Raw genomic sequence first — 54,473 nt, 5'->3', positions numbered from 1 at the left:
TGTTGTTCTGTAATGATACATTTAGTTATTACCTATGTGGTGAGGTTATAATTTTTCTCCTAGATGTTACCTTTTTTTACCCTTATCAGCTTTAACAATTTAAGTTCTTTTCCTTTTTCTTTTCATGCTATGATTACTTTATATCTTATTCCTATCAGAGAAGTAATGTCATTCTGCTATGGTGACCAACTATGTCATAAATGGTCATGTGTTCAGAGGCTTAATTCCCTGATTTTCACTGTTAACGTGACCTTTATTAGATGTGTCACATTGTTTTTATTTTTTTATCTTTGTATCTGTGTTAAATATATTGTTTAAATCTTAAGGTTTATTGATATTTAAGTGCAGTAGTTGTATCTATAAATAATCTTATTTCCTTAGCTTCTCCAGTTGATCCATAGCTGATTTAGAGCTTATTCTTACTTTCTGAACATTGTTTACTCTATACATCATTTTTCTTTCATAAAAATTTTCGTCATTTCACCACTTATGGCAACTTCCATCCATATGCTTTAGGATCTTGATGTATCCTCTGACCAGCAGAATTGGCGAATCAAGGTTAGAGTGATTAAGATATGGTCATTATCTGCTGTTGAAGACAAATACAGGAAACCAATGCTTGAGTTTATTGTTATGGACCAACTGGTAATTGATATTATTATTTTTATAAATTTTTTAATTATGCAAAATAATTTCAACAACATTTAGAACAAGTCACTAAGCTTTCAGTCAACATATTTCAGGGTCATCGAATCCAGTGCTCCATTAGGAACCCCATAGAAGGCTTTTTGAGAACCACATTATTGATGGAAGTCTCTACTCCATATCAAACTTCTCCCTTGCTATTAATGATCAAAAATATAAGCCCACTACTCATTCTCTTCGTATATATTTTAAGAGGGAGACTCAGCTACGCCGCGTGGAGGATATTAATTTCCCTACTAATATGTTTCATTTTGTGCCAAATGAACTCATTCTCTCTCAACAGAATCCACAATCCCACTTGATAGGTAACTCATTCTGTCATATTTGTTAACTTAATTTTCTTAATATTTTTTAGTTTACTATATATTTTAGTAGATTATATTTTCTTTTATGTCTGAATTGTAAATGTAGATGTTATGGGTCTTATTACTGCCAAAGGGGACATAGTTGAATTCTCTAAGAATGGCAAGAAGTCAATCTATATTGTTGTAGAGCTTGATGACATGCAGTAAGTATTTTTTATTTTCTCCTATTTAATAGTGTTGCATTCCATCTTTTTATTTTTGTACTCAGTTTAATTACGAGTCTTTAATCTTCAGGGGAAAGGGGACCATTAGATGTACTCTTTGGGAAGAGTTTGCTACTCAATTGGTTCAGCACATACAGGATAATCCAACTACTGAATACATTTTAATTATTCAGTTTGCAAAGTTTAATTTATTTAAGAGTACGTAATATTTTGGTGTTATTGTTTAGATATGTTTTAATGGATATTATCACCATTATCACCATATGTATATATTACAATTTTTTATATTCGTATCAGGTGCTATGGGTATATCAAACACCAATTATAATTCTTTATTGTACATTAATCCTGACTTTAAGGAAGTAAAGGATTTTCGGCAGAGGTAATCTATTATTGTTCAATATGTATCAGCTATATTATATTATCATTTTTTACTTCTTATTTTCGTGATTTTAAATGTAGTTTTTATTTGTTTTCAGTTTCATTATGTGCAATGATCAGCCCAGAAATGCATTAACTCAGATTCCTTCTCACACTGCATATTCTATGGAGGATGATTTGCTGAATAGAACTCCTTACAAGCCTATTTGTGAGATTAAGGAATTAACTGATGTATGTTATTATGTATTTTTTTAGATAGTTTTCTTATTAATTTATTATTGATACTTTTATTGATGGACTTATATTTTTTTCAGGGTGGATTTTACTGTACTATTGGTACGGTTATTTCTGTTGAAAACAAGAATGGATGGTGGTATAAGGGTTGCAAGTTGTGCTATCGTGCTTTGAAAGAGGATGAGAGTTTTTATTACTGCATGTTTTGTGATTCCTTCCCAAACATTCATGTCCCTAGGTCTTAACAAACTGCATTATTCAATTATTATCAAACATCATTTATCATATTTAAGTGAATATATTCATGCTAATTGATTAAGCTTTTCCATCCAGATTTTGTGTCCAAGTCAGGGTATGTGATGATACTGATAATGCAGCATTTGTCATATATGACAAAGAAGCTTCTCGCTATCTTGGCACTTCTGCTTCAGATCTTCGTGCTTCTCAGCTGTCTAAGGTTTCATTATTCACATTTTCGTGTTTTATGCGTCAATTGTCGATTTCTTTTCACAATGTAATTCATTTTATTGTTTTTTTTGTTTTTGTTTTTCATGTCTTTTAGGGATCTTCTAAGGATGATATTCCAGATGAGATTAATTCATTTAAAGGGAAGAAATTTTTGTTTAAAATTTCTGTAAAGTTAGATGACATTAATGCTTTTCAACCATGCAAGATCACGGTTCTGAAGCTATGTGAAGATTTGCAATTAATAACTTTATTTGCATCTAAATACAAGATTTATGATGTATGGCTTTTAATTTATTTTCTTTTGTTATCTTTTAAGTTTTTTATGATTATGTCTAATTATTTTTTTCATGTCAGGAAAACATGCCTCTGGAGAACTCTGAAATACAGAGTGCTCAATCTGAATTTGATGTTACTCCTATAGTAAGTTTAGTTGTTTAGATTTTTTTTATATTTTAAATTTGTTCTTATCAAATATGTGTCTGATTATATTTTCATTTTTGTAGAACAATAGCTCCCAGTCATGTGAAATCATAAATCTTGATTCTACTCAAGACATTGTTACCCCTAAGCGTTCTATAACGTCGTTAGAGTGTTCAAAAAATCTATCTGAAGTGTTTTCCGATCTGGATAACTCTTCATGCTCTAAATCCAGAAGAATTACAAAGGAGCCTACTATCTCTGTCGGCAAAGAGCACGTTGACTAGATTCAAGGATCTCTCATGTTTTAGCCATCTACATTGTAATTAATTTCCATTCAATAAATGTATGTTTCTAGGTTTTGCTTTGAATAAAGCATGTATGTGGCTCTGTCACCATGCTAATTTAGCATGACTTTGTTGTATTTAAGTTCTCTATGCATGTGTGCAATGTTGTCTATTTGTTTTCATTTGATATTACATGTAGGTTGGCAATATTCTAATGTACTTTGAAGCATTAGCGATCAATTATATGTTTCTTTATATTTCTGTATTAAATGATATTCTATTGTTAATACTCTTCACATGCATATATCTACTGTTAGGTATATACATCTGTTAGATTTAATTCTATTTCTTCCATAGCAGAAAAATTAACTCTCAATATAAATGTATCTTGAACTTTGTATTAATATTTTTTATTTGTGTCCTTACCTTATTAATAAATGTATGGATTTTATTTTAGCATATATATGTTAATAGATGTTGTAGTTGATAATCAATGTTTCTTTATAGATTTTTATATATTTTTTCATTTGCTGAAGTTTATTTTTCACGTTTAGTTTAGTCTACCTTCAATATCCTTTATATATTTTACTAAGTATTACTTTAGTTGTCATGTAAATGCAATTTACTTCCTCATGTACAATTTTAAAAAATGAGAATATTAAGAAAGTCCCCTTTATAATCGTGCAGAGTTATTTCATGCCTAACATTACACACTTTTCCTTATCATCAAAGGTTACTTAAAGCATAACATTTTTTTGTCTGTTTTATTATTCATTAAATAAGGATTTTAAATAAGCTAAAAAATGTTCCATTTAATATTTGGATATAATATTTATTAATCAAACAAAGGTGGAAGAGGTTTGCACAATGTTGCAATAATATGTAAATGTGGAGAATCACTCACTGACAGAGTTGGATAAAGAGTCAAAATAGGAGTGATATGTAGTTTATAATCCTCTCTCTATATTTATATTCTTTTACTCAATAGGCAACATATATGTCCAATTATAGCTTTCATTACATTGTGATTTACTTGACAAATCATGCAAAAATCTCTCAATGGATCAAAAGGTATATTTTCATGCCCATGCTATCTTAAATTATATTTAATTTTAATTGTAGAATTTAGGAGGCTTTCTTATGAAGTTTCTGCAGTTCATTAATTTCAAAGGTCTATAAATATCTTTCCCCAATACTCAACACACTTCTCAGCCTATTGGCATATACACAATGGCCTCCAAACAGAGTAAGTTTTTTATTTTTCTAAACATATCAAACATTTTTATAAAAGATCATTTTCATGTGGATGATCTTCTTATTGATATGTTTTTTTGTTCAATCTATTGCATATAGAAATAGATAAGCGACAATTTCTTCCTGCTAATTTTCAAGATGATAGGATTTTTTACTTTGAAGTTGATCCTAATGAGGTCAGTTTAAGTTATTTCAATATTTCTATACTATGTTTATACTATTTTATAATTTTCTTTCAATCATTATCTCATTACAATTGATTTAGTTTAAATTTATTTTGGATTTCTATTTTTTGTTGCATGTAGGTCCAGCCTGAATTTCCTTCAATATTCTATAGGAGATATAAGGACCAACTTAGTGAGAGAGTTTTCTTCATTGACCTTAATGAGAACTTGGTTGAGTTGATTATTGGAATATGCCAATCTGCTGGATATATTCTATTTGGATTTGATAATCTGATTAGATTGTTTGGTTTGGAGAATGGTGGTTGGCTCAAGTTAATCTATGTAGGTGAAAATGTCTTCATCATCACCAAAGTTAAAGATGTTAGCATGATCAAGAAGCCCCTTCCTGATCCACCCACTAAGCTTTTTCTTGATCCTATGTGCCATCCTTTTGTTAACAATAACGTTACTGATCCTTCATTGAATGTTTTGTCATTACAACCCAATCCTAATATTGTAATTGATATTTCATCAGATTCTAGCATGAACTCTGATGTCCCACCCTATCTTGACCAATTCTATATTGATGGTGTCATGTCAGACATAGATGTTATTAATTCTATCCCTTCCAATCGTCCTATTAATGATGGTGTTAATTCTTCTTTAGTTTCAATAAATAATCCTTTGAACAATTTTCATCAAGGACAACAACAACATGCTTTACAAAATCCACTTATTCATGGTTATCCCATTCTGAATTACTCACCTGTCCAGAATTCAATCAAGTCCCCTTTCCCACTCCAGCATGGTGATCCTTTGGGTTTTAATTTCGTATCTCTTGGAAACTCCAATCACAAGCTTCGGTTACCTGTTGAAGATTCCTTGAAGAAAATTAATCATTGTTACATGTCTAGCCCTTTTCAGCAACCACCTACCAACTCAATCAAGCCATCGCCTGAGGTCATTACATGCGAGAAGCTGCTCACCTCTAATCAATTAGAGATATGCTCATTGGTAATATTTGTGTTTGCTTTATACTATATTGAACAACTCTATAATGCCTCAATTATGTGTAATTAATGATTTTTATTTTTTGCATATATTAGTTGCTTCCTTCAAGATTTGCAGAAAAAGCATTCCCTAGTAGGCGTAGTTCTGTTTTGGTTGTTTTTCAGAATGGGCATTACTACCGAATGGGTCTAAGGTGGGGTAAAATCAAGAAGTTTCAGCTGTACTTGACTAGGGGTTGGAAGGATTTTGCCACCATATATGGTTTCAAGAGTGGTACTCTGCTCAAATTTTCTGTTAGTAATTTGGACGACTCTATAATGCATGTGAAGATCGGCGAGACATAACTTACAATGCTTTTAGATCTACCAGTTTACTTAATTTGTAATAGTCTACTTATGTAGTTGTAATTTTCTTTTCAGTGCTTATTTACTGTGGTTTTTTTAATCATGTTTTGCATATTAGACTATGTTTTTTATCGAATTTTGATTTCTATGTTGTTATTTATTTTTTGTTTAAATTATCTCTCTCTATATATATATAAAATATAATTCTATCATGTATTTTGGATACAAGTTGTCCCGATTTTCCTTTTAATTAAAATTAAGTTAGCAGCTAATGATATAAATTGTTCTATCACTATATTGCAATACCTTAATCTCATATGTAAAGTTCTTCATGCTCTTTATTTGCCATATATGTTTACCATTGTGTTTTATGACTTTATAATTTACACATGAACAAAAAATTCTGACATTGAAAGGTTTAGTGGTGACAACCATTTATGTATTTTTTTTCAAGTGTAATTTATGTCCTTATGAATGTAAAACAGTTAATGGGTTCTTTCTGAGGTATAATTATTTTTTTTTAAAGGTATTCATTTCAATGGAGGTCTTATTTATGAGTACTTTCTTGAAATGGAATTATTAAGTTTATCTATGTTTAATGGTTATAAAATTATACATGTTTATCTCTCATTTCTATAGCATTGATTTGATTTTCTATCAATCCTAAATAACTGTTATTAATTTTTCTTATGCAAATACTTTATAGTAGTTAAACCTCTTAGTGCTTTAATATATTAATAACTTTTACTCTTATCATATTTAGACCACAAAATTAACAATTATATGCTTTATCCACTTGCATGATTATTATGATGTTTGACAAATATTCTACTTTTGTCTTATATTTTTTTTTTCATTTTTCCACGTTGCCTTGATTAGAGAAGTGATATTAGTTTTTACTTTATGTATATAATAAAACTCCATTTTGTGTATTCCTTTAAACTTACCCATTTATTCGCACATGTCACATCTTTCTGTAGTTTTATTAGTTTATTCTTAGATTTATAAGTGTTTTTTTGTTTTATTCTTATATTCTTATATACCTTTTCATATCAATATTTTTTTGCGGTCTATGATTTTGCATTAAATTTCATTATATACATTTTATCTCATTAACATGTGTTTATAATGCACAGTTACAATGAAATACATTTTTTTTACATCTCTTGCTATATATGTAGCTTTACCACATTACCTAATCTTGATATTTAAGAGAAACTCACCTTGATTTTATCCAAAACATAGTTTTTTCTATAAAATACTTTTGGTTACACGTTCAAGTTGGAACTCTAATGAGTTCACTCTCTATTTTTAATTTTCTTAATAACGTCTATTTATTTTTACATACCAGTTATTATAGTTAATATACTTTTCACAACACAAATAACTCTTAACTATTAGTATTACATCAATAAAGGTTTAATAACATTTTTAGATGACATGTTGGAGTTCATTATATATATGCGTCAATGTTTTTAAATTCTTTTTATTAAGTACTCTTATCTTTTTTTTAACATTTATTTATTCATAAATCTTATCTTGCTCTTTTGTTGAACTTCCCAGCCTTTTCAACTTCAATTGATTTTTGCACTGCTCTATGCTAATCATTACCTTTTCTGATGTGCTTCTAACCAATTGGATTTCTGACCAATAGCAATTTCTAAACTTAACATAATGCTTATCTGCTGTAACAGACAATCCACCAGTAGTTTTATGTTGAGTGCAATAAAGGATAATGAAGTCTTGCCTTTTTTTTTTTTTATTATTACAGTTCACATTTTTCAGAATCAAGTAGTTATCTTAGGTCTAAGTATTATATATGTTCATGATATCAAATAGATATAATCATGTTTTATTTGCAGTGATATTTATTCAACCATTTTGCTTGGTGAAATTTACACTTTCTGTATACAAATATAGTTTTCTTTAATTTTATGAGTTTATTTAAAAAACCTTTGGTGTCCCTTACAACTTAACGTGAATTCAGTCGATTTCCTTCACAATATAAATCCATATAAGTTTTCTACACTTCAAAATATGTAACATTATTATCCATGTTACTTTGGCATAAGCAGTAAAGTTTTCTTTGAAGCAATCCTATTTATTACTGATCTGCATTACTATTTTTTTATTTCATTTATTGTTCTGCACCAAGTTTTCTTTTCATTATTTTACTCATTTCCAATTCTTCCAATAGTAAGCATTGTGTCAATGGCTAACACCAATGTGGCACCTATCCAAAAATTGCATGCTAGAGGATTCTACTTGAACATCGACCCCTTTTCGGTAATTGAATCCCTTTTAATGAGACCTTTACTTGATTCAGTTGCATTTATGATTTATTTAGACTTTTGTATTAAAAGTTGTTTTTCAGCTCTTTAGTGATTATTTTTTAATTTTATGTTTGTAGTCACTGCATGGAATTCCAAGCCTTTTTTATAGAGAGTACAAGAATTTTTTTGATAATACCATTATTCTATTTGATGAACATGACAATCAAGTTGAGCTGCGTATCCTTAGGGGTGAATCCAGTGCTTACATTATAGACGGAATGCAGAATATCATTGAGATATATGGTATTGGTTGTGGAGGTTCTTTGAAGATAATATATGTTTGCAGAAAGTTCTTTTATATTCTTAGTGTGAGGGATGACTTGATGTTAAGGATGGTTGCCTTGAAACGTAACTACAAGGGCTATTTGCATGCTACTGTTACTGACAAGGGTAAGGATAAATTGCCTGACGATGAAGACCAAATTTTTAGGAGCAATGTTATAGCTGCATTCAAAAAGAAAAAATCTAAGAAAATCTCTAATCTTTCTAATCTGCCTCCTTCCCCTGATTGCAATTTGATGGAGACAGAACAATCTCATCAACATGCCCAGAGTAGTCAATGTAACGTTGTTAACAATGGCAATCAGGTTGTTCAGGAAATTCCATTGTGCACCATGGAATCAGACCAGTTTATTGGTTCTGTTATACCAATCAAATTCCATGACTTTTTTTCAAAGAATTTCAATGAACAGGTTGTATTTCTCCCTAACCATCCACTATGTGATGCTGCTCTCAACCGGCCAACTTTTTTGAGTTTCTCCCAAAACCCCAGCCATACCAGCCTTCCTTTGTTACCCATGTGTGTGTTCTTGATGTCAATGATATCGGGTCTGGTTCTTTGGTAAGCGTTCATTTAAACATTTTAAATTATCTCTTTTTTGTGACTAATTTTTTAAATCATCATTAATTCTCCATCAGGTTTTGGCTCCTGAGTTTGCAAAGAAGGCATTTCCTTCTCAATTTGATTATGTAAGATTGCGTCAGAAGGGTGGCTATGCTTACAACATGGTGCTCAGATGGACTAACAAAGAGAAGTCATATTATGAAGTTTTAATGACCAGGGCCTGGCGTGCATTTGTTAGGAATAATTTATTAAGTGTAGGTAGCAAGCTTAAGTTCATGGTTTCAGCAGAAGATGAGAGAGTCATGTATGCAGAAATTATAAAAAATTAAGTATTGTTTAGCATTATCTATTTCTAAACCTTGATAGTTTTTTTCCTTATTGTCCATGTTAGTTAATTTTTGTTTAGTTGATGGATATATCATGTCATTGATTTAATCCCATAATATTTTGGTATTATGGTTAGATATGCAAGTACCATGTTATGATCTTCATGGTACCTAAGTATCTAGACATTTTTTTTTTGTAAACTTCTCTAGCTATCTAAAAAACATTATGCATCAATCAATGTAATGATTAATTATAATGTTAAGTGTTTGAAGTAAGATACACTGTTCATTTATTTATATTATTTTGACTGTGCTTATTAATTCTATTTAATTATCTGATTTTGTTTTTATTTTTGGGATTCTTTATGTTACAATCAAGCTTTACAAGTTTTTAATGACCAGATCGTGATATAACTTTTAAGCTGATACATTCAATGTATTTACTGGTTGTTGTTCCATATATAGTTGGTGTATCGGTTATATAAATTTTTTAACATTTTGACGATCATTAGCTACATTTTAGTTTTAATAAATTATTTTATCATTTTTATAGATTTAATAGTTTTTTTCAATTCTACCACTGACATATTCACCCTTATGCGGTATCATTTTTTCTTCTGTTATATAATTATAGCTTACACTGATTTCTTGCCTTTTTATATATTATTATGCCCTTCAATATTTTTTTCACTTTATTCAACTGTACTCAAACAATTTAAATATAACAATTAAATTGTAGCCTACATGGTAGGTTGTGTGTTTTCCTCCATTCACCATCCATTGGGCCTGTATTTCTTAATTATTGCTATCACATAGAACGTAACCATAGAGGTCTATTTAGAGAGGTTATACAAACATATTATATGTGTATATTATTGTCACTTTCTTTCATTATATAGTCCATTTCCAGTTGTGTATCTCAGTTTTATGTCATATGTTCTTATTGTAATTTCAATTTCTTATTAGTTTGGTATGTCTCAGTTCTTTTTTTTGTTCCCCTCATTAGCTATCATTTTCTATATTCATTGAATTCATTAACCATTCTCTAAAATTTCTTTCATCCACTGTATTCATCATATATCCAGCAAACTTATATTCATTAGAAATGGAAGACACAGATTATCAGATTTCTCCTAAGCTTGCAAGGCTTAATAGGAGTCTCATTAGAAGGCAGAAAAGGGCTAAAAACGTGGCCTTTGAAGGTTAGATAGTATGCTCCTTTTCGAATTTATCACAAACAATCATTTCGTGCTCTTTGTTATTTTCTTATGATTTAGCCTTCGATTTAATTAGATGTTTTGAATTTATGAAACTTGCAGATGGCCAAATATTACCTATGAAGAGGCATTCTACAACAAATCATTCACCTATATTGTGCGAGAAGGAAAATATATTTCAATCCACTCAGAATTATGACAGTGCCTCTACTTCAATACATCGTTATGATGTTCGTCTTTGTGATGGGCAAAATAGAACACCTCTATCTGACAAGACTAATGGTCCGAATTTTTAAATTTCATCCCATTTGATTCTTTTTACTGATGTTTATTTAAATTACGTCTATATGTGATTTTTTTTTAATTATTAACTGAAATATCATATTAGCTCAATATTCTGCTATATCCATTAATACATGTGGAGGTCAAATTCATGGTAAGGAGAATCATTCTCTGAAGCAGAATGTTACTTCTAACCTCGGAGCCAATGCGGAGACTATTTTGGTTCCATCTGCCAATCTAGATGTTGAAACAAGTTACAGGTATATTCGGCAGACATGAAATTATTCATGTAGTTATTTTGAAGCAGTTATCCCACATCACTTATGTGTTATTATTATATTTATTTTTGTTCTGTAGAGTTTCTTTTCAATATTGATTCAGTTGTTCATTCCGTATGAATTTAGGAGCAAACGTCCTTTGATTCCATCTTCAAAGACGTTGATTCATCTTGCTGGGACTACCCGTAATTTGTTTAACGAATCCCAATTAGACATCGATCATTCAGCAGCTTACTCAGTTGAAATTTCTTCCCAAGAAGTTCAACATGACTGCGAATGTATTTTACACCTTTTGTATTTTTTCAATTATTTAGAGTAATGCTATTTACTTATATACAAGGTACAATTATTATGTAATGATATATCTATGTATGCAGTCATTGATGGATATGATGACATTGCTGTAGATGATGCCTTCATACCCGAGTCAGATACAGTGGATGCAGTTGGTAATAATTTTAATTTCTATTATATAGCTTTTATATATTATGTCCTAATTAAATATTTGATTTTGCTATTCTATTCCCTTAGGAAATAGCTTAGAAGCATTAATTGTATTTGATAATTATAAATTCATGTGTCATTTAAGGATTAGTTAGTCTACTAAATTAATATCATCATCTCTCATATTTTCATTCCTAAATTAAGCTTTAAAACTTTAATTACATTATTCAAAATTTTCTCTAAAAATATTCGGTCGATTTAATTTTTTACGTAAGCATATTTAATTTTTTTCTGAATTCACCGTTACAACATAATATCTATATATTATATGTAAAATTATTTTTTCACTCAAGCATATTTATTTTTTTTTTCATTTTTTACCCTTCTTTTACTACTACAATGTAACATCTATAACAGATAAGGTAGGTGTGAGTAGATAAATTGAGAGAGTACATTCAACAAATTAAACAAAAAAATTATAAAACTCTATTTTTTAACAAGTAAAAATGGGTAAGAATCGTTAGCTTTTAAATAGTATTTCGGTGTATCTTTAATTTGCTTTATCAAATAACAAGACAGATTAATTAAAATTTTTTTTAAAACAGATGAGCATATAACAAAGAGAGTAAATTAGATAGGTTGAGGAATTACAATGCAAATAGGAAATGCTAGAAACCATGTACTCCACGGCATTATTAATTTTCTTATTTGTATGTATAAGAAAATATGAAGAAGAAATAAAGAAAAATAATGTAAAAGGTCAATTAACATTTTTCAGATTTAACACTAATAATTTTAGAGGATAATTTTGAACAAAAGTTTATAAAAATTAGCAGATACAATTAATATTTATTAACGTGTTTCTTAAAGGCATATGATAACAAAATCCTTAAATATTTTAGAGGTCTTATTTATTTGTTTATCTCTTTCATAATATACAGGACATGTTTTTCAACATTCTGATCATGATCAGCTTGAAGAAAACGAGGAAGGTTTATAGCCTTACCCTTTACAAATGTTTAGGATTATTTTTATTAATTTATATATATGTTTATTAACTTTTTTTTCTATTTTCTGCATAAAATTTCTGCATGTTATTCTTCTATAGATTATTGGGATGCGGGTGATCCTATTTTTTGTTGTCTATTTTGCAATGCCAACATGTGGAATAAAGAGAGATTAACCAGAACTAATGGGCATGCTACACCACATTTTGGTCTTTGTTGTATGGATGGGAAGGTTCAATTGCCTATTCTTAAATCAACTCCTGATATTTTACAAAATCTTCACTTTAAGCATGATGAGACATCGAGGTTCTTTAAGAAGAAAATTCGACTATTCAATTCTATGTTTTCATTCACATCTATGGCTGGTAGAATGAACAACAACATAAACAATGGATCTACCCCACCAACATTTTTACTTAGCGGTCAGAATTACCATTCTATTGGTAGCTTACTTCCGTCAGTGAATAATACCCTAAAGTTTGCTCAGCTATATATATATGATACTGATAATGAAGTCGAGAATCGAATTAAGGCTGTTCGGTAAGTTTAGTTTTCTAAATTTTATTAACCTTTTTTAATAATTTTATACTACAAGTATTTTTTGTGCAGCCAAATATGTCTAATTCAGTTATAAATATTAAATAGGCAATCTGATGATATCACCGATGTGGAAAGAGTTATTGTAGCTCAACTTAAAACTATGCTTGATATTCACAACCCATTAGCAAGGACGTTTCGATATGCTCGAGACCGGTTTAAAGATTTTAATCCTCCTGACATAAGAATTAAGTTGATTAGAAGAAGGAATACTGATGGAAGGCGTTATAATTTGCCAACAGTATCTGAGGTTGCAGTTATCATATTGGGTGATATTGATGAGTCCTCTTTGGAAAGGGATATAATAGTTGAGTCACATTCTAGCCAGTTAAAAAGGATTGATGTTCTTCACCCACAATACCTTGCTTTGCAGTATCCTTTATTGTTTCCATATGCGGAGGACGGATATAGGGTTGGAATTGAAACTTCCTTTCATTACAATATTGATGGTTCAAAGAAGAGGAAAACTATCAGCATGAGGGAGTTCTTTGCCTATCGCTTGCAGATGAGGTCTCAAGATTCTCCTATTTTGTTACATTCTGCTAGACTTTTCCAACAATTCTTGGTTGATGCATATACAATGGTTGAGGCTGAACGATTGAGCTTTATTAGATTTAACCAGCCAAAGTTAAGGGTTGAAAGATACAAGGCCTTACATGAGTCATTCGTAAGAGGCGAAGCTGACGCCGTTGCCACTGGGCAGCGTATTATTCTTCCTAGCACATTTACCGGTGGTCCTAGGTACATGTTTAACAACTGCAAGGATGCTTTTGCTATTTGCAAATATGCTGGATATCCTAGCTTCTTTATTACAATTACTTCCAATCCTGACTGGGATGAGGTTAAGAGATTGCTTCACGGTTCTGGTTTATCACCTCAGGATCGTCCAGACATTGTATCAAGGATATTCAAGATTAAGCTTAATCATTTAATCAGCGATTTTAAAAGCGGTGTTCCTTTTGGAAAAATTGTTGGATGTAAGATATATTTTAGAAGTTCATTATTATTACATGTTATACGTACAAATTGTCATATTTGTTTTAACTCTATTTTTTTCTAATTGTTTCAGATGTATGCACTGTTGAATTTCAGAAGAGGGGTTTACCCCATGCACACATATTGTTATTCATTCATCCTCTAGACAAGCCAAAGTCTCCATCAGATATTGATAAGTTTATTTCTGCTGAGATACCTGATAAGCGTCGTAGACCAAAGTTGTATGCTGCTGTTGAGAGATTCATGGTACATGGTCCTTGCGGTCGACATAACAAAAAGAGTCCGTGCATGGTAGAGGGCCACTGTTCAAAATTTTTTCCTAAGCCATTTAGGTCACGTACTGTTATTGATGAAGCCGGGTTCCCCAAGTATAAGAGACCAGACAATGGTCGAACGTTAACAAAGAGGAATGTTATCATTGATAATTCATTCATTGTACCATACAATCCTTATTTGTTGCTGAGGTATGGCTGTCATATAAATGTGGAGCATACATGCCAAACTTCTGCTATCAAGTATCTATTTAAATATGTGCACAAGGGTAATGATCGTGTAACTGCTTCTTTCTATCAATCTGCCGAGGACTCAATGTCTGGACGTGTAGTGGATGAAATAAACAACTATTATGACTGTCGTTATATATCCTCATGCGAGGCGGCTTGGAGATTATTTGGTTATGACATTCAAATTAAAGAACCTGCTGTTATTAGGTTGCCTTTTCACCTCCCTGAAGATCATCCTGTAATTTTCAGAGATCATGATAATATTCAAGCTGTTCTGAATCGTGTAGAAGGCAAGTTGACCAAATTATTGGCATGGTTCCTTGCTAATAATGTGTATCCCTTTGCCAGGTCCTTGACCTATAGTGAGTTCCCAAACAAGTTTGTATGGAAAGATGATGTTTCCATGTGGGTCCCACGAAAATAGGGTTTTTCTATTGGCCGGTTAACTCATGTCCCTAGGGGGAATGGTGAAGATTATTATTTGAGACTTTTACTTAACATACAGAAAGGATGCAAAAGTTTCATTGATATTAGGACCGTCGAAGGTGTTGTTTATGACACATTCAAGGAAGCATGTTATGCATTAGGTCTTCTTCAAGATGACAAGGAGTTTAATGATGCTATTTTGGAAGCAAGTTCATGGGCATCTGGTTCGTATGTTCGTGATCTCTTTGTTGTTCTTCTTATATCTAATAACATATCTCGCCCTGAAGTAGTTTGGCAATCATGCTATCAGCAATTATCCGAAGACATACTATACTTGCAGAGAAGGATTCACCATTCTGATGGTTCGTTGTTTATTTTTTTATACTATTATTTATCACTCTCTCATATAATTATGCAGTTGTGTTAACTTTTCTTGGTTTTCTTCTTCGGTGATTACCATTTTGTTATAAATTTTACAGATTTAGTATTAGCTGATGATCAGATTTTGAACTTAACATTGATGAAACTTGAGGAACGATTACAAGCTAATGGTAGATCTTTGAAAGAATTTTCTACGTTGCCTTATCCCGATATGCAAGCGATTGATGGTATTGAGGATCGGTTGATAATGGATGAGTTGAATTTTGATAGAATTTTACTCCGTCAAGAGTTGAATGATGCTTTGCAATCTATGAATAATGAACAGAGCTATGCATATCATACAATACTTGATGCCGTGAACATGGATCGTGGCGGATTTTACTTTGTTTATGGGTATGGTGGTACTGGCAAGACATTCCTTTGGCGTACGCTTTCTGCTTCATTAAGGTGTGAGGGAAAGATTGTTCTAAATGTTGCATCAAGTGGTATTGCTTCACTACTTCTCCCCAATGGACGCACTACTCATTCAAAATTTAAGATACCTCTAAACATTAACGAGGATTCAGTTTGCAACATTAAACAAGGTTCATCTCTTGCTAAGTTGGTTTCCAGAGCCAGTTTGATTATATGGGACGAAGCTCCAATGTTGAACAAACACTGTTATGAGGCATTGGACAAGTCACTGAAGGATATCCTAAGATATGAACGATCTTACAAGCCGAGCATGGCTTTTGCAGGTAAGGTTGTTGTACTAGGTGGTGACTTTCGACAGATTCTTCCAGTCATACCGATGGGATCACGTCAAGATATTGTTCAAGCTTCCATTAATTCATCTTACCTCTGGGATCACTGCTCAGTCTTGAATTTAACAAGGAATATGCGTTTAGCATCTTCTGATATTTCCGAAGACAATAGTGAGGTTAACGAATTTGCCAAGTGGCTTATCCAGATTGGTGATGGATTCGCCGGTGATTCTACAGATGGTGAGTCAGAAGTTTTGATTCTAGATGACATGCTCATAAATGATACTGAAGATGGTTTTGGAGAGTTGGTACATTTTGTCTATCCAAATATTGTTTCTAACTTGAACCACACTGATTACTTCAAGGAACGTTCGATTCTTGCTCCCACATTAGAAGTTGTGAATGAGGTGAACAACAGTATTATGAGTCGACTACCTGGAGAACAGAAAGTTTATCTTAGTTCTGATTCTCTATGTGTTGAAGAAGGTAATATGGAGTCTGAGTTAGACACATTTTCACCTGATGTTTTGAATGCGATTAATTGTTCAGGTTTACCTCCACACCAAATATGCTTGAAGGAAGGTGTACCAGTTATGTTGCTTCGGAACATTGATCAGTCTAATGGGTTGTGCAATGGCACGAGAATGCAGGTTCGTCGTTTAGGTAATCATGTAATTGAGTGCATTATATTGACGGGGGACCAGACAGGCCGAGTTGTGCTCATTCCACGCATGGACATGATACCAAATAATGACACACTCCCTTTTAGGTTCAGAAGGAGGCAATTCCCTTTGATTGTTTCATTTGCAATGACTATAAATAAGGCGCAGGGACAGACTTTGGGTGTTGTTGGGCTATTTTTGTCGAAACCCGTTTTTACACATGGACAACTGTATGTTGCACTCTCTCGAGTAAAATCAAAGAAATGCCTTAGAGTGCTGATTCAGAATAATGGTACCATGCCCAAGGGTAGTACAATAAATGTAGTATTCAGGGAAATTTTTAACAATATTTTTTGATGTTATTTCAAGTAGTTTTACATTTTTTATGTGATACTATTGTGTTTCAAGTTATGTTAAATGTTTTTAAATTGATTTCATGTAATTCCTTCCATATGTTTGGTTTAAAATTATTTAGTTTTTGTATGTAATTTTTTTCGTGCGTAGCACGGGTCCTTTCACTAGTGAATACTAAATAAGGCAAGTTATAGCTGTTTTTGGCTGATTTTCTTTAGTTACCAAACATTTTCGCACCAAAAATCACTTTTTTTTTTCTTGTCTTAGTAACTAAGTAACATATAAGGTTGCGTGTAAGTTAAAATTTAAAAAATTTAGCCGTAAAACAATAATTAAGAAAAAACAAAAATTTTAATTGAGAAATTTTGTATAAAAAACAAAAATTTTGATTTTTAATGAATTTTTTGCATATATTTATTAATATAAATATTAATTTTTTTTATTAATACTAATCTTAATATTTTTTTAAAATACATATTAGTTAAACTTAAAACCTTTATCAAATGTTAACGCTTTAAAAATTATAATAATTGAATTTTCTTTTCTAGCAATAATAGGTGTACGAATAGAATTGGATTACTCAGTTCAACCAAAAAATCGTACAAAGATGTAGTTTAAATTTGGATTTTTTTATGCATGTATGTTCTGCTTACCAGTAATAAGTTATATTGTTATTAATCTGTTGGGTGGGGGATATTGTTTGGATAAACAAAAAAAAAGTTATATTATTTTTTATTATTTTAAATGTTAATTATTAATTATATAATAAAAATGTACAATAATTTTTTTAAATATTATTTTAATTTTATACTCACTTATATTTAAATTAATTATATTTTTTATTACTCATAATTATTAATATAAAAATAATTAAATATATAAATAAAAATATTAAATATTTTTATTAGTTATAATATAATTATTTTTTATGATTATATGATATTTATTAATATTATTTTTTAATAAATATATATAGTATATAACAATATAATAAATATAAATTAATTAATTAGTTATTAAAATAAAAATATTTACTTTAATATAAAAATAAAATTAAAAAATTTTTATTATAACAAAATACTAAAATTTTATATACTTATTTATTAATTAAATTATAACTTGTTAATTATAATTTGTTAAAATTTAATTATTTTTAAAATATTAGTGAAGATATATATATTTTAAATTTTAATTTTAGATTGTAAACTATTTTATATTTTTTTATTTAAATAGGATCAATTTTGTCAGTGATTTGATTGTTGGTTCGATTCTGACAAGAATGATTTTAATATTATAAATGTTCAATGTACTTATTGTGAACAAATTAAAAAGCATAAATTAATTGAAATATATTATTACGATTCAATCTCAAAAGCTCCATAGAAACTTCATACAACTTTACACAAGGAATTACTTGTGTGTATACTCTAAGCAAAATCTATAACAAATAATGAAAACAATCACAATGAAATGAAAGTATTTCCTAATGTATATGCTTGTACAACATTTAGAAATCAATGTGTATTAACCAAAAAAATAAAAAATAATAAAATAATGAAGAGATATATAAGAAAAAGCTAAGAAAAATATTTAAAGACCAGCTGTGAAAGGAATACGAGTGGAAGGTAGCCATGAGTTGCCAGCAATGAAATTTGCAACACTGAATTTTGAAGCTTCAGCAGCACTGGTAATAACATGATAACCTCCCCATTTAACTCTGTTTGCGGTTGAAGATCCAAGTCCTGTGTTCATGTACTCTCCATAATACAATGTGGTTAATGCAAAGTTACCATTCCATTCCAACCAACCTGCTGGATCAATCAAGCTATCAAGAGAACTCTTCATGAACACGGTTCTTGAATATTGTTGCCATGGCCTTCCAAGATAAGTTTTAACTGAGCTTTGCACTGCTTTCAAATCTGATGCAGCTGTAACCACACAATTGTGAATGGAAATTCCAGTGTTTTGGTTTGGATCGGTTCTTCCTTGTGCAGTGATGGTGTTAATTTTGTTAGGAGGGTTTCTTGCATATAGATTACAGTTTTGGAAGACAACAGCAGCATTACCAAAGATAAAGTCAACAGTGCCATAAATATCACATTCTTTGTAGAATTGTCTATCAGAATAAACATATAATGTGTCTTGATAACCTTCGAAACTGCATTGATAGAAAACTGATAAGTCTGATCCTGAACGCAATGCAACAGCTTGATGATTTGCTGCACCTGCTGTGTTCCTAAATGTCATGCCTTGACCAATAAATCCATCTCCAGTTACAGCTGTCAAAATTAAAACAAAGTTTAGTATTGTCCAAAGTAAAGGAAAGAAAAACAAAGATGATTGGAGTAATGATATTCTTCTACTTACCAACGGTGGCGGAACGGAAGGTTGTGGTGCCTCCTCCCACACTTTGGCTGCCCGTGATTATGGTTTTTCCAATACCATCTCCCACTAACATTATATTATTTGCCTTTATCTCTACTTGCTCGTTGTAAATCCCGGCCTTCACATATATCACATACCTTCCACTGCTACTCTTTGGTGCTGCATTTATGGCTGCCATAACTGTTGTGTATTTTCCGGATCCGTCTTTGGCCACCACTACATTAGCTTGAGAAGCTGGAGAAGATGCTTGTAGCAATTTTCTATCACCAGGCTTGACCCATGTTGGGAATCCATTTTTGTAACTTGGCTCTTGATGAGATTCACCATTGTTGTTAAGAGCCAAAGTGTTGCTTAGCAACTTAGTAACATTGTTGGACATTAGAGGAAGGACATAGTCTTGAACACCAAGTTCATAGAAGCCAGCTTTGCATGTCTCAAGGTTTGTGAGAGCAGTGCTAAGCCATGTTTGAGCATCAACTTGGGAGCACTTGGTGTTAGGGTCTAGGGTTTTGTTGAGTTTATGAATGGTTTGTTGATAGAGGTCAACACAATCATTCCATGCAACTCTTTCAAGTTGGTTGCGGCACTTTGTGCCAAGTGAAAGAGTATTTGCATGACCTATGAGAGCTCTCTCTTGGGCAAGTTGTAATGAAATCTTGAGAAAGTCACTTTTTTGGTTAATAGGTTTGGTTTGGTGATTAGGGTTGTTGCTCAAGAAATACTCACATGGTTGAGGGTTTGGGGTTTGGCTACACCAATGTTTAACATCATTTGAAGAATAGGCATAGACAAAAGTTGATAGAAAGAAGGGAACAATGAGAAAATTGAAGAGCAAACGCATTGCTGCCATTGAACTTTTATGGCCAATAATGTTTTGTAAGAAAAAGTAATGGTTAAAATCTAAGACGTATTTGATGAGGTTTAATGTATATGTTTAGAGGTTGATTTGAAAATGTTGTGTTTGATGTCCAAAACCAAGCTTCTTTATATAGAGCGAAGAAGGAGATATTGGTTGTTGGAACTTATAACTGTAAAGCATGCAGTTTACGTGTTGATATTTCAAAGTCACTATTTGTAATACTTTTCTAATTGGTTCACAAGTTAGAATCATAATAATAATAATAAAGTATTATTTTGTTGATTTGATGAGCTAAACCATGGAAATATGTGGGAGGTGTCGTTTGACTTTAATTTTTGGAGGCTGTCCCATAAGCAGCCAATTAGAACTTGTCAATATTGTGGAAATTGATTTGACGCTTCACCACGCACCTACAAGTGGCTAAGAATGCGTTATGTGTAGGGTATATTATTAGTGCTTATTTGGCATTGTTATGGCCATGGAATATCAAATAATATAGAGAAATATATATTCTCATGCTTTATTTATTTCACCAATAAAACATATGTTTACCTATTCTACTGATTGAATTAATTTACTTGGTGAAGTGATCAGTTGAGTCATCTATTTAAATAAATATTAGTAATTGAAAATATTTGGTAACCAAAGAAAATCAGCCAAAACAGTCATAACTTACTTCATTTAACATTTATTAATTGTTGCGATAATTAATGAATGTTAAATAAGACAAGTTTTATCTGTTTTTTTTGTCTCTCTAACATTATCAATTAGTAATTTATATTGTGTTATATATATATAACAATTTATTAATTAATAATAAATTTTATAATAAAACTTAAATCTACAATAAATTAACTTTTGACTCGTTAAATTAGAGAATATCTTAGATAACTAAAAATTTATTCTACCGTTATTATGACGTAGATCTGGCTTAGATCAACTTAAGTTTAATAGATTTTCTATTGAACTACTAAAAAAAATTGAAAGTATCAAAAAATAATTTACCCATTTAAAATAATTTATGCGGGAGAATTTCTTTAACAGTATATATAATTTCTTGTTTCGGAAGCTGTAAAGTTAATAACTTACCGAAAACTTCTTTTTATATGAGTCTAATTAGAAATTAATTTTTTATCTAACAAAGCAATTCTAAATCTTAAATTTTTTATTTTAAATTATGAAATTTAAATTAAAAAAAATTAATTAATATTAACTATTACTTACAAGTTGGTTGTTTGTAGTTGCTCTTATTATATATATAAACACTAGCTATGCACTTAATAATATGAAACTCAAAATATTTAATAAAATGCTTTGGATAATCCTTTTAGTTACTGATAAATTGTGTACAAACAAATATCAAACTTTACTTAATTAGTCATCACACTTACGTCACATATTCCAAAAGTTGGACTCCATTGGTCATATATGATCAGTAACATAAAAAATGTAACTATATGAAAATTTTGAAGGAAGAAAAAATCGAATGAAAACCTATCATAGAAAACTATCATGTATATTTTATAGTGGAAACTCAGGTGCAGTCGACTTCACATGAAGTTGATAACTAAGAGCTGTTAGATTACTTGACTGATTTGACTAAATTTTTGTCTAATGACTTTCAGCTATCAATTTCACGTTAAGTCGACTGCACCTGAATTTTCACCATTTTTTATATATAATTAATTTAAGGGAAAGTATGATAAAAATCATATATGAAACTTGAAATTGGGCTTATAACGACAAATAGAGAGACATGACCTCCATGCATGGATTAAGACCATCAATAGTTACGTTGATGCTTGACCACGTGCCAAATTAAAAGCTTTATTTTATACACTTATATTTATTTGTTCAATTTTAATTTCCCATTTGCATATAGTCAGAATTATAATGCACGCATGCATGGTTCGTTCTCTGAATTTTCTTCGTACCTTTCCATTTTCCAGTTGCAATTTGCATTGTATTCTTATATCTTTCTTTGGCCTTGCATCTTAGAGAGAATATACGATGGAAAAGTATATGGTACCAACATATTATCTGCCAATTTATTGCCAATAATAATTAATTATTATATTTTAAATACATATGTAAAGAGATACATCCAAAAAATATATCTATAAAGACACTTCTATTAAACATAATTATAAAAAAGACGTTTTTATTAGACATATCCACGAAGACACTTTCATAAAACACAGTTATAAATAAGAGTTGGCAGAAGTTGACAGATATGCTGTTGGTAACGTAGCGAGACCGATATATGATATGTTCTTAGCTTCTTTGTTGTATGTTAGTTATTGGTCACTAGAAATGAAGGCCACTTGTTTATACCTCTAATATATATGCTTGTCAAATTTTCTAAGACACCGAATTTGATCGAAATATAAGTCCTAAACCTCTTAATTTGCTACAAGATTAATTAACCGAAAAGAATCAATATTCCTTATTCTTATCTACTATTTTATTCTTGAACAACAAACATGTAACACTCTCACTATCAGAAATTACGCTTCCGACTGCGCTACTCTGATAGCAAGAAGTATTACGACTACTTTACATACTAAATACTAGAATAGGAGCCTGTAACTCAATACTGTATCGCTGATTTCTTTGAAAAACCGGAGATAAATACTTCATTTTAAGAAAATTACAAGTAGGCATAGATTCTTATACAAGACTCATTACATAATAACTCAATATAATATATATATAAAACACACAATTCCTATCCCTCTTACAAACTTGTAATAACAAAGATGAGGGAAGAAAATAATCTAATTAATACAACAACATATAAACCAAACATAGTATAACTCTTCTTAATGCTTCTTCATCTGGTTCCTAAAAAGGTAAAGCTGTAGGGGGGTGAGAACCTAACCACACGGTCTCACCACAGAGTTTCAAAGTTGTCATAAGAAGATACTCAATAAGAAAACTGTTTTCAAATTCAGTGATTATCATTGCCTTATGAATCCTTTTAAAATCCAATAGCTAGTCGTTCAAAACCATTTCAAGAAACAATGTTTAATATTTTCAGAAATCCAAAGTCTTTCTTTTTTCATAAGCAAATCTCAATCAGAAACCAACCACGCAATCAAACAACACAATCATTAATTCAGCACCAAAAATTCATTCTCAAATGTAACACGCCAGGACAAACACAGGCAATACAGATAAGGAAAACACAAGTAGGAAGCAGTTACAGCAAATAGTTCAAGTAGCAGTTAAGAACAGTTTAGCAATTAGGCAAACCAAAGAAAGTTCAAACCCAAGCAAAGCATACAAATGCATATGATGCATGCCTGTCCTATGGCTGATGAGGCTCATCTGTCGGTTATCCAGCCAACCCGACAAGTCTGAATTGTCCTTAGACTGTCCCCCGACGTGCATCCCCAAGAGTCTATGCATAGCTTTTTCTCAAATAATCAATATTGCTCAATGGGGGTAACATTCCCGGGAATTTATATAGTGCCCGGTCACACTTACGTCGTAGGGTCAACAGAGTATCGAGTTTTCAACCTGGTACACGTGGTGGCAAGCCACGGCACTTAATCCAGGGAACCTCGTATCTCAGATATTTCAAATTCATAAGCCATGTGAATAATTCAAAGTTTATATCTCAACATTCTCAACATTCTCAACACCATAATCATTCATCAATCCAAATCTCATTTTCCAAATTCATTCAGAAACCATATTTCAAAGAAAATCCTCATTATCCTTCTTTCCATTTCGTTTATTAACAAATCTCAATTCAAAACATAATTCTTTCTTCAATAAATAAATCAATCTTAAGACATATAATGTTTAAAACCAAATCTTTTTAAATAATTACTTCAAATGAAACTTTCAATTTTATAAAATTTCGACAACATCTCCTCTAAAACTCGGATTCTGCCACCCTTTTCGGGTCCCAACCAAACCAAACCAAACGCCTGTAAATCATTCAAATCACTTTCAATAACCATTATCACAACAACAACACTCAACCCAAAGAAATTATAAAATCCAGAATTCAATCAACCAATCTATAAATCGCAATTTAAACCAGCTTCAATCAACAGCATCAATCAATAATAAAGAATTCTCGGTCTTCTCAAATAGTTTCAAACCAAACCCTTCCTCTAACCCTTTTTGAATCATTTCCAAAATAGCAAATCATTCTCAATAAAGAAACAATTTTCAAATATCAAGTACTTTCCAATTTTGTTTCAAAATCAAATTCCGATAATTCAAGGAAAACCACTTTAACAACATCAGTCAATTAATCAGAATATTCAACTTTCTCAATCGATCGATCAATCGAACTAACAATCTCATTCATCCAAAGCAACTAAATTCAATTCACAAGACTTACGAAATCACAAAAAAAGTATTTTATGCATTAATATCGATTTATAACAACTCTGGAAAGTAAAACAAGTTTAAGAAAAGTGTCCCTACCTCGAATAATCAAAATTCATAAATCAAATACGTCCAAGAAACCTTTTTCTCTCGACTCGCACTCAACGGCAGCTGCATCTGCCACTCCGTTCACTTCCACAACAACAGAAACGGCTTCTATTTTAACCATGCAATTACTGGAACTCGACTCTAAAATGTCAACATCACAAAATTCTCAAAAATCTATAGCAGAATAACAGCGGTAAGGATATCAAGGTTAGAATAACTTACTGCAGCTATAGAAAATAGAACGATGGGGCAACAAAGAAGAGAATCAGGGACCTGTGCATCTGTTCTAGTGGCAATAACACCATTCTGATCGGTAAGACAGTAGAGATACCAGCAAAATCAGAATAGCGGGGCAAAATAAAAATGGAATAAATTCAAGAAAGGAGAAAGTGGTTACCGGTAAATCTGGCCTGATTCCGAAAACGGCGTACAATCGAATAATTAGCAACAATCAAAACCCAAGGAGACAGAGGCCTCATCTGCGTTCTCCGGCGGCCAGTACAGCGGCGTGAAGCTCCGGCGACACAGCAGCAACATGGGTGCATCGACGGCGAGCCCAGTAGCTTCGGTGATGGCGGAAGAAAGGCGGCAACGACACTGGGTGTGACCCTCCTCTCACCGCGTCTCTCTCTCCTCGGCTTCAATAGTGACGACGGCGGCTCCAAGGCAGACCAGCAACGACGGCGACAACTCGGGCTGGACGGACGGACAGCAGCGGCGACATGCTTCCTGGCGAGGATGACGACGAAAGTGAGGCAGTGGTGGCTTCTCCTTTGCATGCGTCTCTACTCCCAACGGCAGCCAAGGCGACCCGACGGCGTGGCCTAGCAGCTCCGGCGCCCTTCCACCGGCGCGCTCTCACCCTCGGATCTCCCTCTCTTTCTCCCCCTTTCCTTCTTTCTCAGGTCTCCCTTTCTTCCTCCCCCTTTCCTTTCTTTCTTCTTCTTCTTTTTTTTTTTCTTTCTTTCATTTCCTTTTGTCTGAAGCTGGGAAAGGTTAGGGTTTTGGAGAAAGGGTAAGACGGTGGGGGTAGAAGGTTAGGATTAGGGTAGTTTAGGTAATTTTAATAAAATTAGGGGTATAGAGTATTAATTAAAAATCTAATTTAATCTATTAAAATTATTTTAAAAATATTATTTGATTATTAATTTACTAATTAATTTTTAATCGAATATTTTAATTTAAAATTAAAGATAATATAATTAATTTTCTTTGTTTATAAAATTAAAGTATTAAATTCTAGAGTTTCTATTATTTAACTAAATTGTATAAAATTCTTATTCTTTTGCAACTGTTAAGCTGTATAACTTAAATATAGAAAATTATTCAATAATTATAAAATTAAGTAAAATTTTTAATTTAATTGTCAAAACTTTATTTAATTACTTTTAATAAAATAGTTTCTAAAAATAAAATCTTTAATGAATAAATACATTGAAATTAACTCATAATAATATTTTTTGAAAATTATGGGTCTTACAAAACAAGTTCTAGATAACTACGTACTTTAATTTGATTTTATGAATTGCTACATATTTTCATTACCTTCTGTTGCAAGTAATTTAATCTCTGCTTTGATTCCTTTTATTATATTAATATTTTGAATTTTTGATCCATTGGTCTCAAAACGGCGAACACTGGCTAGCGGTCAATCATGCCTTTCACAATTTCAAAAAGTGCTTGGGCCAACAGATATTAATATTATCTATCTTTCTATATATTTAATTATTTATTTCTACGTGCATGCATGGATTTTACAGGTCAACGATGTTCCATACTAATATAACTTATCACCAATAAATCGATCTTAGCTTATTTGTTTCATGACAATAAAACTATTATTTTGAACTAACATTTGAATAATAAATCAGTCACTAAAATCAATTATTAGTATAAAATATATATTAAAATATAAATATATATTAAAAATAAAATAAATTATATATATATTTATATATAAATATATTAATAATAATTTTAATAATTAATTTAAATATATAAATAATATTTTAATACAGAAATACAATGTTAAATAAATTTAAATTTTAAATTTTAATAATATAAAAATAAAATATTAATAAAAAATACTGATTGTTTATTATTTTTTGCTGCAAAAAGTTAGAATGAAAGTAAAAGTTAAACTCAAATATATTCATACAATTAACATTTAATATATGTGACGCCTATCATCAATGTCATCGTTGACCAACAAGTCAAATACTATCATCTGAGACAGCTAAGATCAATTGACGACTTACAATATGACGCGTTTCCTATACATTCGTAACGGTCAAAGGCATATATCAAAGTGTAGAGTTATTATATTATATTATTAATTAATTATTAAGGAAGATGCATGGCTGCATGCAATCAAAATCAAAAACAACAAAGGACTTGGAAAAGTAGAAAGTTTTTGCCTCCACGCTTACTATAGAGAGCATAAAATTCCAACAAGCACTTTTTGCCATCCTCTATATAAATACTTAAATAGTCATCAATCTTAGAAAATGAAAAACCATCCAAATCTCTATAAATAGTGATCAATCAAAATATTCAAAGTGTCGCAAAAATATTTGTAAATACTCTGATTTTTTCAAGTTGGTTGCGGCACTTTATGCCAAGTGAAAAAATACTTGTATGACCTATAAGTGTTCTCTCTTGAATAAGTTGTAATGAAATCTTGAGAAAGTCACTTTTGATTAATAAGTTTGGTTTGGTGATTAGGATTGTTGTTCAAAAAATACTCACATGGTTGAGGGTTTGGAGTTTGGCAACACCAATGTTTAACATCATTTGAAGAATAGCCAAGCTAGGGGGGAAAACAATAAGGATATGGATACAAGTGTGATGAGATAGCGAAAATGTTCCATAATTGTATTTTTACAATTTTGGATGATGTTGTAGGAAAATGGAGAATGAAAATGATTTGTTATGTGATAGAGATTGAGCTATGTAGATCAATTCTATTGCTTGTGGATTTGGATGGTTTTTCATTTTCTACCGCCAAAAAAGTGCTCCGAATAAAAGGAAGGATAAAGGGAAGGCTTTGGCATTTCTTGTAGACATATTTACATTAATGTAAGTTCAAAATCCTTTTATACAGAGCACTTCTTCCGTTAGTGATGGACCAGAAAATTTATATTAGGAGGCAAAAATAATATACATTACTATCAAAAATATATTAATCTAAACTAAAAAAAATAAAAATGTACATACATTAATTATTCGAATAAAAAAAATCAAAAATTATATATAATAAAATAGAACGAAAGATATTTTTTAAAATATTTTTCTATTATTATTTCTATAAATAAAAAATATATATTCTAAATTAGTAAATTGATTAATTGACTTTAAAAATTTATATGCAACATAATTACATATAATAAAATAGAACGAAAGATAAATAAATAAATAATAAGGATTAATAAATTGAGAATAAAATAAAATATATAAATTTATAAAGAGAATAAAAAATTAGATTAATACCTAAACTATAATTGTTTGAATTATAATTTGTAATTGAAAATATCAAAAAGAGAAACAATGAAATTGAAAGGTATATAGAGTCATAAAGCGTTAAATTTAAAAAAATAGAGAATTTAAAATTTATCTTTTGATCAAGAAAAAATGACCACTAGAAAAAGAAGGTTGAAACTAAGAAGAAGATTTAAGAGAATAAATGAGTGATGACGGCTGGAATTTGAGAATGAGATAAAACTAAATTTAATTAGGTTAACTAATAATCAAAATGATAGAAAGATAAAGTAGATTTGAGACTTTAAATAATTAGAAATAAATTTATTTATAATAAAATTATTTAAAATTTAAAATAAGAACATATAATATGGGCTTGTTTGGGTGAGTTTCTAAGAAAAGATCTTTTTTCGAGTTATCTTTTTTTAAAAGATCTTATAGAGAAGTAAAAGTAATTTTATATTTGGATATCTTATGTAAAAATGTCTTTTTATCAATCAATTATGTTTGGGTATAACAATATAAAAGTACTTTTTTGTTTATTTATTACATGAAAAACATCTTTTTTTAAGGAAAAAAGATCTTTTAAAAAAAGATGTAAATTACAGCTTCTCAAAAAAGATTTTTTTTTTTATTTTACTAGTGCTTTTACTTTTACTACTAGAAATTTGCCAAACACGTTAAAAAATAAAAAAGATCTTTTTTCATTGAAAAAAGATCTTTTTTTAACAAAATAATGGCGCCCAAACATGCACTATGTATATATTTAAAAAGGATCCCGCTAGGGAGACAATGAAATATCTATACAATCTATACAATGGGCTGTTTATTTGGCCCAATCTAAATTAATTATGTAATTTAACCATTAGTAACCCTCATTTTATATGGCCTTTTACCCCTAATTTTTAACTAATTCAAATTTTTTCCCTTTAACCTTTTCTATCCCCGTCGTGACCCTACCCCCTCCCCCCCCCCCCAAAAACCCCAATCGTCGTTCGGCAAGACCCCACCCACCCCAGCCGCCGCCCAGCTGTTCGCGAATCAACCTGCAGCCAACCGATCCGCTCCTGTGCGACGTGGAGCCTCCGATTCCTCCGACCGGAGCTGTAGCACCCAGCTTCGTCGCAACTACGCCCTTGCGGGAAGGAACTCCATCGCTCCTCACGTGGCTGAACATCCGTCTGCTGAGGAGTCAACATCCATCATTGCCGACTCAAGAACAGTGTTGGAGTAATAACCCATGGCAAGAGAAGCCCAAGAAAGGGCGGTTGCAAGAGACCTCATGCTCCATGGCGCTTCAGTAAAGAAGAACTCTATCATCCCAGCAAGAGTGAAAAGATCAGCAGAGCCAAGAAACAAGTACTGTAACGCCACCCACAAGAACGTTATGGGAAGAGGTTCCGTTGAATCCGTTAGACCATGAATCAACGCCGTTTTCTTTCTCTTTGTTTCGACTAACGCAGCAACTGCCATGGCCACTATGGAAAGAACCAACCCTGTTCCAATTCTTTGTAAATGCGTGATTCTGGTTTTGGTTTTGGTTATTTTTCTTGCGAATGGGAAGATGGCGTAGTCGTACATGGGGGCAAGAACCATGATGAAGAGACCTGGGAATACAGGGAGAGAAGCTGGTGGGACCTTGAAGGAACCAAGATTTGTGTCCATGGTGGATGATTGTTGGATTGAGAAGGTGGAAAGTTGAGCTAGGCAACAGTTTAGCATTATGGTTGACATGAAAATTGGGAGGATTTTTTAGTATTGTGGACCCTCTTTTACCTTTCGTAATTTTGTGAATATGTTGGTCTTCATTCACTCAGGCATGACATTCTTAAAAATGCATGAAAGTGAACATCCATTTTCTCTGTGAAAGGAACCATCTATATTCTAGCTAAAATGAATATCCGTCTAATTATGTCTTTATTCAGGGATTTATCTTTAGTTTTCCAAAGTGGAACGACTTGAAATTGTTAAGCTTTGAGTTCTTGAAATTTGAACTTGAGTCGAGTTTCCATGAAGCATTCTGAACAGATGTTACAGCGAAAGTGAACATCCATTTTTTCTGTGAAAATAACCATCTAGATTCTTACTATAACGAACATCCTGTCTTTATCCAGAGATTTATGTTTACTTTTCCAAAGTCAAATGACTTGAATTTGTTAAGCATTGAGTTCTTAAATTTTGACATTAAGCCAATATTTCATGAAGCGTCCTGAATAGACGCTATAGTGACCACTGTCTGAACATCCAGTTATATGTAAAGATGAACATCCAACATTTGTGAGTAGCGATAATCGTGTAATCAATAAGTGGGATCATATAATTAGAATGAACATCCATATTATCTAATAAATTAACCATCTGGATGGATACAATAACGGTGAACATCATTAATATTTACAAACGAACATCCAAATTTTTTTAAAAATAAACCCATTCTTTCCAGACCAGATAACTGTTTTCGTCTATAGTATCTAATACATGAATTACGTACTGAAAGTCATGTCCAACAGAAACTAACTATTGTCGAATGAGTTTAACAAATACATGAACCCATCAAATTGGTGGGGCTCATTGCGGCCAATATGAGCACCGACCTCTAGAGTCCAAACCTCGTAACCAAGATCCATCTCTTCACTTCCAACCTCAATAACATCTGACAGTTGCATGGCCTACAATTCCAAAAAAAAATAATAAGATAAATTCTTAGTATATATCATTTGCTTGAAACCTCACTAATCAGCACAAACAATGCAACCATAAAAAAGAAATCAAGTCAATCATTCTACCAAGCACATAGACCAAAAAAGAAACCTTTTGTCCAGCACAAACAATATCACTATACATCACATACATGAACATGCAGTAGATACAACTACTAAGCACATAGTCCAGAAATCAGTTTTAGAGCCAAGGATGACTGGAGTTATTCTTTTTATTCATTTAGTGTTTATCATGTATGATTATATGTATATTCCAAACTGAACATGCAAGAAGCATATTAAGTCGCCCATCCGTTGATAACTAACTCTTGGCTATTTAATTTTCATGATCAAATTAAATCTTAATAATGATAGTAAAATTCGCTGTTTTTCATATTCAACAATCTCATATATAAAAGCATATCATGAACATAAAACCTTCATAAATTTGGTTGAATCATGAATGTTTATGATGCATTTGGGTAAGCATTAAACATAAAAATAAATACGCCACTTGCATGGAGTATGAACATCTAATTCACATGAAAATAACCATTCATTATTAATGCATTCAACGAACGTTGCTCACTATATTAGATTTTTCACCCTCGACGACATCATGATTTGTTACGTGTTCATGTGTATGTGAATTGAGGCTGGAAAGCAAAGTTATTGCAATTGTGTATTGAATTTGCAAGGGTTAATCAAAATTAGCACAAAGAAAATAATCAAGACAATAATAAATAAGCCCACTTATTCATGTCAAAGAGTATAAAATAATCACATAAACACAGCCCTTTGTTCAAAAAGCAATAATTTTGATGAAACCCAATTTTAATTGCTCAAAAACTTCAAAGAACGAGTGATGATGCATGTGATCATTTATGTTCAAAACCAACATAAATAAACCATTTCATTCAAATCACTCAATAAAACATGGTATGCATTTCTTAAAAATATACCAAACAATTGATAACATCTGAATTTTTAACCAAATTGGTGTTTTGATAAAAAAATCACAAACAAGTGCATAACAAAATTCAAGCTCAAACATCATTAGAAATCACATAAAACTGCACAATTGTAAATTATAATGCCTCATGAGAATAGAATTTAAGTAAAATGCTGGCCATACATAAGAATTAAACATACAGATTTCATTTAGGCATTTCATCGAGCATATGGTGTGCATCATGTGTAAACAGAGCATTCAGTTCAATGGAAGCAGCAATCAACTCATAAAATTCAGCCAGCAAACATATTCAATCTAGCAACAGATATTAACTAGTCCTAAGCCTAATCTATATGCAGAAACCAGAATTAAAAGTAATGAAATAAATAAAATAGAAAGAACCGGAGACAAGGAAAGGGATGGAACCTGCGTTGATGAAGGAGAGAAAGAAGAACGGGGGCAGTGATAGTGTCGCAGTGGCACAGAACTTAGCCGCTGTTGGGTTGCACCGAGGTGTTGCTCGCCGGAGCTGGCAGGCGTAAATAGGGGCGTGGGGCAGCAAACACGACAGGGAGAAATGGGGAAAAGAGGAAAGAAAGAGAAGAGAGAGAGGGTGGGCGACGGTGGTTGGTTGGCTGGGGGGTGATGGTTTGGGTGATCTGGGTTGAGAAAACGAAGAAGAGAGATAAGGGTTGGTTAGAGAAGAAGCAATGGAGAGAAAAGAGGTAATGGCAGATTGAGAGAGGGGTTTGTTGTTTTGATTCTATAACTGAAGGTAGTCCTAATTTAATTCAAATTTCAAATTAGAAAGAATTCAAAATTAAATAACTACCTATAATTTAATTTTAATTACAATTAAATCCCCATTGTACGCATTGTACAATAAAGCTATTGTCTCCTCATACTTTCTCATTTTAAAAAAAAAAAGAGTGGGAGCAAACCCCCCTAATACACCACCTCACCACCTGAATCCGTCCCTGTCTTCGGTTATAGGTTATTGAAATAGGTTCAAAATCCTCAAGATCAACAAAATTCTCTAAATTCAAATCATATAAAATTGCACACTCAATAAATTACCCTAAATCCTAATTCACAATCAATTACTAACAATCACAGTTTATATATCATTGAAAATCTGGTGTTGCTCCCAAGCAACTTGAGCTTAACTCAACCTGAGCATTTATTTATACGATTGCATATATAATGGAGCACAAGACAAGTATCTGAATCTGTCTACAACTCTACAAAAATTCAAAATATTCACATTTAGTTATGTAAAAAAAAATAACAAAAAAACTACAACAGTAAAAAAGATTATTATTATTAATAAGCAGTCAGGAAGTGCTGATAAAGGCTGTTGGAGCTGTTATCCTAGTTTATATCTTTGGATGTTTTAAACTGCCTAAAAAATTCATAGAGGACATTCAAAGACAATTAATACAGTTTTGATGGGATCAAAAATATTATGAACAGAAATTACAGTGAATCAGTTGGAACACATTATGTAGACCAAAATGTCAAGGAGGAATGGATTTTAAAGATCTCAAAACTTTTAATTTTGCGATGTTGAAAAAGTGGCGATTTCTTACAAAACCTTATTCATTGGTTACAAGATTCTTTAAAAGCAAGTATTTCAGACACTATAATTTTTTGAAAGCAGGTGTTGAGAATAATTTTTCATGGACATGGAAAAGTCTACTGGAAGGGAGAAAAATCATTGAACAAGGGACAATTTGAAAAGTAGGGAGACCGAGCTCAATAAACATTTAAAAAGCAAACTGAGTTAACAAAGAAGGGCCCTTAATAGTCAAATCACATGTTCAAATTCAGCCAAACCTCATTTGGGTTTCTCAATTGATGACAGACTCAGGGAAATGGAATTCCCAATTAATTAATAGTTGTTTTTCAACAGAAATTGCACAATCAATTCACTGAGTCAAGATATATGAAGACGGTGATAAATTTATATGGAGTAAGGAAAGAAAGGGAGCTTACTCAGTTAGTTCAGGTTATGGAATTGCTTTCCAGCTATACTATCTTCCAATTGAATTTCTTGCTGATAAATTTAAGAATAAAGCTCTATGAAATTCTGTATGGGACTTGGAGACGCTAGAAAAGGTGAAGGTTCATATGTGAAAAACGCTCCATGGAGGACTTCCTATCCGATTAAAACTGCACAGAAGAATAGTTACAATCTCTGAAATATGTTCTCGCTGCAACCAAGCTCCAGAGTCAATTATGCATTGCTTTGTCTCTTGCCCACACTCAAAGCTTATTTGGCATCTTGCTGACACGCATGGAAGAATTGGAAAGGAAGATGATGAGACTTTTCGCACATGGTGGATGGAGGTTATAAGGGGGCGAACAGAAAAACTAATACTCGGATGAGAAGTAGTTTAGTAGCAATCCTGCTATGGAGAATATGGATAAAAAGAAACAAATGAATTTTTGAAAAAAGGAAAATGGCACCTCAAGAAGTATGGAAAGAAAGTGTAAAACTTAATAAAAAATATCATTTGAGAATCAAGCTAATACAGTAATACTAAAATTTTTTTTCTCTTAATATTTATTTTATTATCTAATTTTTAGGATGACCCTTTCTATTTCTTATACGTGTCTTGTAAAGATTTTTTTATACTCATTTTCCCAATAAATACAATCCTATCTTAGTAAAAAAAAAAAAAAAGCATTTTTCTTAAATTTCAACCATTAGGATGATGGATTCCATTGATTATTAGTGTTTAGTGTGTAACAACCACCCCTTCTAGAAACAAAATTTAAATTTCAAAGTTTGAAAATTGGTTAGGAGATAAGATTAGAATTTTGAAATTTTGGATAGGAACCTAGTAACCGCCCTCAGTTTGAAATTTAAAATATCCCAACCACCCCATCCCCAGAACGTATATAAATAGGGGAGCACCCATAGGTAGAAAATCACTCCTCTCAATATCAATCCTCTCCCTTCTCTTTTTACAAAGAAATAATATTCTGTGTGCAAACACAAGAGGCAGGCTCGAAGAAGCGTTAAGAAAAAGAGTAGGGAATTATGCCTTTCTTACTTATGTTGGCATGTAGTATGTTTTACTTTGTTTTCTTCCATCCATGCATGGCTATCACCTTTCATGTATTTTATGGTATGAATTATTCTTTGCATCTACATTGAGCATGATTATCTATTTTGTCAATTATACCCTCTTGAAATCCATTAATATGTATCCCATATCTTTTCTATGTGCATTTACATGACCCTTTAATCACTATTCCTTTTATGTTAAGAGTACATGCCCCTTTATAACATTTTATTAAATTATTTAACATTTCCTAAATTTTACTATGTGCCCTTACATGACCTTTGATACCGTTACCTTATTATTATTCCTTTTATGTTAAGAGTACATGCCCCTTTATAACATTTTATTAAATTATTTAACATTTCCTAATTTTACTATGTGCCCTTACATGACCTTTGATACCGTTACCTTATTATTATTCATTTTATGTTAAGAGTGCATGCCCCTTTATAACATTTTATTAAATTATTTAACATTCCCTAATTTTACTATGTGCCCTTACATGACCTTTGCTACCGTTACATTATTATTATTCCTTTAATATTGAGAGTACATGCTCCTTTTTATATCTTGTTCAAGGAACCCTATTTTATTATATGCAACTAAATGACCCCTTATATCATTATTGCTCCTTTATTTAAAGATCAAGGGTACATACTTTTATAATATCTAATCCAAGTATTTCAAATACTCACTTTCTTACTATATGCACTTAGATTATACTTTTACATTATATCATTAATATCTTCTTAGGGTCAAGAGTATATGTTTTCTTATAATTGTTTTATTCAGCTAATTAACATCCTATTTTCTATAATGTACATTTATTTTATACCCCTCTAGGACGAGAGTACCTACTTTCGTATAAAATCTTATTCAAACATGCTTATTTTATAATGATATATGTCTCTCCTCTCGCATGGTTCATTCTTGTATATGCCTAAATAACCGTACTTGTTAAAGAACTGAGGAAATGATCCTTCGGTAAGGGAAGGTGACCCCCAAAGACAAGATATCGAGATGATCCCTCGGTAAGGGAGGGTGATCAATCGAGATGATCCTTCGGTAAGGGAAGGTGATCGCCAAAACGTTTGGGATAAGAACCTTCGGTAAGGGAAGGGGACTCCCACTTATACCGGTTTGAGCTCAATACCTTCCATATAAGTTATAAATTAAGAAAGAAAGAAGGCACGAATGAAAGCTTAAGTTCCATGTTTTCCTTAGATTTAATTATGATTATGTTGATGATTGTCCTTCTATTTTCCTATATGTTTCCCCTTTCTTTTACACACATGTTTTACAAAAAAAAAAAGAAGATGCATATTACATGCCATGTTAGACGCTTGTTTTTAAAATCCCGCACGTGGGCTGGAGATGGATATGGAGGTGTTGCATAGCACTCCTACTGAGACACTAGGTTCTCACTCCCTTTCTTTTCCCATACTGTCTCCAGAGGAACATGGCACAGCGGATAGAGACGACGCAGTGCCCCCGAGGGTAACTTCTGAGTATGACCCCTCAAAGCACGCGTGGGTAGTTGCGACCACTACTACCGTGCTCCAGACTATCTACTTAGGTCGAGATCCCGTGGAAGAAGAACCCCAGCAGCCCGTCATAACCTTCCTAGACAGGAATGCTTCAACATCTAGAAAGCGGTCACCTAAGGTGGTACACCTCGAGTCCGACTCCGAAGCCGAGGAAGAGGAATCCGACGACCCTGGCCAGAAGGAAGACACCATGGAGGAGGATCCAGAGGAGGAGTTGAACCCTTGCGGAAGTCCAAGGGTGGAATACGTACCCTATTCCCCCACTTCGGCACCCCGTCGAGTTTTGGTCCATCCCACGCAACGAAACCGGGTCTTCACTGCGCAAAAGGGTGTTGGAGGGAGACCCCTGGTACCTCGATTCGTGAATAACTAAAGACTCCTGGCCGAGGATAGGATAGGATGCAAGTAGGGGAGCCTCTTCAACGAGACTAGTTTAGGACGTAGTTAGCTTCTTTTCCTGTTTTAGTTTCCTATAAGTAATTTTATTTTGAAACGTACTCATGGTTAGGATGTTTATTTCACTTTAAATTCAAATTCCAACGTTTTAGCGCTACTCGTTTTCCGCTCTACACGTATTTACTCCTGCCTCGCGTAACGATTAAGTCATTCCTTTTTGGCTCAAGTGTGGCACCTTATTCTAAAAAACCCCACGATAGTATAAGAACTTAGGGTGTTACATAGTGTACGCCAAAACAAGCCTATTAGGAAGACAAAAAAATGGTTTGATTTCAGCTTATAATCAATTATTAAACTAAAACAAAATAAGTTTACTCCCTTATTAATTTTTTTTTGAAATCACTCTTTTTTATTTTATTTGTCTCTTTTTTTCTCCTAATACCATAATTTTACTTTGTCATCACTAACCACTTATCATTACATTTAATCATTGTTGATCGATCATCTATTGTTGCTCATCAGCCACATTAAATTTTAAATGTTAAATTCTAAATTTTAAATCCTAAATTCTTAATTCTAAATTTTAAATATTAAATTTTAAATTTTAAAATTAATTTTAGTTTGTTTCACTTTTTGATGTTCTTTTTACTTAAATTTTGAATGTTTTTATTGTTTTTAGTTTCAATTTATTCTTTTTTACATTTCTTTTCTAATTGTTAACCAATTCTTAAATTAATTGACTAAATTAATATTTGTTTCCTAAATCTTTTATAATGAAATTAATCTCTTAAGAAAAGCAAACATATTTAAAAAGCAAAAAATAAAAAGTTTATAAAAAAACCGAATCTAATCTAAAAATTAAAACCATCAAATGAGTAAATCCCCATAATAGTCCTTGAGATTTGGGTCGTTACCCAATGTGATCTTTGAGATCCCAATTGTACCATTGTAATCTTCCAGATACGGCTCTGGACACCATAATAGTCCCTAGACAGTTTTCTGGTGATGAGTCATGACCGACGATCTGATGTGTTATGAAGTTGCCACGTTGGAGAGCCAAAACGTTGGCGTTTTGGGTTGGCGGCCCAATTTGGTAAAAACATCGTCATTTGATCCAAAATAAAAATATGAAGCGGGCTTGATCAAAAACACACCCTCCCTTTACTTGTCTTCTCCAATTCCACCCTCTATCTTCTTCTTTTCTTTTTCTTGTTCCTCATCTCTTCATGAATGCCACTACCTTAGGGTTCCATTGGTGAGGGTGAAATTCTTGCACTCAGAAGACATCAAAATCAAGTTTCACTTCATCGTTCGTTTTCTCCTGCGTCAGAAACAAGAGGTTCTGCCATTTGTAAAGGTAATTTTTTTTTTATTCTCTTTTGCAATGCATGATAGTTTTTGTATATGCTTGTGTTGTGAGTGTAGTTGAAATTATGGTTTTTTTTTCTGTTACTATGGTTCTAGGGTTTGATTAGGTTGGGGTTTCATGAGATGCTCTGTTTGATTATGGTCATGCTCTGTTTGAAAATAATGCTCTGTTACTTTCTTAGGGTTCCATTGGTGAGGTTGAAATTCTTGCACTCAGAAGACATCAAAATCAAGTTTCACTTCATTGTTGGTTTCCTCCTACGTCAGAAACAAGAGGTTCTGCCATTTGTAAAGGTAAATTTTTTTTTATTCTTTTTTGCAATGCATGATGGTTTTTGTATATGTTTTGTGTTGTGAGTGTGGTTGGAATTATGGTTTTTTTTTCTGTTACTATGGTTCTATGGTTTGATTAGGTTGGGATTTTATGAGATGCTCTATTTGATTATGATCATGCTCTGTTTGAAAATAATGCTCTGTTTCATGGTTATGAGTGTTCTGTTTGATAAAGCTCTTATCTGTTGATGTCTGTTATATGAGTGAATACTGCAATGACTTGTAATGTAGACAATACTATAAATACTTCTGCTGTAGTTGTCCTATATAATATATAATTTGTCTAATTCAGTTCTTATGTATAATGATGAGAATATTTAAAAGATCTATTTTACTTAAGCCATTTTAATTTTATTAGAAGATTGGAAATAAACAGCAACATATTATCACAAAAGTATACTCTTTATTAAGTTTGTAGAAGATGTGATGTTATGGAACTTGAAACATACATGTTCAATCCTCTTGTGTAGTCTACTGAGATTGCACCAGCCACTTCTGATGCATAACCTGTAGAGATAGATATATCTCAGCCAACTGCTTCTGATGTAGAAGATTCTCAAAAGGTAACTACCTATTTACATTTCTTAAATTTTTTGTGATTCAAGTGAATCATCATTTATGTGTAATGTAAATTTTTTCTATCTAGGATCATGAAATAAAAAGACCTTTAAAATTATCACCAAGGAGAAGATCCTCTCCACTAGCAACTTCTATCCCAGTGAATCCCATGCAGGATGCTAGTTCAGGAACTGCAACAAGACTTGTCAATTACATGAAGTTCATTCCAACTCCAGGATTTAAGGCTCAAAGAAAGAAGAATTGAAGACTTTAGCTTAAATGTATATGGCTTTCTGTGTTGAATTTAATACTTTTTGCTAGACAAAGACTACACAAAAAAAAAAAAACAATCTTTTATGTTTTGCTGTAAAGTCCTCCCTTTTGAGACAACTTTGTTTAACATGCTCATGTTAGTTGGCTGCCGTTTGTGTTATGTGACTAACTGTGTTAAGTTGAACCATTATCTTAATACACTTATCTTTTAAATTTGAACCATTATCTTAATACAGTACTGGCTGGTTTTCAATCACTTATGTTGCCTTCTTTAGCATATTACTATTTTAATTAATTGAGTTATCCAAGTTTACATTCCATCAACAAACACCATTCAATAGTTTCTAATACCATATATCACTTTTTTACATATTGTTCATTCAATGAATACAGGGTACACACCACCAACTCTTTTAACTCAGGCTTTACAATACAGGATAACAATTAACACAATCAATACAGACACAACTAATACCAATAATTGGTTAACCAATTTTTCATTCTGGACATCTTCTTCTAATCTCCCAAGCCTCTAATCAAAGTTCATCTTCACTTTATGATTATCTCCATAAGATTCTGGTTTAATTTCTCAACTGGTTCATCCTGCCCAGTATCTGCCCACACAAAAAACCCACATCATCTCTTTCCACTTGTCTGTAATCAAGCAAACATATAACATGCTCAAGCTTCAGGGAAGAAGAACAAGAGAAGAACAGTCAGGTAGGTAGGAGCAATCATAACAATACAAGTAATACTGATAACTCACATTATAATTGGGACAACCAAAAAATAGTTTATTTGGGTTTGAATCTGTCCCAGACTACCTGAAAACTGGCCGGCAGCCGCAACCGCACCATTCTGGCACCCCAGATCTTCTGCTCCTGCTTTGCGTTCTCGTCTAATGGCCACTGCACAGTGAACTAATAGAGCTTCCAGCTCTAGTGCTTCCACCACCTATCATGGATATTCACTTTCAGCTCCAAGAACAACAGCAACAACAAGAATGAGAAAACAACAATGAAGAAGAAGAAGAAATTAACTTACTGAACATTTGGGGATTTAGGGTTAAATATAGAGGGAGGGACCACATTAGGTATAAATTGAAACTGTGCCAGCTCAACTAGCCGTTGGCACCATCCAGCGTGGCAAAATAAGACCACGTCAGCGTCTTGATGATGAATCATCACCGAAAAACTGTCCAAGGACTATTATGGTGCCCGGAGCCGTATCTGGAGGATTACAATGGTGCAATTGGGATCTCAGGGACCACATTGAGTAACGACCCGAATATCAGGGACCATTATGGGGATTTACTCCTCAAAAGTCACAATCGAAATATAGCTATCAACTTCAACATTTGCACTTGGAAGTAAAGTGATAATAAAACAAATACACAATAAAGCACAAGCAAATCAATTCTAGCTAAGATTTTTTTTTTCCACTAGCTAGACTTAGCTAGTCATAATTTAGTAGACAAATCACAAAAAAGGTGGAAACGTGTAGGTAACTTCAGTGAAGTTAATAGATGAGAATCGTTAAATGATAATTTAGTAAAAAATATAAAATCATTTAACGACACACTCAGTTATCAACTTCATATTAAGTTAACTGCACATGAATTTTCAACTCACAAAATATACGCAAGTAATAACATGTTTTATTGTTGGATTCTTGACTTAATTAATTCACACTCCTGCAATTCTTTCTAATCTCTCCCTTGGATCCAGTGAGGGAATTTATGTCTCCCATCTTGGTCATCGTACTGGTAAGATCGGCAAAAAAAGAGTTAGGGTTTGTGTTGTAGCGACAAACAATAGAGTCAGTGGATCCTCCGTTGAAGAGTTGCTGGTCAGAGTGGAGGAGACCTTTCCGGTCGACGAGGTTGTTGAAGTAGTGGTTGTCGAATGACGCTGGCATTTGAAGATCAAAGAAGGTGAGGTTGTTGTCCCCCACACCGGATGCCCTAGGGCATTTTGATTGCCTTGTTTGTGCAAAGGATGTTACTAACTCGTTGGTTTCATTGTAGATGTGGAATCTGAAGATTGTACATCCTGCTTGTCCAATTGTGTGACCACCTTAAAATCAACATGTCATCAAATTAGCAAATATATATCAACAAACAAAAAATAAATCTTAGTGTATATTTAAATTTTTTTTAGAGTTCTTAACATATTACTGGAAAAATTAGACATTTAATTAGTTATTGTTCATACCCTGATCCAAAACACAAAAGCCAAACCCAATAAAGGATGAAAGGCTCATCTAAGAGGGTGGTCCCTATCGCATACTCGATTTCTTTAAAGAGGTCAGACACAATGAAAAGAGACAGCTTATACTTATCTAAGTAAGTAACTGCCTCCCCGAATCTCTCCAACTATCTCTATCTTTCCTGAAAGATAGATCCTAAGAAAATTCCAAGATAAAGGGAATGGTTATCCATCAATAAAAATGGAACTACTCCAACAAAGATGGTTTTCTACTCTTATATTGACACCCCTCAGGTATATTCGTGTTTTACTCTACTAAAAACCTACCTAAAACCCTTGCTAACTTAAGCATCGGAGTCTCTTGTAAGTACCATCCCCCACCTCCTCACGAGGAACTCGGATAGGCGACACCTCGGCACCAACAAGTCGGACACTGCCATACTAAGGGATATGGACCTCACGTTCAGACCCAAATCAACGTTTCAGGTGTTCTCTACAATAAGGAAGCATGAATGAGGCTAAACCCCTCAAAATGCACCTTCGCGGTAGAAGACGAAAAGTTTTTGGGGTTCATATTAACCCAAAGAGGCATAGAAGCAAACTCAGACAAGTGTCAAGCTATACTTAACATGAAAAGTTTGACTTGTGTCAAAAAGGTCCAACAACTAAATGGAAAGTTGGCAACTCTATCCAGGTTCCTAGCCGGGTCAGCTCTGAAATCACTTCCCTTATATTTAGTCCTAAGAAAAGGGAAGCAATTCTAGTGGACCCCAGAATGCGAGCAAGCCTTCCAGGGTTTCAAAGCATTTCTAGGACAACCCCCCATACTTACTCGACCTATCAAAGGGGAAGAGCTCGTGCTATACTTGGCGGTGGAAAGCCGAGCCAAAGCTTCATCCCTAATCCGAGAATATGAGAAGGGGCAGCAACCTATCTATTTCATCAGCAAAGCCTTACAGGGGATAGAGTTGAACTATCAAAAGATAGAAAGGTTCACGTATGCCCTTATCCTCACATCTCAGAGACTCTGACCTTACTTCCAAGCTCATACCATCAAAGTTTGCACTAACCAGCTGATGAAACACATTTTACAAAAGACAGACTTGACAGAAAGAATGTTGCAATGGGCTGTGAAGCTATCCGAGTTCGATCTAAGGTACGAAGCTCAGACGGCAATTAAGTCACAATACCTAGCTGATTTCATCACCGAGTACACCGAAAGTCCAGGAGATCCAGCTACAAGGAACCTATACGTAGATGTGTCATCAAACAAAATCGAAAGTGGAGTATGCGTCATTTTAGAAAGCAACCAAGGAACTCGGATAGAACTCTCCTTAAGGTCCGAGTTCTCTGCTTCCAACAATCCGACAGAATATGAGGCATTACTCGCTGGCTTGAAGCTAGCTAAAGAAGTGGGGAATGAGAAATTGGTAGTGTTCAGTGATTCGCAAGTAATAACTTCGCAAATCAACTACACCTATCAAGCCAAAGACCCCACTATGAAGAAGTACTCGGATGAAACCCGAGAATAACTGACACACTTTCTTGAAGGAGAAGTCTGACATATAGTCCAAGAATCAAATGCCCAAGCTGATGCCTTCTCCAAATTAGCCAGCACCAAGTTAGGGGACAATAATAGGAGTCTTATTCAAGAGACGTTACAAGCACCATCTATATCAAAGAAAGAGGACAATTCGAAAGTGATGATAGTATCCAACCAAAATCTAGGGTGGATGACCCCTATGATCAACTACCTCAGGTTCGATGTCCTCCCCAAGAATGAAAAAGAGGCCAGAGAACTTCTAAAAGAGGCGCAAAATTACACATTGATCCATAATATTTTATACAAAAGAGGGATCTCAACACCCCTTTTAAAGTGTCTCCCGACCTCCAATATAAAGGAAGTCTTAGAGATGTATACAGTGGCATATGTGGAAATCACTTGGGAGGTCGGTCATTGGCCAAAAAGGTGATTCGAGCTAGCTTCTTCTGGCCAACCTTACAAAAGGAATCGGCCGAGTTCATCAAGAAATGCCCACCTTGTCACAAGCATGCAAACTTCCATGTTGTGCCACCTGAAGAGCTTATTAGCATCACCTCACCATGGCCAATTGCAAACTGTGGCTTCGACTTGCTCGGGCCATTTCTGCAAGCACCAAGACAAGTCAAATATCTCATAGTAGGGATTGACTACTTCACTAAATGGATCGAGGCGGAACCCTTAGCAACTATCACTGCTCAAAGAAGTTGAAAATTCCTGTATAAGAACATTGTGACTCAATTTACCGACTCAAACTTCAGGAACTTGGTGGCTGACCTAAAAATAAACACCAGTTCACATCGGTAGAACATCCCCAAACTAATGGACAGGCTGAAGCCGCCAACAAAGTTATACTGGTTAGGTTAAAGTGCTGACTACAAGACGTGAAAGGTGCTTGGGCCGATGAGCTCCCCAAGTCTTATGGGCATATCGGATGACCCCGCACTCTACAACGAGGGAGTCCCCTTTCCGACTTGCTTACGGAATGGAAGAAATGATCCCCATAGAGGTATCTGAAGAATCACCTAGGGTCATATTCTACAATGAAAGAGCTAACGTCTAGGCACAAAAAGAAGAGCTCGATCTTCTCCTCGAAGTCTGAGAAAGAGCTCGGATTAAAGAGGAAGCCCTAAAGCAAAGAATAGCTCTAAGACACAACCAAAATATGATCAAGAGAAGATTCGCCACCAACGACCTCATCCTAATCTGAAATGACATCGGGATACAAAAATCAGGAGAGGAAAAGCTGGCTGCTAATTGGAAAGGACCTTACAAAATAGTTGAGGTCTTAGGTAAAGGTTACTACAAAGTGTTCGACCTCCAAGGGCGGGAGCTCCTGAGGTCTTGGCACACATGTAATCTAAGAAAGTACTATAGCTAGGTAGCAAACCTTGTGTTTAGGTGCTCTTTTTTTCTGACTCTAAGGATTTTTTAACGAAGCACCACCACAGGGAACCCTAGTACATAAGTTTATGTAAAGGAATTTATGGACTATTAATAAAAAGTCCTATCTCTTTTTTCAAAAGTTTCCTATATGGAACGCATTAATTTAAGTTCGACAAATCGCGAAAATCATTGTCCTACCTCAAATGACCGACAAGATGAAGCGACGAGGTACAAGTTAATGTAAAAAGTTATATAAACAACTCGTACAAAGCGACCTCAATGAGATCGGAAAAAAATGAGCTATAAAAGTAACGTAATAAAGATCGACTACTCGAAGTTGGAACTAGGAAAGGAAACTAATAACCTAACAAAGTTGCTAAGACTTAAAGTCAAGCAAACTATGTCCGAACTGCCTCGCCAACCTAGCCCCTCATTTAAAGGGGGTAACGTTCAAAATTTTAAAACACGTCGAGTACCCGACTTCTAGAAAAGCAAGACACCCGACGTCCAAGCAGGTGCCTCGAGATGCTTGTGCCCGACCTATGAAAAGTTTAGGACTCAAGTAGGGGCACTGTTCATACCCTGACCCAAAACATAAAAGCCAGACCCAATAAGAATGAAAGACCCACCTAAGAAGGTGGCCCCTACCGCATATTCGACTTTTTTAAAAAGGTCGAACACGAGCTTATACTTATCTAAGTAAGTAACTACCTCCTCGAATCTCTTCAACTATCTCTATCTTCCCTGAAAGATAGATCCTAACAAACTCCCAAGATAAAGAGAATGGTTATATGACTTATATCTATCAATAAAGATGGAACTATTCCAACAAAAGTGGTTTTCTACTTTACTATAATTACACTGACACCCTTCATGTATATTCGCATTCTACTCTATTAAAAACCTGCCTAAAGCCCTTGCTAAGTTAAGCATCGGATAGGCGGCACCTCGACACCAATAAATCAGACGCTACCATACTAAGGGACCTGAAGAACCTGGACCTTACGTTCAGACCCAAATCAACGTTTCAGGTAACTCTTGAAATAATTATAGACTTTTTTTTTTCTATATAAAATGATTGAGATTGATTAATTAATGGATAAAAAAATTATATAAATACTTATATTTTTAACGTATTAAAAATAAGAATCTCTTCTTTTAATACTTTTTTTAGTATGATTTTACGAAAAGAAAAGCTTTAACTATTATGATAAGTGAAATCATATGAGTGTGTGGAACGTTAGATTAGAAGTTATCGGACAAGGCGACCAAGTCCTTGGTGGAAAGTCCAAGAGCACCAAATCTTGAGATTAATTAGTTGATTTAGGGTTGAAGTTGGTGCTGGGATCCCATTGTTGGCTGCAGATTGGCTCGCTGTTCTTGCGTCTCTTCTTCCAAGTTTTAAATTCTTTGGCATGCTCCTATGTTTTGAATCAATCCAAATTATTTATAAAATTAAAAAATAGAGACATATAAATTATTATATATGTTTATCATATTCTTTAATTTTACACAAAAGTCTTTTTTTTTTTAATTTAAAACATAAATTTTGTATCGACTTTTTTTTTTAAATAGATTGTTTGCCTTTTTAAAATACAAATATTAAATTCTAAATCTTTTAGTCATACAAATTCTAATAACACGCTATAAAATTGTCTCTACCAAAGATTTAAACTAGCAAATAAAATATATGAATTTTTATACATCTGATATATCGATTTTCGATCCATTATTAACTATTATTGTTAAAATTTATTTTTTTTAGAGAAATATGGATATGTATATATGATTAGAAGAATTAACTTTTGTATACAATGTTAAAAATGTTATTTAATTACTAGTGACTCAAAATTCATATATGATCAATTTTAATTACAAAAATATATCAATACATTAAAATTAAAACTTTTTTTTTGGGTTAAACTCTATAAATCTCAAGGCATTATCTCTGCAGGTAGCCAAATCTAACGCACTGTAGACTAAATTATTAGCCATCATTGCATGGGGTAATATTTAATTTCACCGCTCGATTATTATAAGATAAAGATGTTTAAAAAAGAAAACACATTTATGTTATTTTTAGGATAAAATATTATCATCAAACAGCACACTATCTTTCGTAATTTAAATTTTAAAATATATTTCTTTACAAAAGGATGAGGTTGTAAAGTGATCAAGTTTATATATAAACATTTAGTATTTATATACACCACCTAAAGTCTCGCTTGTACCGATTGACATTTATTATACTATATATTCTTTAGATTTTAGAACAACTCTCATTTCAATATATAATTTAATTTTTTGCCTTTTTCTGCTGGTAAATTAAGTTCAGCAAGTGTAATAGTTCATGCTATATATATATATATATATATGATAAGATTGAAAATATAATTTTAAATTATTCTATTAAAATTAATTTAAATTGTAATAATTTAATTAATAAATAAATAATATAATGTGTATTATTTGTTTTTTTTTTAAATATGATATTAAGTGTATTAATTCAAATGTAGTTATTTAGTGTATAAGAATGATGTTTAAATTATGAATTCTCTAAATAAAATTATCTTATCTAAAATATTTAAATTATGATTTCAATCGTAAATTACAATTATGATTTTAAAAAAAATTGATATGATATTAAATAACTTTGTGCATTAGAATTCTCTAATAATTTATTGTTTATTTTGAGCTGATTTTGATATGTTCTTACTTGACAATAAAATAATACATAAAAATTTATTGGTGTGTCTAAGTATTACTAGGTTATTTATGGTCACATTGAGTATATATGTGATTTATTGAAAAAAGTAAATTACTAAAACTAATTAATAACTATTTCAGAGTTAATACACTTAACACTAGATGAACATGTTATGTTTTTATTAATCAAATTATTATAATTTAAATTAATCTTAACAAAACAATATAAAATTATAATTTCAATCTTATCATATAAATGATTATACTTGTTTATAACAATAAATGAGATTATCATTATATAAATTATTTAAATTTGGGTTAATTTTGTATGATTCTTTTAACTTTATTAATTTTATATATATATATATATATATATATATACTTCATTATATAAAATCATCATCATTTAGAGGTATTCTCTTCATTATATGAAATCATCATCATTTAGTGAATGGCACACACATAACTTACAGTTAAGCACTGATACGAGTCATTTTACAAAGTAAATTCTATTATCACAGTTAATTTTATTAGATGCCTATTTTCTCGATTTCAAGACATTACGAAAGATAGCATGCTAACTTGGATTGAAGACGAGCATGACATTATTCACGAGACAGCAGATGACATGTTTCTATTGAGAGCAGCAAGTCAAGGACACTGATTGTATTTCGGTGATCATGGAAACTTATCTTCGGAGCCAGATTCTAGTTCTGATTCGGGTTTGGACTATGACTTAGGTTTGGGTTGGGACGACATGGTCCCGAACCTTTATGTGTTAGCGTGTAGTGGTCTAGGGTAACCTTGTTACCACGGTATATTTTATCCGTTTCATATTTTCACAAGTTTGCGACTTTCTGGTAAGCTGATCTGGTGGCTTGGATAAAATACATATTTTTAATGGATATTTGTGTATGATTGTATCTTTCGTTATTTTTGTTTCGCCAAACAAATACTATATATATACATGTACTCTCATGTACTCTTGTGTTTATGTTTTGATAAGGGAAGGTCTCTGGTGGCTAAAATTGTGGTGGCTAAAGGTGACTTATTATTGACCAACAAATATTTTGTTGACACCTAGTGGTGTTAGGTAATGCAAGAAAAGTGTTAAGACCAAGGGCAAAAGAATAAGTGTATGTCCAAAAACTGTTTTTTGTTCATGTAGATCATTAATTCATTATTGAATCATGGCCCTTGTTTTGATCAATTTTGTTTATTTTTTTAAAATTGTATAATGATATGTAATGTACGTTCATTTAAAAATAATACAAAAAACTATTTGAAATTATATTTAAATTAAGATTTAATCATTTTGTTAGTCCCTATAATTTTGCAAAATTTTTAATTAGGTCTTTGTATTTTTTTTAATTTAGTTCTTACACCAAATTTTTTTTAATTGGATCTCTACACTTTTTTTCTTTTATTTGGGTCCTTGTACCATTTTTTTTAGTTAGATCCCTATAAAATTAAGTCAATTACTGCCAAAAAAGATATAATTAAAAAAAATTAGTACAGAGATCTAATTAAAAGGAAAAAAAAAAGTATAAAGACCTAATTGAAAATTTTGTAAAACTATAGAAACCAATGGAGTAATTAAACCTTAAATTAAATATTATTTTAAAATTTTAAATTTATTTTAAATATAATCAGTTAAATGTAGTTTGAATATATATAATTTAATTTTAGCATTTATATTTAGAATTATATTTATTAATTAAAATTAAATAGTATATAATTTTAAATTATAAGTTAGTATATGTAAATTATATTAATTAATTTATTATTAATTTTAAGGGTAACTAATTAAAATTAAACTCTGAAAAAATTATTTCTATTGAGCATGAAAATGCTACCTTTAATTTTTTTTATGAAATATTCAAGATGTAACCTAAACCATAGTAGGTTTTTTTTAATATTTTCTATATGATTAAACTAAAAAACCGAAAAAGTTTATTTTTAAAAGTTCATTAAATTAATAGATTACAATTTTATATTTAATAATATATAATAAATTTAAACTATTTTAATAATATATTTAAAATATTTTAATTTATTTATTATTTATGTAATGCATGATTAATATCAGTTATCTACCAATTTATTTAAATTATAACTATATTAGAATAAAATATTTTCTAAGTAAATAAAAATTTGATATTCACCTTCATTTAAGATTTTGTCAACAAAAATTTAAATTAATTATTTTTCTATTGGTGCCATAAAATAAAAGTATCAAAAAATTATCTATTTATTTTAAAAAAAATCGATAAAGTGATAAGTTTTTAATTTTTAGTTGCCTAAAAATTTTTTATAACATTTTTAACTTATACTTTAGAGAATTTTACAACCATGTATTTAATTATCTCAATTATTTTTTAAGATGTAATATTTTATTTATAGTTATTTTTTATTATTTTTATTTTTATCTCATTTGACATCGAACTTAGCTTGTTATAAAATTATAATATTTAATCTATTATATATTATTAAATATAAACTTTTAATTTATTAATTTAATGAACTTTTAAAAATAAACTTTTTTTTGGTTTTATAGTTTAATCATATAGAAAATATTAAAAAAAAAAACTACTATGATTTAGGTTACATTTTGAATATTTCATAAAAAAATTAATGGTCGAATTTTCATGTTTAATAGAAATAATTTTTTCAGAATTTAATTTTAATTAGTTATCCCTAAAATTAATAATAAACTAATTAATATAATTTACATATACTAACTTATAATTTAAAATAATACACTATTTAATTTAAATTAATAAAATATAATTCTAAATATAAATGCTAAAATTTAAATTATATATGTTCAAACTACACCTAACTGATTATATTTAAAATAAATTTAAAATTTTAAAATAATATTTAATTTAAGATTTAATTACTCTGTTAGTTTTTATAATTTTGTAAAATTTTCAATTAGGTTCCTATACTTTTTTTTTCTTTTAATTAAGTCCCTGCACCAATTTTTTTTTAAATTAGATCTCTCTTAGCAGTAATTAACTTAATTTTATAGGGATCCAACAAAAAAAAAAGTTCATGCAGAGACCCAAATAAAAGAAAAAAAGTGTAGGAATCCAATTAAAAAAAAGTTTTGGTATAAAAACTCAATTAAAAGGAAAAAAAGTACAGGGACCTAATTAAAAATTTCGCAAACTTATAGGAACTAACAAAATAATTAAACCTTAATTTAAATATAATTTCAAATAATTTTTTGTATTTAAATAAACGCAAATTACATATTATTATACAATTTTAAAGAAATAAACAAAATTAATTAAAACAAGAGCCATGATTCAATAATGAATTAATGACTCACATGAACAAAAAATAGTTTTTGAGCATGCATTTATCCTTTTGTCCTTGACCTAACACTTCTCTTGCATTACCCAACACCACCATATGTCAACAAAGTATTTGTCGGTCAACAGTAAGTCACCTTTAGCCACCACAATTTTAGCCACCAGAGAACTTCCCTTTTGATAAACATGTATAAACAAATGCTGTCTAAGGATATAGATTAAGCATACCATAATAAAAAATGTTTTATAAATGTTATTGTAAAATTTAGTGTTTTTTTAATACATTGAATATATCAAAAGCATTCAAAAATTTATATATACTTCATTATATAAAATCATCATCGTTTAGAGGTATTCTCTTCATTATATGAAATTATCATCATTTAGTGAATGACACACACATAACTTACAGTTAAGCACTGATACGAGTCATTTTACAAAGTAAATTCTATTATCACAGTTAATTTTATTAGATGCATATTTTCTCGATTTCAAGACATTACGAAAGATAGCATGCTAACTTGGATTGAAGACGAGCATGACATTATTCACGAGACAGCAGATGACATGTTTCTATTGAGAGCAGCAAGTCAAGGACACCGATTGTATTTCGGTGATCATCGAAACTTATCTTCGGAGCCAGATTCTAGTTCTGATTCGGGTTTGGACTATGACTTAAGTTTGGGTTGGGACGATATGGTCCCGGACCTTTATGTGTTAGCGTGTAGTGGTTTAGGGTAACCTTGTTACCACGGTATATTTTGTCAGTTTCATATTTTTACAAGTTTGCGACTTTCTGGTAAGTTAATCTAGTGGCTTGGATAAAATACATATGGATATTTGTGTATGATTGTATCTTTCGTTATTTTTGTTTCGCCAAACAAATACTATATATATACATGTACTTTCATGTACTCTTGTGTTTATGTTTTGATAAACATGTATAAACAAACGCTGTCTAAGGATATAGATTAAGCATACCATAATAAAAAATGTTTTATAAATGTTATTGTAAAATTTAGTGTTTTTTTTAATGCATTGAATATATCAAAAGCATTCAAAAATTTATATATACTTCATTATATAAAATCATCATCATTTAGAGGTATTCTCTTCATTATATGAAATTATCATCATTTAGTGAATGACACACACAACTTACAGTTAAGCACTGATACGAGTCATTTTACAAAGTAAATTCTATTATCACAGTTAATTTTATTAGATGCATATTTTCTCGATTTCAAGACATTACAAAAGATAACATGCTAACTTGGATTGAAGACGAGCATGGCATTATTCACGAGATAGCAGATGACATGTTTCTATTGAGAGCAGCAAGTCAAGAACACTGATTGTATTTCGGTGATCATCGAAACTTATCTTCGGAGCCAGATTCTAGTTCTGATTCGGGTTTGGACTATGACTTAGGTTTGGGTTGGGACGACATGGTCCCGGACCTTTATGTGTTAGCATGTAGTGGTTTAGGGTAACCTTGTTACCACGGTATATTTTGTCCGTTTTATATTTTCACAAGTTTGCGATTTTCTGGTAAGCTGATCTGGTGGCTTGGATAAAATACATATTTTTAATGGATATTTGTGTATGATTGTATCTTTCGTTATTTTTGTTTCACCAAACAAATACTATATATATACATGTACTCTCATGTACTCTTGTGTTTATGTTTTGATAAACATGTATAAACAAACGCTATCTAAGGATATAGATTAAGCATACCATGATAAAAAATGTTTTATAAATGTTATTGCAAAATTTAGTGTTTTTTTTTAATGCATTGAATATATCAAAAGCATTCAAAAATTTATATTATTATATTTTTAAAATGTGATTTAAGATTAACCGGGGGCTAATTTCGTATCATTATTATACCATATTATTATTGTTATCAACATAAATGGATCACCATTAAGATAACAATTTGCCATTAATAAAATCATTGGATAATGAATAAGAATTAGAATTGTATCAATATAATTAAAATCAATATAATTAAAATGATTAAAAATATTTTCGAGTGATAATTAGTTTTTTAATTGATTTTATATAATTATAATAAAGATATTTTCTTAAATTAATATATATGCATTATTCATTAAATACTAATTGTAATATTGTAATATAATTATAATAAAGATATTTTTCTAAAATAAATTTATTTAGAGAAATATAAATTGATTATTATATTAATAACTGGTGTCATTATCATATAATTATCATATCATATTATTATTATTATTATTATTATTATTATTATTATTATTATTATTATTATTATTATTATTATTAAAATGATTAAAAATATTTTTGATTGATAATTGATATAGTTTAATAATACATTAAATATTGATTTTATATAACTATAATAAAGATATTTTTTTAAATTAGTATAATTATGCATTATTACTTAAATGCTAATTATAGTATAATTATAAAAAAGATATTTTTATAAAATAAACTTAAAAGAGAAAATAGTACATTCATTTTGGCGGGAAAATGATTCATGAGAAATCGACACTTCATTTTTATTTGTTAGGAAAAAATTTAATTTTAGTATATTAAGTAGATAAATAAGTAGATAGATAGATAAATAATTATCCCCCATACAAACAAAATAATACATTTCCTTTTCTTGTAGCCATATTTTGTCAAAGCGTATGCGAGTAGTTGGTAAACTATTTTTCCTCACTGAGGTCCCATCCTAGATGTAACGATTGTATATTATATTACATGTATGATGTATTATCTTAAATCTAATAACATCAATACAAGAAGACGAGGGAGCACAAGCCAAAAGTTTGACTGTTATACTCAAGATTCGAATAAACATCATGTAAAAGAATTTCTGTTGAATTTGGGAAAATTTTGTATAAATTTTTATTTTGTGGGTTATCTAAAACAAAGATGGTAAAAATGGGTCTAGATGTCATAATCCCAATGTCTTTAATTGAACATGTTTATGTCCACTTCTTAGATGATAGTGAAAAATAGGGGTGTTCAGATCCAAACCGGTCCAAAAAAAACCGCAAAATCGGACCGATCCAAACCGAAAACCGAATTAAACCGCTCTATTTTGGATATTTTTTGGATTTTGGATCGGTTTTATTGCGGTTCGGTTCGGTTTGCGGTTCCACTCTACATAACCGAACCGAACCGAACCGAACCGCATATATTACAAATAATAATAATAATAATAATAATAATAATAATAATAATAATAATAATAATAATAATACCTACCGTATCACTAGCACACTAGTGCAGTAGTGCAGCGCCGATTCCCATTTGAAACCCTAAACTAAAGAAAGAAAGTAAGAAACCCTTTCTGCTCAGTGCTCTCTCTCGCTCCTTAGTCCTTAGTCTTCGTTCTTCATCCTTAGTTCCTTACACAACATCACAACATCACTCACTCTCACTATCACAGATTCACAGCATCACTCACTCTCAGTCACTCCCACTGACACACGCCGCGTCGTCCGTCGCTCTTCTTTTGAGTAATGCCCTTCGTCGCCTCCTCTTCTCAGTGACGCCACTGGCGGCTCCTCTCCGCGGTGACGCCGCTGCCGCCTTCTCCCCTCGGTGGCGCCGCTGCTGCTCTTCTTCAAGGTATATTTTTACTTAGTTTTGTTTATTTTGTTTTGTTCTGTTGTTTTAGGATTTTATTTAAATTTAATTTTTACTTGTTAATCTGTGTTAAACTATGTTAAATTGTTCATTGTTGAAGGTTTGAAGA

At 31.7% G+C, this 54,473-nt stretch overlaps 3 protein-coding genes, 1 long non-coding RNA gene and 1 pseudogene across 4 annotated transcripts; 1 reads left to right on the top strand and 4 right to left on the bottom strand.

The window, feature by feature from the left end:
• The first annotated feature begins 10,402 nt into the window (after positions 1 to 10,402).
• Positions 10,403 to 17,190, top strand: LOC112730534 (uncharacterized). The gene is made up of 11 exons (XM_025780614.1): positions 10,403 to 10,499; positions 10,617 to 10,796; positions 10,903 to 11,056; positions 11,201 to 11,352; positions 11,452 to 11,523; positions 12,460 to 12,510; positions 12,627 to 13,065; positions 13,171 to 14,099; positions 14,192 to 15,030; positions 15,127 to 15,409; positions 15,527 to 17,190. The coding sequence occupies exons 1-11, from the start codon at positions 10,403 to 10,405 to the stop codon at positions 17,188 to 17,190; spliced, it is 4,860 nt and encodes a 1,619-aa protein (XP_025636399.1).
• A 1,335-nt stretch (positions 17,191 to 18,525) lies between these two features.
• Positions 18,526 to 20,555, bottom strand: LOC112728227 (pectinesterase 2-like). The gene is made up of 2 exons (XM_025778281.3): positions 19,555 to 20,555; positions 18,526 to 19,466 (listed from the first exon to the last, which is right to left on the bottom strand). Exons 1-2 carry the CDS (start codon positions 20,420 to 20,422, stop codon positions 18,778 to 18,780), a joined length of 1,557 nt encoding a protein of 518 aa, XP_025634066.1. The 5' UTR covers positions 20,423 to 20,555; the 3' UTR covers positions 18,526 to 18,777.
• Positions 20,556 to 23,048: 2,493 nt separating this feature from the next.
• Positions 23,049 to 25,882, bottom strand: LOC112728228 (uncharacterized). The gene is made up of 4 exons (XR_003166199.3): positions 25,284 to 25,882; positions 25,109 to 25,192; positions 24,878 to 25,027; positions 23,049 to 23,275 (listed from the first exon to the last, which is right to left on the bottom strand). It is a non-coding gene; the product is annotated as an uncharacterized lncRNA (long non-coding RNA).
• Positions 25,883 to 29,524: 3,642 nt separating this feature from the next.
• Positions 29,525 to 30,028, bottom strand: LOC140176864 (protein NRT1/ PTR FAMILY 4.6-like). The gene has a single exon (XM_072208420.1). The coding sequence runs from the start codon at positions 30,026 to 30,028 to the stop codon at positions 29,525 to 29,527; it is 504 nt and encodes a 167-aa protein (XP_072064521.1).
• Positions 30,029 to 41,240: 11,212 nt separating this feature from the next.
• Positions 41,241 to 46,110, bottom strand: LOC112730532 (peroxidase 52-like; annotated as a pseudogene).
• Between the last annotated feature and the right edge of the window lie 8,363 nt (positions 46,111 to 54,473).

The sequence above is a fragment of the Arachis hypogaea genome, chromosome 12, assembly GCF_003086295.3.
Source record: "Arachis hypogaea cultivar Tifrunner chromosome 12, arahy.Tifrunner.gnm2.J5K5, whole genome shotgun sequence".
NCBI classification, from domain to species: domain Eukaryota; kingdom Viridiplantae; phylum Streptophyta; class Magnoliopsida; order Fabales; family Fabaceae; genus Arachis; species Arachis hypogaea.
The sequence above is the reverse complement of the archived record's forward strand: the minus strand, read 5'-3'. Positions and strand labels throughout refer to the sequence as shown.

Excerpts from the sequence above, each read along its gene's own strand:
- LOC112728227 (XM_025778281.3), bottom strand. The coding sequence starts at position 20,422 with ATGGCAGCAATGCGTTTGCTCTTCAATTTTCTCATTGTTCCCTTCTTT. Across the intron at positions 19,467-19,554 it reads CTTCCGTTCCGCCACCGTTG|CTGTAACTGGAGATGGATTT; the intron begins GTAAGTAGAAGA and ends TAATTTTGACAG.
- LOC112730534 (XM_025780614.1), top strand. The coding sequence starts at position 10,403 with ATGGAAGACACAGATTATCAGATTTCTCCTAAGCTTGCAAGGCTTAAT. Across the intron at positions 11,524-12,459 it reads AGATACAGTGGATGCAGTTG|GACATGTTTTTCAACATTCT; the intron begins GTAATAATTTTA and ends CATAATATACAG. Across the intron at positions 12,511-12,626 it reads GCTTGAAGAAAACGAGGAAG|ATTATTGGGATGCGGGTGAT; the intron begins GTTTATAGCCTT and ends ATTCTTCTATAG.
- LOC140176864 (XM_072208420.1), bottom strand. The coding sequence starts at position 30,028 with ATGGACACAAATCTTGGTTCCTTCAAGGTCCCACCAGCTTCTCTCCCT.